This window comes from Onychomys torridus, chromosome 1 (genome assembly GCF_903995425.1).
Source record: "Onychomys torridus chromosome 1, mOncTor1.1, whole genome shotgun sequence".
NCBI lineage: Eukaryota > Metazoa > Chordata > Mammalia > Rodentia > Cricetidae > Onychomys > Onychomys torridus.
Genome location: NC_050443.1, coordinates 158299682 through 158371770, shown reverse-complemented (window position 1 = coordinate 158371770; position 72089 = coordinate 158299682). Strand labels below are relative to the sequence as shown.

At 37.9% G+C, this 72089-nt stretch overlaps 1 protein-coding gene across 3 annotated transcripts; it reads right to left on the bottom strand.

Annotated features, from left to right (window-relative positions):
- Positions 1–44220: 44220 nt before the first annotated feature.
- On the bottom strand, positions 44221–71506 carry LOC118570205 (cytochrome P450 2C26). 3 transcript variants are annotated; one of them, XM_036168557.1, is made up of 10 exons: positions 71296–71463; positions 69612–69774; positions 69287–69436; positions 66718–66878; positions 63609–63785; positions 62505–62532; positions 55454–55564; positions 49858–50045; positions 46362–46503; positions 44221–44402 (listed from the first exon to the last, which is right to left on the bottom strand). In XM_036168557.1, exons 1-10 carry the CDS (start codon positions 71461–71463, stop codon positions 44221–44223), a joined length of 1470 nt encoding a protein of 489 aa, XP_036024450.1. The 3 variants fall into 3 exon arrangements, with proteins under 3 accessions (XP_036024450.1, XP_036024443.1, XP_036024457.1); XM_036168550.1 differs by lacking the exon at positions 62505–62532 and having other exon boundaries at positions 55454–55595; positions 71296–71506; XM_036168564.1 differs by lacking the exons at positions 62505–62532; positions 63609–63785 and having other exon boundaries at positions 55454–55595; positions 71296–71477.
- Positions 71507–72089: the final 583 nt, after the last annotated feature.

Below are 72089 nucleotides of genomic sequence, written 5' to 3'. Positions count from 1 at the left end.
TAGAGCATCTCTTGGTGATATAAAATCCTGTGATTAAGGTCAATGGGAAACTACAACAGCCTAAACCTGGCAGGATGACAAGGGGTATAGACAAGTCAGGAATGAAGGGATGGGTCTTTTAGCCAGAAAAAGAGCCAAGACCGTATGAGATGTTTGCTGAGGTTAGAGTAAAAATAAAATGAGTAGTAGAGGAAGATAATTATCAACATCAGCCAAGGCCACATGACCAGCTACAGAAATGGAAATTATGAATTGACGTGTTTAAGCTGTATTTTGTTAAGAATAGGCAGAGTGCTGGAGAAGTCCCCAGAAATCAACAATGATACATCCTCTGTAGACTGCTGGCAATGGTTGAGAGAAAGCCTGATCTGACCTAGTCTGGTGATCAGATGGCCAAACACCCTAACAGTCATGCTGGAACTCTCGTCCAATAACTGATGGAAGCGGATGCAGAGATCCTCAGCCAGGCCCCAGGTGGAGCTCCAGGTGTCCAACTGTCGAGAAAGAGAGAGACTGTAAGAGTGTGAATTGTTGAGACCAAGATTGGAAAAAGCACAGGGTCAAATAGCCAAACTAATGGAAGCACATGAATTATGAACCAAAGGCTGTGGAGCACCCAGCTGCAGCAGGCCCTCTGGATAAGTGAGCCAATTGAATAGCTTGATCTATTTGGGAGGCATCCAGGCTGTGGGACCAGGTCCTGTCCTTAGTGCATGAGCTGGCTGTTTGGAACCTTGGGCTTATACGGGGACACTTTGCTCAGCTTGGAAAGAGGGAACTGGACCTGCCTGTACTGAATCCACCAGGTTTAAATGAATCCCCAGGGGAGTCTTGGCCCTGGAGGTGATGGGAATGGAGGGGAGGCGTGGGGGGGGGAGGTGGAAGTGGGGGCTGGATGGGGGAGGACAGGGGAACCCATGGCTGATGTGTAAAATTAAAACACAAATATTAAAAAAAAACTTCACTAGAAAAAAATATGCTGATACAGACATTTGTATTTTCTTTCAATTTCTTTATTATGTTATATAATATCAATTAAGGTAATATGGCAGGCTATCATATTTCAGTTTGAGATTCTACAAGAATGTTCAACAAGGAACACTGACACATATTCTAAATTTATAATGCATTTTCATTTGTACATGGGACAGTTTTATCATGTTATGCATCATCATTACATACTTATAGATATAAAGCATATGTGACTTTATGTATTATAGTCATATTATTTTTAGGTTTATTGTGACCTGGATATTGTTTTCACTTGGAAATTATTCATGACATGAATAGTTATGTTTGTGTGTAAAGCTGACAAGAAGTGGACTTGTAATGGCTAATCTTGTTTGTCAACTTGACTAAATCTGGAATTAAATAAAATCCAAAAGTGGAAGGCTCACAAGCAAGGGTTTTTGTCTTGATTTGAAGTAGGTAGATCCACTTCTAATCTAAATCTTTAGGTAAGAAATCAAATACTTTTAATCTGGGCCACAACTTCTGCTGGAAGACTGCATAAAGGCATGTAAGAAGGAAAGTTATGTTCTTTGCCTGTTTGTCCTCACCTTGATAGAAAGTACATTTCTTCACTGGCATTAGAGCCTACTTCTTCAAGATTCCAGCATATACTGAAGACCATGGAGACATCCAGCCTCCTGTTCTAATAACCATTGCATTCTTGGTCTACCTGTTCATAAGCAGCCATTGTTGGAGCAGCTGGACTGAAACTCATAAACCATCATAATAATTCTCCTTACTCTTTACACAGAGATTCACTTTAAAATTTATGTTATTCTAAAGAATTCTTAATAATATAGGTGCTATTTGCTCTTGGGCATATACCCAAGGAATGCTCAACCATACCCCAAGGGCATTTGCTCAGCTATGTTCATATCAGCATTGTTTGTAATAGCCAGAACCTGGAAACAACCTAGATGCCCTTCAACTGAAGAATGGATAAAGAAAATATGGTACATATACACAATGGAGTACTACTCAGCAGAGAAAAACAATGACATCATGAGGTTTGCAGGCAAATGGATGGATCTAGAAAAAAATCATTCTGAGTGAGGTAACCTAGGCTCAGAAAGAAAAACATGGTATGTACTCACTTATAGGGGGATACTAGATGTAAAACAAAGATGACTAGACTGCTACACATCTCCAGGGAGGCTACCTAGAAAATGGGACCCTAGGAAAGACACAGGGATCACCCAATGACAGAGAAATAGATGAGATCTACATGAACAACCTGGACGACAGTGGGAGTAATGAAGGGCAAGATTTGAGGGAAAGAAAGCTTAGGGGAGCAGGAGATCCCAGCTGGATCAAGAACAGAAAGGGAGAATGAGGAATAACAGACCATGATAAATGAGGACCACATGAGAACAGGTATAGGCAGAGTGCTTGAGAGGTCCCCAGAAATCCACAATCATATATCCTCTGTTGTCTGCTGGCAATGGTTGAGAAAAAGCCTGATCTGACCTAGTCTGGTGATCAGATGACTAAACACCCTAAGAGTCGTCTTGGAACTCTCATCCAATAACTGATGGAAGTGGATGCAGAGATCCTCAACCAGGCCCCAGGTGGAGCTAAAGGTGTCCAACTGGTGAGAAAGAGGAGGGATTGCAAGAGCATGAATTGTTGAATCCAAGATTGCTAAAAGCACAGGGACAAATAGCCAATCCAAAGAAAGTACATGAATTATGAACCAATGGCTGTGGGGCCCCCAGCTAGTTCAGGCCCTCTGGATAAGTAAGACAATTGAATAGCTTGATCTATTTGGGAGGCACCCAGGCTGTGGGACCGGGACCTGTCCTTAGTGAATGAGCTGGCAGTTTGGAACCTTGGGCTTACACAGGGACACATGCTCAGCCTCGAAGGAGGGGACAGGACCTGCCTGTACTGAATCCACCAGGTTTAAATGAATCCCCAGGGGAGTCTTTGCCCTGGAGGACATGTGAATGGAAGGGAGGGGCTGGGGGAAGGTGGAGGTGGGGGCTGGATGGGGGAGGACAGGGGAACCCATGGTTGATGTATAAAATTAAAACATATAATAATATTAAAAAATAAAATAATAATATAGGTGCTATTTGGAAAGACAAGCTGACTAGAGAGAAGAAGGATGAAGAACCTCACAGTATAGAGGAAGAGTCATGAGACTCTTGAATGAAAATACCACTGTGGATCCTTTTAGTTTGTAAAATGAACACATGCTAATTATGTCTACATAAAATAAATAATTATAAAAACAAACATACAGTGTTCAAAGACTCTGTGATATTAGTGGTGGGTTAGATAAGTTACTATAGGATATACAATAATAGGTAAGAAAAAGTAACAGTCAACTCATGTAGTATTTGTGTTTTGCTATATGACTGATGACAATCACAATGCTTCAGAAATGGCTCCTTGAATGAAAACATAAATAAAAATGTAGACAAGCTTATCTTTATTATTTTTGTTGTCAGATATATACTATCTTGATTTTCCATGGTCTATGACTCAATAATGAGGTCCCATCAGCAATGGTGTCTTACCAATGAGTTTTAAAGGATAACCCAGAACAATGGCAATAACCTGTAATATTTGTATGTCTATGTGGCTTCACTGGCCAAAACTAACAGTAGAGGTAACCTGTGCCTGGTATAAAGCTTTTTATTTAAGTAGCCTTACTGTCTACCAAGGGCATTGTTACCACAATTCAGATCAACTCATTTAAATTCTTTTTATGTATGAATATGATGTAGGAAATTTATCTATACTGGCTAAATTTCATAGGACTGTCAGATGCTATATACACTAATGGAAGAGAATTGTGATCAGCAATCATGTCCAGTTTTGAATCTCTGGTCAAACAGTATGAAAGACAAAGGACCCAGTGCTATAGTGACATGAAAGTACCAGTGATACAGTGATATGAATATAGTAGGTGTTACCAATGACTTTATGAGTGAATTTAAGACCCACCCCACAAGACAGAACTTATAACTGAAGCTATTATCAAGACCTAAAACCTATAGCTATATAGATTATATATGCTAGGGGAGAGCCAACTACTCTTACTTTAAAGGTTCATAGTACTTAACTGAACACTAATGATCATGTTAGTTTTATTTATTTTTACAATACATTAAGTGACAATTAACACCAAGGCACACAGCAATTTAAGATGCAGAGAATAAGAGCCTGCAAATTGCTCAATGCCAAATGGGTCAATTTCTTCAACATCATCACATTCTAAGACTCAGGAATCACTGCAGATCTAGGGCTAGAATGTTGTAAGAGCCACAGATCATGAATGAATACAAAGAGGAAGAACTTTGCAGACAAAATGTGTAACAATATTCATGAATTCAGGTGTGACAACAAACACAAGACATGAGGAGGATCAAGCCAGACAAAATGTCCCAAGTATGTGTTGGATGAACGTGATTGCGGTGATATCTTATTTGTGCTATAACAAATAAGGCTTGCCTGGAAATCAGAGACTAAAGCCAGCCACTATATAAGCAAAGAAGTCAGGCAGCGGTAGCACAGGCCTTTAATCCTAGCATTCAGGAGGCAGAGATTCATCCAGATCTCTGTGGGTTCAAGACCACACTAGGAACAGAGCCAGGCATGGTGGCATATGCCTGTAATCCCAGCACTATTTAACCATAGAGGCCTGGATATCTGAACAGACAGACAGGAAGTGATAGAGCTGGGTGGAAAGAGGAAGTGATGTAGCTGGGCAGAGAGGAATAAGATGGCAGGGCATAGAAAGTTGTGTATGTGTGAATATATACGAAGTAGCTCTCTCTTAGGCTAAGGATTTCCTAGGGGTAAGGACTTGTGGCTTGGCTTGTTCTATTCCTCTGATCTCTCAGTTTTCATCCCAATATCTGGCTCTGGGTTTTTTATTAATAAGACCTGTGGTGATATTTTATTTGTCCCGAAATGTGGTGATATTTTATTTGTATGTTAATAAAGTTTGCCTGGAGATCAGAGGAAATAGCAAGCCATTTTAAGTAAACACAAAAGTCAGGCAGTGTTAGCACATACCCTTAATCCCATCACTTGGCAGGCATAATCTCTGTGTGTTCAAGGCCATACTAGGGAACACAGCCAAACACGGTGACACATGCCTTTAATCCCAGTACCAACATACAGTCCTGGATGTCTGTACAGACAGGTAGTGACAAGGAAGTGAGATAGCTGGGCTAAGAACCAATGAGAGGGAAGAACAGCAAGGCAATAAATGCATGGGTAGACAGGAAGTAGCTCACTTTGGAAGCTGAAGTGTGGTGAAGTAAGGTTAGCTGTGGCTATTCCTATTTTCCTGATCTCTAAGGCTTTCACCCCTGTATTTCACTCTGTGTTTTTTATTTAATAAAACCACTTAGAAATTTGTCTACAATTGGCACCCATGTGGCAAGAATTCATTAAAAAACCGTTGGTGGCCTTATAGGCAGGAGCTACAAGCAATCTGAGCTATTTGCAGCTGGAGCTGCTTGCAGCCAACTTACATGGCTGGAGTATTTTTGACTTTCTTTAGCTCCTGGTGGGTGGTGGGCTCTCTCTGGATTTCTGTTTTGGACTTCCACCACACTAGGTAGCTGCTTTGAAATTCCCTTGAACTTCTACTGTTCTACACAGACTTGTGATTTCGAATAAGATATCTTAAAGGGAAAAAACTAGTTAAAAGATATTTTTCCCACATTAAAATGGGAAACATTTTTACAATGGAGGTAAATTGGTCTTTGTTTGATAACACATTAGGTAATCTAAAATTTGAACAATTAAATGAGAGGATAATTAATGTTGATGGGAAATATGTAACATCAATTATGAATATTATTTGTTTAATTATCCTTATTCTAGTACCAAAAAGATTGGTTAATTTAAGTGCCAAGATAAAAGCTTTCGAAAAAAACTGTTAAAATGATTCATAGAGAAATTCAGACTCAGACAGAAGAATTTCTAGGTGAAATTATTTCAGGATTGAATTATATTGTTACAGAGAGTCAGCCTGTTTTCAAACAACCAAACTTAATCTGTCTGATAACCTTAGAGGAACTACTTGCTCAAGGGCATATACAAGCTAATTGGACTCCAGTGGAAATATTATATTTAAGGAGATTTAAGGAAGCTATTTTTGGCATGCATTCTCCATTTGTAAAGCAAATGTTAAACTTGTGGTCAACTTGTAATAGGATTGATTATTCCTCAGGACTGCAAAGAATTTGTAATAGCTGTCCTGGAGTCCAGAGCACAATTACAGTGGAGAACATGGGTTAAGGAGGCTAAAATAATAGAAAACCAATATAGAACTAGAGGTGTGGAAATTTCCCAGGATCAGCTACTTGGAGAAGGCAAATATGCTGATATACAAAAACAATGTTTATGATAATAAAAACTTAACTCTATGCCACATGGCAGCCATGAATGCATGGGACAGAATTGAGGAAGCAGGACAAAAATTGAATCATTCACAGATGTTATACAGGGTCCCAGAGAACCCTTCATGGATTTCTTACAAAGGCTGTCATCAGCAGTAAATAGAATGATACCAAATTCAGAAGTTAGACAGATAATAATTGAATCTTTGGCTTTTGAGAATGTATATGCAGCATGCAAAAGAATAATTAGGCTGTTAAAGGCAAGATCAGCACTCTTGGAGGATTGGATCAGGGACAAAATTAATATTGAGTCTCATGACCATGATGAAATGTGGATAGGAGAAGTAATTTCAAAAGCTCTGAGGAAAAATAATGTCAGATGTTTTGGTTGTGGTAAACAAGGTAATTTGAAAAGGGAGTGCAAACAGGGTGTTCCTGGAAAGAATGTTTATTCAAGGAACAATAGCAACAGAATACTCCTCCTTTCTGGATTATGTGGAAGGTGTGGTAAAGGTAAACATTGGACCAATGAATGTAGATCAACAAGGGACAGACAAGGTAATCCTTTGCCTTGGTCGAGAAACTCCCAAAGGGGCCTCAGGCAGGCGATCACAGCAAATCCAGTTCAGACCTTTCCTCCAGTTGTAAAAGAAACCCCTACTCAGAGCAATTAAATAACCAAATGCCTATTGGAATAAATCAGGCTGCTCAGGATGATGGAACAGGTGAGACAGAGAGAACAGAAAATTCAGGAGAAACCATAAAGAAAAAATTTTGGCAAACTACTATAAATGAACCAAGAGCAAAATTAACAATAAGAATAAATGATGTGTTGTTTTCTGGTCTGGTAGACACAGATGCTGATATGACAATAATTGTACAAGAATTTTAGCATCCAAATTGGTCTTACCAGGAGGTAAACGTTCAGCTGTTAGGGATTGGAACATTATCTCAAGTGAAACAGAGTAAAAGATGGCTTGAATGTATAGGTCCAGAAGGACAGAGAGGAAAATTAAAGCCATATGTGGCTAACATAGTTATGAACTATGGGGCCATGATCTATTACAACAATGGAATACTCAGACTATCATTCCTCCAACCTCAGAAACAATAATAAACAAACACATGTTTCTGAGAGATATATTAGAAGGTATTATTATAAAGAGCAGTCACTAGCCATCCAGATTGTACAAGAACAGGGCACAACAACTGATGATCTTCCAATGACACCAACAGCTCTACCTTTAAAATGGTTAAGAGACAAGCCTGTATGGGTTCAGCAAAGGCCTTTAACAACAGAGAAACTGCAGGCTTTAGAAGAGCTCATAGAAGAACAGTTAAATGATCAACATATTGAAGAATCTACCAGCCCTTGGAATTCTCCTGTATTTGTTATTAAAAAGAAATCTGGTAAATGGAGAATGGAAACAGGCTTAAAAGCAATTAACAAAGTAATTCAGCCAATGGGCTCTCTACAATCTGGAATTCCTTTGCCTACTCTGTTACCTAAAGGATAGCCTCTTATAGTTATCAACTTAAAAGACTATTTTTTTTCAATAACCTTACAAGAAAAAGACAAGAAAGATTTGCCTTCATGATGCTTGCTTATAATAATTCTCAACTGGTTAAGAGATATCAATGGAGGGTTCTCCCACAGAGAGTGTTGAATAGCCCAACCCTGTGCCAATATTTTGTACAACAGCCATTGGAAGTAATATGTAAAAAAATTTCCTAAATCTATAATTTATTATTTCATGGATGATATTTTACTAGCTGATTCAATTGCAGATACATTAGAAAGTTTGAAGTAAAGAAAATTTTGCCTTGTTGGGGATTACAAATTGCTCCTGAAGAGATACAAAGAGGAGATTCTACAAATTATTTAGGATATAAACTAGGTCTACAAAAATTTAGACCCCCAAAGGTGCAAATTAGGACAGATGGATTACAGACTCTTAATGACTTTCAAAGATTATTTGGAAATATTTCCCATTGATGAACTATTGTTGGGGTAAAAATATGAATTGAATAATTTGCTCAAAACCTTAGAAGGTGACAAGGACTTAAATAGTCCAAGAGAATTATCAGCTGAAACTGAGAGAGAATTGGCCTTGGTGGAAAAGAAAGTACAGGAAGGACATGTGGATCCAAATTTATGCTCTAAGCATTCTCCTATAGGAATTTTAATGCAGAGGGAAGATATTATATTGGAATGGATATTTCTACCAAATAAGCAGAATAAAAAATTAGAAACTTATATGGAAAAGATCTCTGAGTTGATTTTTAAAGGAAAATTGAGACTTTATCAAGTAGCAGGAATAGACCCAGCAGAAATTGTAGTACCTTTAACTAAGGAAGACATTGACAAATTATGGGCAGTAACCCCCACACTACCACCACCCATTCACCACGTCCAAGTGAGAGGCTGTGGATCAAAAAAACAGAGACAAAAGACAGTGGGTCATTCACTTCAGCAGAATGCTAAATGCCATTTATTGAAGGAGGGAGGATGCCTTAAATACAGGCTTACAGCACAATGGGAGAACCCCAGAGGGCAGAATTTTGCTACTGATGTTCCTCAGTCTTGCATCTAAGCTTTTAATGCCCAATATGCAGGATACACAAACAAGGAACTTCCCTTAAGCATTCAGGAGGGTGGAAACTGGCAGGGGATTAGCATAGAAAGAACATCAAGGTCAATGCCAGCAAGCAAGGCAACAGCTACCCAAAATGGGGACCAGGGACCCACAGGTCCCCCCTTTAACTAAAAAATGAGCTTCTGATTTAGGTTGCATGGGATGTCAGCAGGTCACCTTACCCATCATGGAAACATCTGCCCAGGCCACACAGGCACTCTGTCTTAGGTTGGTGAGTGCCCCTACTCCAGACATTACCCATCTCTGAATAACCATTATCATACAGGATCAACCATGTGCGAGCTGCAGAGTTAACTGTTGCCAAAGATCTCAAATTGTTGCTGGGCTTGCAATCTGTGTGTTCAATACAGAAAAGACCAACAGAAGTCCTAACTCACCCATAGCCAATAGGCTAAATGTAGTTGAGCCATTTCCTTCCTTAACGAGCCTTATGAGCCTTACTTCAAATTGGAGTCCTCATAAGATGGTATCCAAAAAGCAAATGGAACTTGAGTTTATAAATTTATAATTTTCAAAGCCAATTGAAATGTATATAACTACTGAATTAAATTTATCATGCCCAATAGAATGAAAGAGTAATTAAATGTAGTAGCTACTTTTGCTGCCAGGGTATCCATTGTGCTAGCTGTAGTAACCAACTATGGAAGGGTAATCCCAGAAACAGTAGCAGCATTGGTCACCACTGCTATAATAGCAACAAAGGCAGCAGAGATGTCAAATTCTCTTCTGGAGCATGTGCACACCATCTGTGTCTTGCTGCTATGGTCCACTGGCATGGACACAGCTCCAGGAACATGAACCACCAAGGCCCATTTTTCTTGACCCCAGTATGACTTAAGCTGGCAGGTTTGCAAAAAAAAAAAACAACTAAGAACCATAAAGAAAAAAACAGACCGCACACAAGGAACAGAACTAATGGTCTCATAATGGCTTCATTCAGGCTCACAAATTTTAAGGTATCTTCAAAAGGGGGCTAAATGAATTTCAGGAGGCCAATAAATGTTTCACTGAGCTGCTCCTAAAAAGTAGGTACTACACCAGCTTGAAGAGGGTTGCAAAAAATGAAGAGGCTCAGCTGGAAAGCGACTGTTAACAAATGGAGGTCAGTGACCTTCAGGGTTATCCTTTATCTCCAAGGTGTCCGGGTGACATGTTCTCAAACATACTTGAAAAAGCAGTTACCATACATTACCTTCTGGAGAATCCAACCACATGGCTACAGTTTCTAGGCTTACATTAATGCTTGCCAAGGCTGGCAGTATTGGGCTCTCAATCCCCATTAGCATCAGAAGGGGAGAGTTTTTCACAAAGGCCCAATAGGTCTCTGCCATGTTGGGATTCAGAAGCAGCCACAGGGCACACACAGCGCTCAGGAACCCAAAGAGGAACCTCATTGTCCTGAGGAAAGACACATACATAACTTCAGGCCCACACCAACACTGGATTGGATCACCTCCAAGTGCCAGCAAGATCCTTCCATCACACCAGAGGATGATTTGCAAGAGAAGCCCTCCAGTGCTTATCTGCAGTGGATACTCCAGCAGAATCCACTGATAAAAAATTTAAAATATATAAAACAAGGGAAAGAATAGAATGTGGAGAGGAGAGATGAGCCCTTAGCTCCCCCTTTTTACCTTATCAAAATACATTTTTAAGGTACAATGGCAGCATTCTACTATAGCCTGTCCTTGAGGATTATAATGAATACCAGTCTTATTAACAATAGAAAAATTTTGGCAGAATTTTGAAAATCCTGTACTGCTGTAGGTGGGGCCATTATCAGTCTTTATGAATTTGGGCACTCCATATAAGCAAAAGCATGAAGACAATGATTCTTTACATCTTTAACCTTTTTCCCTGAATGGGCAGAGGCAAAAATTAGAGAGGAATATGTATCAATAGACACATGGATATATTGTAATTTTTTTAAGGAAGGCGCATGTGAGACATCCATCTGCCACACATGATTAGGAAAAAGTCCTTGGGGGATTAACTCCCAAATGAGGTAAACATTTCAGAACAGGTAAAAATTCAGCACAAAGAGGACATGATTTAACGATCTGGATGGCTATCAGTATAAATGTTTACAAGCTAATCAGAAAATACCTGTAAAGCATGCAACAGTGCTTGTACCTCTGCCATCTGGGTGGAAGTGCCCTGGACTTTCATTCTCTTCACTATGTTACCAGAAATTACCACAGCAAAAACATGTGAAATGCCATCAGTAAATACCACACAGGCCAGAGGTATAGAGTCATCTGTACTATCTTGGGAAATATAACAGGATGCAATTTAGAACATTGATACACATAATTGGAGGGGTAGTGAGTATCAAACTGACCCTGCATGGAGCATGTCAATTTGGCCCAATCATTATCATTAGCTTGCAACCATGCTGTTTGTGACTGAGTTATGGGGTCACCACAATATCTGTCTCCTTACCAAAAGTTTGAACACTATATCTTGATTCCCTTAAATATAATCTGAGTAACAGCCTGAGGATAAGGAGCAATGGTTTTCGCTGGAGAAGCTGGGGAATGTACCCATAGAATAGGACCTGTCTGCCAAAACACTCCAGTAGGTGAATGAGAAAAACAAAAAATTCATGACCTAAATAATGATAGGGAAAGGATACCTGTACTTTTCTGGGGCTATTTGTAAATTAGTCAGGCTAAGAACCTCTTGTAATCTAGAAAAGGCATCAACAAGGTGGTTTTTTTTTTTGTGTTGTTTTGTTTTGTTTTGTTTGTTTGTTTGTTTTTTTATCTTTAGCAGCCAATAAAATATCATCCATCTAAGTCAATCACAATTAAATGTCAATGTTTAGGAGTTGCCACAGGGGCAGGAAACCAGGCTGTGTTGCTCCCATGAGAAGCATGGTTTTGTTTACAGCTCTAAGATCCTGTAATAGTCTCCATTTTTCTGACTTCTAGTAGAGGCCAGTTGAGATCTCAGGATTGTTGTGAAATTATAGATATATCCAGCACCATAATTCAATAATCTTTCAATCTCAAGCCCATATAATTTTGTTTTTAATTTGGGCTGTTTATCATTGATAACTGTTTGTCAAAACATCTTTTTTTCCTGTACTTTCAAGGCCTCCAATTCTACATATAGGCACCATTTTGCATTTAAAATATGAAAGCAATAATAATTGAGCAATTCTATCACCAGCTTATATTTTCATGGTCCTTTTTACATATGCCAATTATAAAAGCATTAAATACAATCTCTATAGAATTTGAAGAGGTAACTTTAGGTAAAATTCTTCTAGTGTATTCTTATAAAATCTTAAAAAGAAGGTCCTTTTTTATAGATTCCAAGTAACACATTAGTGCAAATAGCCAATTATTAACAATGTGGACCAAACAATTTGCCTGTATTATATTCACTGGAAAAATAATTTTGTAACCTCTTTATCATAAAGAGATTATTTTTTATGGGTTTATCTTAACAACAACAACAACATTATTTAATAAGCTGACAACCCAATCCATTTCAGGTGTTATATTTCTATTGAATTATAGAAAGCAACTTAAAGAACAGAGCCAAATTTTCAGTAATGATGAACAGACAAGAGCATATCTAATATATAGTTTAAAATTATGAATCCTGTTCCTTTAGTTTATCAACCATGAGAATCAAACATTCATCCAAATATTTATTAAGACAATCAAAAGAACAGAACATCCTTTATACAATGAATGATTAATATCCCTGGAAATTCAAATAGCATTGGCTTAGCATTCCATGCCCTCACCAAAACCATTTTTCACCAGAAGTTGGGCCTGTTTAAACTTTTAGTGCCTGTCCCTTTCGAGCCTCTCCTTGCTTGCCCATGCGAGAGTCCATTCCCCTCCACAGCCTCATGGCTATGCCTCCTGCCTGCATGTACCTGCCTGCCTGCTGCTCCAGGGTATCTAGCACATCACCACATGCACCTTTTTCCACTGCACTGGCCCACACACGCTCTCCCATTTAAACTTCCTCTTACTCCCATGAAGGGAGTACTAACAATGAGTTATTCCCACCATAAGGAAAAATAGAAAAATATTTCCCATGAAGTGATCCTAAATATTGAATTATTCCCACTCTGAGGGAAAAGTAAAAAACAAACAAACAAACAACAACAACAACAACAACAAAAAAACATTTAAACCAAAATCAAGTGAACAGACCACAAAACTTGAACCTCTGGGCTTGCTTACTTATTCAGTCAGTACCAGTGAGGCTTACCTGTTGATTCTTTGTAATTCAAAGGCTGCCTGCCACTCTGTGCTGGAAGGCAGAAAGAGCTCAGAGCTCAGCTATCCTGAAACTTGTATATCAGAAAGAGCCCTTTCTTCCTCCATTACCACTGGGAAGAGGCTTTTCTCTTTCCTTCATCCTTCCTCTACAAGGCCCCCAAATCTTTAGGCCTAATTTCAAATTTTTTCCCCTTTTTTTAAACAGGAAAATCCTTTTTTCTTGATTAAAAATTTCTTACTTCTCTAACAGGAAATTTCCTTTCCTTCCCTCTTCTCTATTGGGAAGATTTCCTTTTTTATTTTCATGAAATCTTTAGCTGTCCTGTTCTTCTTAACTTTGGTGCCCAACTGCTTCAGCAGTCCAATTAACTGTTCCTTGAGTTCCTAGCAACTTTGAGATAGCTGGACTCATATCAATTCACCCTTCTCTTCTCTTTTCTTTTCTTTAAAACGCTGGCCAGCCTTACCTCAGATCCTGGTGCAACCTCCATTTGTAGTGGTAACACCGGCATTACCACCACCTGTTCACCAAGTCTGACCAAGGGACAGTGTATCAAAAAACAGAGACAAGAGACAGTGGGTCATTTGCCTCAGCAGAATGCTAAATTCCATTTATTGAAGGAGGAAGGAGGCTTAAATACAGACTTACAGCACAATGGGAGAACCCCAGAGGGTAGAAGTTTGTTACTGATGTTTTACATTCTTGCATCTAAGCTGTTAATGCCCAAGAAGCAGGATACACAAACAAGGAACTTCCCTTAAGCATTCATGAGGGTGGAAACTGGCAGGGGATTAGTATAGAGAGGACATCAAGGTCAAGGACAGCAAGCAAGGCAACAGCTACCCAAAATGGGGGCCAGGGCCCTACAGTAATTTTTTGGGAGAGATTAACAGCAAATATCCCAAAAGTGATAGAATTGAACTTATAAAGAGAGGTGATTGTATTTTGCCTCACATTATATGGGAAACACCCATATCTGAAACTCGTACATTTTATACAGATGCAAACAAGCAAGGAAAGGCACGTTACAAATCAGAAAATTTAAGTAAAGTGGTTCAATGTCCTTACAACTTGCTTCAAAAAATAATCAGAATTGTATGCTATTCTGTTGGTATTAATGGATTTTTGGAACCTCTCAACATAGTTACTGACTGTCAGTATGCTGAAAGAGTGGTATTATATATTAAGACTGCAGAATTTATCCCTGATGAGTCTGAATTATCTTTACCATTTATTCAATTACAAGCTATAATCAGGAATAGGAAGCATTGTATATAACTCACATCTGATCCCATACTGCTCTGCCAGGCCCTCTAGCACAAGGTAATGATGAGATTGATAAATTATTGATAGGAAATGTGCTGGAGGCCTCAGAATTTCATAAAAAAAAAAAAAACTCATGTCAATAATAAAGGTTTACAAAAGGATTTTTCTATCACCTGGCCACAAGCCAAGGAAATTAATTGTAAGAACACATCCTACTTGTTCTTTTTATAATCATACTCTGCTACCAGCAGGATGTAACCCAAAGGGTACTCAGAGGAATGAAATCTAGCAGATGGATGGGTTTCATTTTGCAGGAGTTGGAAAATTGAAACATGTACACTGCACAATTGATACTTATTCAGTATTTCAATAGGCAACTGCTTTGGGTTCTGCAAAAGCTGATTCTGTAATTACACATTTGCTAGAAGTTATGGCTATCATAGATATACATGCATAAATTAAAACTGACAATGCTCCAGTGTATGTCTCTGGTAAAATGAAACAGTTTTTTGCTTGTTACAATATAAATCATATTACATGTATATCACACAATCCTACAGACCAAGAAGTCGTAGAAAGATGAAATCAAACTCTAAAGGATATGCTAAATAATCAGAAAGGGGTACAAAAAACCCCAGAAACAGATTACATAATGCTCTATTAACTTGGAATTTTCTCAGGGCCTATGAGAAAGAAACAACAGCTGAAGAGATACATTGGATGGTAGAAAAAAACTACAGAATTAAATCAGCCTATATTCTTTAAAGGCGTGCTGATGTTGGCGATGAGGTTTTGCTTTTGTTTCTACAGGGAAAAATAAGCTGTGGATACCGTCAAAATTGATAAAGGTTTTATTTGAACAAGAAAGACCTCTTAATTAAAAGAGGTGATAGTTCATCAACCAGCATTACCATCCAATTTAAACTAACATGTACCCCTTACAAATGCTTTTCATTTAATCAGATATAACTTGCCCAAAGGGCACCTCCCCAAAATTAGGCTTGGGGAAGGGTTTTTGTTTTTGTCTTTCAGGAGAATAAAGGGTAAGGAATCTGAAGAACACTGGACAAATGAGACATATGAAGGAAAAGGACAAATCATCTAGAAAAAAATGTCCCAAGAAAAAGAGTAAAATTGGCCTATTGGAATATCACATATAAAATTTCCTAAGTCTTCCTAAATGTTTGTTTCTGCTCTTCTCTACAGGCACTTAACACAAATGGTCTTTTTGTAGTCCCAGTTCAATTAAAAATTAAAGCTGGCTTTGGAGTTAGAGAATGGCTCTCTCATTCTCTAAACCCAAGCATGTTGCTAAAAGGAAAATGCTAAATCTCTGTATCATGCCAGAAGAAAGAACCATCTTGTGATATCAGACAGGAGAAAACAAAAAATTTAAGGGACTATTCTATTGCTATTAATGGTTCTGTTCCCTTACCTAATGTTAATTTTATTAATATAGGCTCAAAGTTTCACTGTACTATCAAAAATATCACAATATCTATCAGAACTTAAAGACTTGACTACAAGGATTTCTATGAACCAAAGACCTGAATTTGGCAGATAAAATAATATGCATTCACAACCAAATCTATACTGGTGATACCTACCAGAGATTGCCTGCTAGGGAACCTAGACATTGAACTAGCTTTGATGGCTTTGCCTACAGCCATGTATTTTTCTTTTCTCAGTCATCCTTATCAATACAGCCAATGGAACAGAAGGTTCACTACTGGATTTGGTTGGTTGGTTGGTTTTTTCAAAACAGGGTTTTACTATGAAGCCTTGGCTGTCCTGGAACTCATTATGCAGACCAGGATGGCCTCAGATTCACAGAGATCTGCCTCCTGTGTTGATATTTTGTGTGTGCCCTATCAAAACAAACTTGCTTGAAGATTAGAAGGCAAAGCCATCCACTAGTTAGCCATAGAGGCCAGGCAGTATTGGCATACACCTTTAATCTCAGCACTTGATATCTCATGCCTTTGCTCTGGGTACTTGGGAGGCTCACACATCTTTAATCCCAGCACTAGGGAATTTGAGACAGGAAGTAATATGGCTGGGTAGAGAAAGGAATATATGACAGGAGTCACTCTTTCAGGCTGAAATGTTGGCAAGGTAAGTGGTGGTAGCTGTGGTTTGCTCTGATTCTCTGATCTTTTAGCATTTACCCTGATATATGGCTCTGGATTTTTATTATTAAGACCAATTAGGATTCGTGCTACATCTGGCTTCTAACTTTTAGGGCATGAATTCACAAAAATGCCTCTTGCCTGTGACTTTGCAGCTACCAGCTCAGGCCAGAGCTACATGTGGCTTCAGTCACTACCCTGCTGGATAGATTTTCCTTTTCTTCCCCAAGCCCTTTGAGGTAGTCTGGGATTTTTTTCTGTTGCAGCCTCTCTGCAACAGACTCCACAGTCTTTTGGGTTCCAAAAGCCACAGGAGTCAGCCACTTTCATAATTCCCTCATGCAGATGTCTGACTCTTTGGTTTCTTTTCTCTCCTGTTGGGTTGTGGCTTTTCTTGGACCCCCTACTTGGGCTGTTGCCAGACTAGGTAGCTGCTTCATTTCACCATCATCTGAATTGTAATTGTCAGCAGATTTGGTCATTCAACTGAGATTTCTCAAAGCAGGGAATTAATTAAAAAGAATAGAGAGAGACCATTTTCCCCACAGTATAACATGGAAAACACTATTACAATGGTAGGAGTTGGTATGGTTACATATGTATGGTTTGAAAAATGGTTTGAAATGAGAGGATAATTAATGTAGATAGGATTTATATAATGTCATTATAAATATTATTTTCTGATCATTTTTGTTTTGTCATTTAAAACGTTGGTTAATATGAGTGCCAAGATAAAAGTTTTAGAAAAACTTATTAAAACAGACCACAGAGATATTCAAGTCCACACAGAGGAATTTAAAAGAGAACCAATATCAACATTGCATTATAAGGTTAGAAAGGAATATCCTAAAGTTTTCAAATAGCCAACTTTAATTTATCCAGTGACCTTACAGAAATTGCCAAATGATAGTTATCCCCAAGGCTGTGTAAGAGTTGAATGGATTCTTGTACAAATGTTAGATTTGAGGAGATTCAAGGAAGTGATAGTATTATATGGCATGCATTCACCTTTTGTGAAACAGATGTTAAACTAAGATGTAATGATAGTTATCCCCAAGGCTGTGTAAGAGTTGAATGGATTCTTGTACAAATGTTAGATTTGAGGAGATTCAAGGAAGTGATAGTATTATATGGCATGCATTCACCTTTTGTGAAACAGATGTTAAACTAAGATGTAATAGAATTATCCCTCAAGACTGGAGAGATTTGGTTACAGCAGTTTTGGAGGCTGGTCCTCAATTACAATGGAGGACCTGGTGGAAAGATGAGGCTAAGACCATTGAACAATGAAATAGTGTTAGAAGTATGGAAATCTCCCAAGACCAACTTCTTGGAGAGGGGGATTATGCTAATGTACAAAGGTAATCTTTATAAGATGACCACACCTTGGCTTTATGCTATGCAGCAGCCTTGAATGCTTGGGACAGAATTGAGAAGTAGGAAAGAAAATTGAGTCATTTACTAAAGTTATGCAGGGCCCGAAAGAAACCTTCACTGATTGTTTTTTGAATGATACCAAATTTCAGAAGCTAGACAAATAATAATTGAATCTCTGGCCTTTGAAGATGCTAATTCACAATGCAAAAGAGTAATTAAGCATTTAAAGGTAAGATCAGCACCCTTGGAGGAATGGATCCATGATACAACCAATATTGAGTGCTTGCATAGCAGAGGTGATTTCCAGAGGTTTGAAGAAAAATTGAAATGTCAGATGTTTCAATTGTGGTAAAGAAGGTCACCTAAAAAATGATTGTGAACAGGGTGTTCCTAAAAACAATGTTTTTCTTTTTCCCTAAGAATAGCCCAAACAGAACTCCCCTCCATTCTGGATTATGCAAAAGGTATGGCAAAGGCAGACATTGGACTAATAAATGTAGATCAACAAGGGACTATCAAGGTAATTCTTTGCCATCTGGAAATGTCTTGAGAGGCCTTGAGTGATGGGGGAATGTCAGGGGTAACAGCAGAAGGAGAGGAATGAGAAACAATGGTTGTATATAAAAGGAAAAAAATTAAATAAAAAACTATTGATGAATAGGTATGCATCCTGAAAATTTATAGTACAACTGACTGTTTTTCATATATAGTTTAGATTTGCTATTGCCTTAAGATTTTTATATAAGATTAGTTAATAATTAATAAAGTGATTGATCCTTTCTTTGTAACCACAAAATGCAGCCTACCAGTAAAATAATTGGCTGATAAAAGTATCTTGCTTGCTTATATGCTGTTAATCTATAACAAATTGTTTGGACATGAATGTATATGTGTTTTGGGGATAATTTGTTTTTCATCCATAATATGTAAAGTGTTTAATCATGTAAGGGATATGAAAAACATGCTGTTTTTTATGTGTATTCATTGCAATCATTCACTTAAAAATAGAATGTATATACATGGTAATTTTTACACTGTTTGAAAGAATTTGCTTGGGTATCTAAGTTGTAAGGGGAAAATACAGAATACACAAGAGTGATATATCTGGATCAATGCAAGAAAATAAGTAGAGAGATGAGAGAGAGATAATAGAAAGACCTTAAAGGTGTGTGTGTGTGTGTGTGTGTGTGTGTGTGTGTGTGTGTGTTTCCCTTTATTACAAGCCAAGGAGAGTTATATTTTGCCCCAGTTCTTGGCATCAGAGAATTAAGTTTTACTTCCTCAGACAGAAAAGTGAAATTCAGTGATTAGTTCACTGACTCTGTGGGTTCCCCTCAAGTATCAAGGTTGACCACATATTGGGACACAACACAATTCACAATAAACCTAAGAAAATTGAAATAAAATATATTCTATCAAAGAACAGTTGAATAAAGATGACTAGTAAAAGTAAGAGAAAGCATACAAATTCAGAGAAAATAACATACTACCTTAGTGAATGATAATTGGGCCAAGGAAAAAATTTAGAATTAAAATTAAAAATTCCTAGAATTGGGTTAGGAGAGATACATCATACGCATACAGTTTGCTCTTGCAAAGGACCTAGACTTGGTTCACAGCACCTTCATGGTCATTCACAACCATTCTTAACTGCAGTTACAAGTGATCTGATGACCTCTCTTACCTCTGTGGGCACCTGCCGTGTATGTGGTACATGCACATACATGCCAGGAAAACACTCACATACTTAAAAAATAACTGCATCTAAAAATACTTTTTTCAAATACAGGAACTGAGTGGAGATAAAAATCGAACAAACCAAAGTCTATGGGACACAATGAAAGCAGTCATGAAAGTTTTTAGTACTAAGTACCTATATAAAGATATTTGATTGATCTCAACTAATTATTTGAATAAGCATCTGAATGCCTTAGAAAAACAAGAACAGAAGACACTCAAAATGTAGATGGGAAGAAGTAATAAATAAATGCTAGGGCTTAAATTAGTGAAAGTGTAATGAACAAACAAAAACATGCAAAGAATAAATGAAACAAAGACTTGATTTGTCAATAAGAATTGACAAACTTTAGCCCATTTATCCAAATTAATAAAATAAGAGAAGAAGAGAAGACATTACAACATGCACTTAGGAAATCCAGAGAGTTAAAAAGACAGATGAGGACATGGATCTTGCAGGAGAAGGACATGGATCTTGCAGGAGAACTTAACAACCACCACTTTATTAAAATAGCATAATTTCTAACTCTATCAAACACTTATATGCTCACACCTAAAATTAAATGTATCTCTCATACCTTGATGCAGAAACTTCTTGAAATTGACAGAAGCCATTGAGAAAAACCACATCTAATCAAAATGCAGAATAAAATTCATCAAGTGGTCCACACCGGAACAGATACATCTAAAACACTACTCCTGCACCTAAGGCTCAAGTAACATTATAGAAGAAGAGCCAGAAATTTTTAAAGAGACAGAGAAATGAGAAATCTGCTATAAAATTGCTTCTACTGCAAATCTCAGGGAAGCTACACCCATGAAATCTCAACAGCATGGCAGCCTAAACAACACCCAAACAAAGAAGACACATCAGAAAATATGCTAACATGAGAGTGGGAAATTTCCCAGGGTTCCAACCCTAGACAAGGAAGTAGAGGCAATGCTAAGAACAGGAGCAATAAATCTCCAGGGAAACATCCTCCAATTGATTATTAAATACTGCGTACTCAGCCCTGAAATAATAGAAATTTAGAAACACACACACACACACACACACACACACACACACACACACACACACACCTTTTTAAATAAAACCACAAACTTTGGAGAAAGGGGCACATGGGAAGCATTGATAGGGGAAAAGGGAAGGAGTAAATGCTGTGGTTATATATTAATTTCAAAATAAAAAATGTTAAATGAATGTGTATGAAATGTTTATAATCTGAGATGAGATAATGCAAATCTGGAGAACCAGTAATACATGAAAATGGTAGGAGTAAAAGGATGATGCTATTGCTTTTCTGTTGGGCACGTGCCCGAGTTGTAAACTCAATATCTCCATGTGTAAATCAAAGAAAACTGAATTTTATTTGAAATCTAATAAAAATAAATGTTCAGAAAAAAAGTTTGAAAGCTCATCTCAATAACCTCAAAAATGTTTTGGAATAAATACAACTAAGGACCTGAAAGATGTTTTCAATTGAAACTTGAAGAAACAGTACACATTTGCACATCCACACTTACCAAAGCCTTTAGCAAATTTATCAACAACTGAGTTCCTGTTCCTGCCTGAAAATTTCTCCCCATGATCAATCAAAGCTTCCTTCACTTCCTCAGAGGCATAAGGCATCACAATGGCATCTGTGACCTAGCATAGAGTGTACAGAGACCGTAAGTTTCTGAGAAATGGAAAAGAGGAAGAAAAATACAAACTTTACTAAACAATGTCACCTTAGGTTCTATAGAGTCTGTAGGGAAAAGGGGCTGGCTAGAGAAACCCACCCTGACCCTGTAGCCCAGAATTAGGGAAGGATGGCTCATTAGCTGGATCAAAAGAAATTGTTTCATCCTGTTCTGAAACAGGGCCGAATTGCAAATGAGTAAACATTCAAAATACAATGACATAAATATTCTTTAACCTGAAGCCTCCCTCATTACAATTTTCCTGACCAGGACTAAATGCAAAAGGCAGAAAAGATACAAAACTTTATAGCTTTTGATTCATGATCATTGTTACAATATTGTCTCTGGTCAGTAACAGAATTTCATTGAAAACAATATTATACTTACCTATGTTTGCAAAATAGTGGAAGAGCATTAAGCATTTTTACATTAGTTAAGGATTGGCAGATGTCCCTCATACTTTTCTGGAGGAAAATATCAATAATTGGAAGAGGAATGGGTCAGGAGAGAGCTTCTGTCTTCCAGAGATCTATCTCCAGAGTGAGAGGAAAGCAGACAGGACAGACTGAGTACCAGGATAGTGACTGGATCCGTGGAGACTCTTCTCACTGACACAGGCAGCACAGAGCTTTTATAATACAACTGCAGAATTAATATGTTGCACTTTGGGGCAATGTTGAATAATCAATCAGACACTGAATAAGCTCTTGTCCAAGTAGACTTTTCCCAAATGATAATACAAAACAAGGTCTTCTTTAACCTTCCCTTCTTTTTTTTCCCAGGGATTTTTAAAATTATATTTAAATTATATTTTAATTTTACATATCAGCCATGGGTTCCCATATATGATGTCATTTGCAATCAGGTATAAATTGATTTTCCTTTTAAATTTTTGCTTAATTATTTTTCTTTATCTTATATCAAAACTGCTAAAACTATATTGAATATGAGGGGAAATCATATCCTATGTATATGAAAGACACTGTTCATGCCTCGCTTTTCATTATAGACCAGGTACACAAATCACTTAAGTGTGCATCTTCTGATGAATGGATGAAGAAACACGGTCCATGCACATGACTGATTCCTTTACCCTCATTCAAATGTGGCCTTACCTCTGACATGAATGGAAGTGGAAATTCTTGAATTAAAGAAAATATGATAGACACAGAAGACAAACACAATATTTTGTCACTAATGTAGAATATTTATTGAAAAACTTGACCTCATAGAAATCTAGAGTAGATTGTTTGTTAGTACAAGTTATATATAATAGAGGGGTGGGGAAGTGTGAATGGTTAATCCATATGGTAGCAAATTCTAGTATTTTATGAAACAGAAATTTAATGCATCTAATAATAAAAACATGAGGTATATTTCCAAAAACAAGAAAAGTTTGACTGCCAAAATATAAGTTTAAGAATATAAATATACTAGGAGATCATTTCTTAAATATAACACCAGTAGCACAGACAATGAGAGAAACAATCAACCAATGGGACCTCTTGAAACTGAGAAGCTTTTGTAGAGCAAAGGACATCGATATAGCAGAATCTTAAATGTTCTTATTAATAAAATCAATCTCAGAGCCAGGTATTGGTGTGAATACTGGAAGATCAGAGAAGCAGAACAAACCACAGCTACCTCACCTCACCAGGTCCTCAGCTGGTCTTATTTCCTCAGACTTCTGAGTTCTCATCCAGAATGAATCTAAGCTGAATTCTGTTGCTCCAAAGCCTAAAAGCTTAGCCAGCTAAATGCTGAACCAGCCAAATGCTTCTAGTTTCTGGCCTTCACACCTTATATAATCTTTCTCTTTCTGTCCTCACTCCCTGGGATTAAAGGCTCACTTTCTGGGATTAAAGGTGTGAGTCACCATGCCTGGCTGTTTCCAATGTGGCCTTGAACTCACAGAGATCTGCCTGGCTCTGCCTCCCAAGTGCTAGGATTAAAGGCAAGTGCTACCACTGCCTATTCTCATGTTTAATATTATGGCCATCTTGTTCTCTGACCCGAGATAAGTTTATTTCTGGGAACACACAATATTTCAGGGAACACAATACCACCACAGTCAACAAGACAAAGTGACAGCCTACAGAATGGGAAAAGATTTTCACCAACACCACATCTGACAGAGGGCTAATATCCAGAATATATAAATAACTCAAGAAATTAGACCTCAAAATCCCCAACAATCCTATTAAGAAATGGGCTATAGAACTAAACAAGGAATTCTCAACAGAGGGAGCTCAAATGGCTGAAAGACATTTAAGGAATTGCTCAACATCCCTAATTATCTGGGAAATGCAATTCAAAATGACTCTGAGTTACCACCTTATACCTGTCAGAATGGCTAAGATCAAAAACACAGAAAACAGCTTATGCTGGAGAGGATATGGAGCAAGGGGAACTCTCCTTCACTGCTGGTGGGAATGCAAGTTTGTACAGCCACTTTGGAAATCAATATGGCGCTTCCTCAGAAAATTGGGAATCCATCTCCCCTAAGACCCAGCTATAGCACTCTTGGGCATATACCCAAGGAATGCTCAATCACACCTCAAGGGCATTTGCTCAGCTATGTTTATAACAGCATTATTTGTAATGAATAGGCAGAACCTGGAAACATCCTAGATGCCCTTCAACTAAGAATGGATAAATAAAATGTGGTACATATACACAGTACTACTCAGCAGAGAAAAACAATGACATCATGAGGTTTGCAGGCAAATGGATGGATCTAGAAAAAATCTTCCTGAGTGAAGTAACCTAGACTCATAAAGACAAACATGGTATGTACTCACTCATAGTAGGATACTAGATGTAAAACAAAGATGACTAGACTGGTACTCACAACTCCAGGGAGGCTACCTAGAAAACAGGTCCCTAAGAAAGACACAGGGATCACCAAATCACAGAGAAATGGATGAGATCTACATGAACAACCTGGACGTGAGTGGGGGTAATGAAGGGCAAGGTTTGAGGGAAAGAGAGCTTAGGGGAGCAGGAGATCCCAGCTGGATCAAGAACAGAAAGGGAGAACAAGGAATAACAGACCATGATAAATGAGGACCACATGAGAACAGGAAGAAGCAAAGTTCTAGAGAGGCCCCCAGAAATCCACGACACCTCCACTGTATACTACTGGCAATGGTCTAGAGAAAGCCTGAACTGACCTAGTCTGGTGATAGGATGGACAAACACCCTAAAGGTTGTGCTAGAACTCTCATCCAATAACTGATGGAAGTGGATGCAGAGATCCTCGGCCAGGTCCCAGATGGAGCTCCAGGAGTCCAATTGCCGAGAAAGAGAAAGGATTGTATGAGCAAGAATTGTTGAGACCAAGATTGGAAAAAGCATAGGGACAAATAGCCATGGAAACACAAGAATTATGAACCAAAAGCTGTGGAGCCCCCAACTGGATCAGGCCTTCTGGATAAGTAGGACAATTGAATAGCTTGAACTGTTTGGGAGACACCCAGGCAGTGGGACTGGGACCTGTCCTTAGTGCATGAGCTGGTTGTTTGGAAATTGGGGCTTATGTGGGGACACTTTGCTCAGCCTGGAAGGAGGGGTCTGGACTTACCTGTACTTAAACTACCAGGTTGAGCTGATTCCCCAGGGGAGTCTTTGCCCTGGAGGAGATGGGAATGGGGGGAGGGGCTTGGGGGTAAGGCAGGGGCAGGGGCAGGAGGGGGAGCACGGGGGAACCCTTGGCTTATATGTAAAATTAAAACACAAATATCTGTATTAAAAAGTAAAATTTGAAATAAAAAAGAATATAAATATGCTTAATCTGCTTTTATTTTGAATTTTTAAATTATTTGTTTTTGAGATTACAACATACATATATCATATTCCCCTTCCCTTGATTTCCTTTAAATGCTCCAACATACTCTTTTATTTCTCTCTATAAAATTCATGGCCTCCTCTTTCATTAGTGATTATATACATATATTTATGTGTATGTTCCTACATAATCCTGATACATAAATACAACTTGCACAGTCAATATGATGTTACTTGGATGTATGTTTACTAGTAATATTGTATAGGTTTTGAAGATTTACTTTATTTTCTTTATTGTTTGTGTTTGTACTTGTTTGTGTACTTCTAAGCAGGTGTCTGAAGAGGTTAGTAGGGTGTGTTGCACTCATGTTCCTTAAAGTATAAAATTTTTGTGAGCTGCCAGATGTGGGCAGTGGAAATCTTACTCCATTCCTTTCCAAGAACAGTAACCCTCTTGACTGCTTACCAGTTTCTCCTACCCCACTTTTTCAATACTTGCTTAAAATTAAATGAAATAAAAGGTAATTCTTTCTTGTGGTTATAATATTTTGTAGTCTTTGCTGTGATATACTTTAGTGGAAATATATCTAGTTGTGAAAAATATATTTGAATAATTTTCAAAGAACAACTTTTTGTACCACAATCATTTGTGTAGATTTCATAGCTTGTGTGAATTTGTGCTGTGTGCTCATGCATATATAGGCATATGTCTGCATTAGGCACTGACGAGGAGGCACAGAAAAACCAGACGAAGTGGCTCCTTTGGGACTGAGACAGGAAGGTCTAATGAGTGATATCACTTCTCACTTAGTAACATTTAATGCAGTGGGAAGGAAATGTAGCATCGAGAAGTAACAGAAAGCTGACTCAGCCTGGTAATTCATTTTTGTTTAGAGAGAAGGGAGGAGCTCAGAGTATACGATTAGCAATTGGAAAAGAAAATACATCTTCAGCTCTAAGCCAGAAACAGCAATTCAAAATATATTTAAATTGTTTATATTTTGTTTCTGATGCCAGCAGGACCTGACCTTCATCCTGTAGGTGTATTCTTCTCTGACTTGTCTTCACCCTGTTTCTCTGAAGGATGCAGTTACTCCTGGTAATTAATTGACTGTATCAAATACAAATACTTCCAGAAGCTTTAGGAGGCACTCAGCCAAAGACCATTCTCATTCCTTCCTTCCCATTACCTTCTCTTTCATATGTGTGCACAGAGGAAGAGTGCACACTGGTGTGTGTGTGTGTGTGTGTGTGTGTGTGTGTGTGTGTGTGTGAAGATGTGTATGCCTCTATATCTAGTGGCTGTCCTATTCTCTGACCCCAGATAAGTTTATTAGGGTACACAATATTTTGGGGAACACAATATCACTGTAATGGAGTGCTGTGTTCAAGAGGAAGCACAGTACCTTGTGGAGGAACTTAGGAAAACCAATGGTAAGTGCAGGTTTATCTGACTTTTACAACTTGGTAGAGTATGACTGAGTAAGTCACATGGTTCTTATATTCAAGGCTTTCCTTTATTTGCAACAGAAGTCATGAATATGTCTCACATTAACTTTACATTGCATTACAGTATCACGCATTTCCCTTAGCACAAGTATAGTTTCTCTATTACATATTATCTAATCCCACAGTAATTGTCACTGATAATGATGGCAATGTCATCATGTATACCTAAGGAGCCTAAACTATATAATATTGTTGTTCATTTTATTCAATGACATTGCTCTCCATTGCTTGACTCATGTATCCAAGGGGCCTTCAAGGATCATGTTCAAATTCCTTCATAATGCTTTCCATTCTCCAGCTCACCATGGATACTGCCCAGAATGGACATAAGCACATACACACTTACCAAGACCATTGACAACTTTATCCACAGCTGGGAGCCTTCCTCTTCCAGAAAACTCCTCCCCATGATCAATTCGTGCTTCTTTCACTGTCTCATAGCCATGCAACACTACAGTGGGGTGTGTGCCAAAATACAGAGTGAAGACAGGGCCGTAGGCTTTTGAGAACTGGAAACAAAACAGAAAATGTAAATACTAATAAAAAATGTTGCCTCATTCTCCATATAATCATTTCATTGAAGCTGATCTGTTACTGTATTTTAATACTTTTATTCAGGCAAACTCAGGTTCAAATGGTTCTAATATATATCATGAGGGTGATTATCGCTTATGAATGTTCAAAAATGTCCCAGGCAAATATCCAGACAGTTGACCCATAGATGACAATGACTCACCACATCAAGACATTTGCCAGGTCTCTCGTCCTTATTTCATAAAGAAATAAAGAATTCCACATTCTTTTTCTGGACCCTATTTTATTGCCACTGTGGACCAGCCTTCAGCCACTCAGGAACTGAAGGGGATCCATGGAGTTTTCACTAAATATTCAACTGAACTATTTATCTGAAGGAGTAAAACTTAATTTTATGGGGTCAATGGGGAGGGCAAAACTTGATTCTATGGGGCAGGTGAAAAGGGGAAAATATGCACATGTCCATACTCACACACATACACACATACACATTTCCAACATATCAGGATCTCATCTAGAATACTGAAGAATGCCCAGCCTTCAGCAGGTCAGAGAAACTGAAAAGAAGATACAGAGCAGGTAAACTACTGGACAAACAAATGACACACAGGGAATATTATGAGGGCCAAAGCTTAGTTCTTCATTTTATTATTATCTCTATTGCTTGTTCTACTCTATTGTTTTCCTGTTCTGTTCTTCTACCCTGATGTTTCCATTTTGCATCTCTTTATTTTTTTCCCTTACAGTTTACATCCCGACAACTAAATCTTTCCAGAAGTATAAAACTTACAATGTGATTACATTCCATTTTTAGATGAATAATTACAATGAATACAGGTGAAAAATAGCATGTTTTCCATATTCCTTACATGATTAAACATTTTATGTATTACAGGTATTCAAGTTGTTCCATGAACCCACATAAATTTATATCCAAGCAACGTGTTATTTATAAACACAGTGTAAGCAACCAAGGTATTTTTCTCAGCCAGTTCTTTTGCTGGTAGGCTTCATTTTGCCATTGCAAACAAAGGACAAATCATTTTATTCTTTATCTCAAAAGTTAATCTTATAAGAAATCTTAAAGAACCACAAATCTAAACTTTTATATACGGAAAACAATTAGTCAGCTGTACTTTAAATCTTTGAGGTGCATATGCACTCATCAAGTTTTGTATAATGCAAAGCTAAGGGCAGAAATGGGTACAAGAAATTAATCATCATCCTTGATCACCAACCTGTTCTAGCAAGAAATGTATCTTAGCCAGCAATAGCCAGGCTGCCATTGTCCCTGTTCCCTGACCTCAACAAGTCCCTTATTCATCTATTAAAAGTGTGTCTTTATAAACTTTAAATTGTCCCCCAAATTTTTCTACCTCAAAGCCATTGACAAAAACATCTTAACCTAACATTAAGTCATTATTTAAACTTTGTTTTAGTTGTGATGCACACTAAAACACATAAAAATATCTCCCAACATTAAGATTAAAAGAACTTGAGCTAGATTAGCTTCTTGGATTCAATTGTTTTTCTTTTTCTTTTTTTCTTTTTTGAGCTGAGGATCGAACCCAGGGCCTTACGCTTGCTAGGCAAGTGCTCTACCACTGAGCTAAATCCCCAACCCTCAATTGTTTTTCTTAATCATTAACCTAAACCACAGTCTATAAAGCTCCTCAAGAGAAAAACATTAAATCCTAGCTGCGTGACACTTCCTTGGTCCTAGTTTCTATCATCTGAAGCCCCTACTTTATTAGGGATGGTGGCAACACCATATCTAGCATTTATCTATACTAATTTTTCCACTAAACTAACCTCTATCATAATTTGTAAAAACCCTAATTATAAAAATTATATTTAAACTAACACTATAAATGTAAAAATCATTGCTTCAATTAGACAGTATAGCATAAGAGGAAATCATCTTCATAATAATCCACAGTAAAATGGGATTTTTCCATGTATAATTTTACTACATTAAAGGCAGTGGGGATCTACCATACACATCCATTAACAGCATGCCAGATACCAGAAAAAATGACAGCAGCAAACACATAAAGAAACGAGCGGCAGGAAACATTCTTTGGGGCCTTGCCTGTTCAAGACTCACCCATCAGTGCCTTGGGTTCTGGTGGGCCAATTTCCTGAGGTCAGATGCCACCTGCTGCTCTTTTGACAGCTGCCACTGGCACTGTTGAAAATGAAAAAAGACTCAAAATCAGCTCTCTGCATATTCATTGTTGAATTCTTGAGCAATTTACCACCCTCACTCTCACGTTCACTGCATTATAAAGGAGACATCCATAGTCAGACGACTGCTGTGGGAGGCCTGGTTCTTTTGTCCCCCCCCCCCCCAATAAACCTCTGATATTGCTTTTTGCCGTGGCTCATGCCTCATGACCTTTTCAAATGGTAACAATGCCACTTACTATTTTTAATGTTTTAAAATTGGTGCTTCGAAGAGACAGGCTCTCCCGGCGCTCTGTATCCAGGGCTCTGCATCCGGGACCCTGTTACTGAGGTTTATTGGACCTGCAACTGTCCCCTCTACTTTTTTTTTGTTTGCCCAGCCACCAGACCACTCTGCACAACACACCAGCTAATGAGATTGGTGAGCTTCCCATTTCTGATCTCTTGCCATTTCCCTCAACTGTAGCCTGAGATATATTCTTTGCGCTGGATGCCTGGGGCATCCCTGGGCTGCATGCCATAACACATTGCCTCTTGATGAAGTATTGCATGCTGTCTGGACTCCCAGGGGGTCTTCCAGTATGTACACCTCCCAGACCTTTCCCCTCTCATGACGACAGTTGGGGTGGGTAACTTGTTTTGATAATTTATGCCGGTCCACAGATTACTTATCCTCTGGGGTGCTTGAGATGGGAGTCTGGCATCCTGTGTGCTATTTTAATTTTTTACCTTTTCCTCTCAGCTGCAGTCATGGGTCATGGAGGCTTCCTCCTTGTGGTTCCACTCCTCCTTTGAGAAATGCCTTAAATATCCCCAGATACTAGTAAAATTGGCTACGTAATGGCTGCTTGAACTCCAATATTTCACAGGAATTATCTCACTTCTGCCAATGAACAAGCAAATGAAAAGAGTTACCTCATCCCCACGCTTTTACCTAAGCTATGAATACCCCTTTTCTGATTCTTTCTCTCCTGCCCACTTGTATTCCTGAACCTAAGGGATCTCTGACTCAAGAGAACCTTATCTTATCTGCTCTCCACTCTGTTCTCGGGTACTAGGCTGGCCGCTAAGCACAGACATGTCTGGAAGCAGGCTAGGGCACATGCAAATAAGTTTTACTATCAGGACCCACATTGAGATCATAATAATCTGAATGGCTCTTTAGCCAGAGATCAGTTTACAGCCTGCCTTCTGATGGGTCTTCCTAAAGCTGTCTTCAAGCCAGCAAACTATCAAAAAAAAAATTCAAGACATGGAATAAAATCTGTCTCTTGTCTCCCAGAGCTCCCTGACATTAGGGCTAAAACTTAAGCATCTGGAGAGTAAGACTCATGACCCCATAGGCAGAAGATTCAGCCGTGGCATTTAAGGTGTACCATGGGAGACATGAGAAAGCCCATGAAAAGAATTGCCAAATGCTGGCACATGCTATCTGAGTGGCTGCATAAGGGCTTCCAGGTCCCTGTTTTAGAAGGCTACATGGTCTAGTACATGCCCTGCCAGGCCATCAATTGAGCCTTGTTCAAAGTGCTACCTAGAGAGCTAACTGGTCAGCTGACAGCCGCTGTGCACCCAGTGGCATGGGGACATCAAACTAAGACCTCCAGCACACCTCCTAGGCTTGGCCACAGTCTCACAGAGAACCCAGGATGCAGCATGGGGTGATCTGTTTCCTTCCTGTTGGACACAAAACCACTTACTCAGTCCTGAGGGAGTTTTGAGGTCTCACCTCTCCTTCTTATTTTCCTATTGTCAGGCAGAGGGACAGCCTTACCCACCTCACCAGACTTAATTGTACTTTCAGGGTTACCTAATGAGAAAAGATTCTCCAGCTAAGGTAGGAGCTTTCATTTCATTTGCTCAATCAATACCAATCAGCAGAACTTCTCCTTCTCATGCACAGTGACACAGACAAGGCCCTTCTCTCTCAAGTTCCAGATGACATCAGAGTCCACTGCCTTGTTACCAATTCCAGAAAAATGAGGTCTCATCCCACAAGCTTTTTTCTTCCTGGTTTGCTCTTCTAATTAACTACTCAGCTAATTGTTACAGAATCACTGTAGAGCTGGAGTCCAAGGGCCATCAAATATATACCCAGGTGCTAAAGGAACAGCAATAATCAAAAGATATTTACACCCCCAGACCTAAATGTGTTTGGGCTCTGAAAAAACAGACTTTAATGAAAAACGAGACTTTAATATAGCAATCCATTACTGTTAAATGCTCTCAACAATTGATCACCTGTTTCTCCTGGATGCTAAACTTATAATGGAAACAAGTACCTTAAAATAATCTGTCTCTAATAAAGCTTATTTCAAGTAAAAATTAAAAACATGTTCCAATCTCTCTTTCTGTCTCTCTCTCTTATTAACACTAACCAATATACACAGACCACTAAACACTACAATGGCTATTAGCCCAAGACTTTAATTTTTCATGGTTGCTTCTTTGTGGTGATATTTTATTTATACTGAAATGTGATTTTTTTTTTGTATATTAATAAAGTTGCCTTGGGGTGAGAGCAAGCCATAGCAGAAGCTGGGTGGTGGTGGTGCATGCCTTTAATCCCAGCACTTGGTAGGCAGAGACAGGTGGATCTCTGTGTGTTCAAGGATACAGCCAGCATGGAGACACATGCCTTTAATCTCAATACCAACCATAGAAGACCTGGAGGTCTCTATAGACAGGCAGTGACGAGGAGGTCATGTGGTTGGGTTTACAACCAATGAAAAGGCAGAACAAAGTCTATAAAAAAAATAAAAACACAGGAAGTAGGTCTCTGGTAGAGAGGAAAGACAGACCAGCAATGAAGGGTAAGGTTTTCAGCTCTCAGCTATTCCTCTGACCTCTTGGCTTTTAACTCTGCAATTGGCTCTGTGTTTCTTATTTAATGAGATGGTTATATCTACACTTCTTAATATGTTTAAAATTTTCCCAAGCTCCCAAAAATCCACCTGGACAGGTCAGCAAGCTCTGGAACCAGCTTCAATCTACCTGGACAGCATCTTGTCAGACAATTTCCAAGGCAGCAGACCCCAGGACACCTGTCTACCTCAAAAACCTCTTTCCCTCCCTCCCCAAGAGTCAACTGATGCCCACAAAGTCAGCTGGAAGCAGTTTTTCTGGGAGAAATGATGCTCCTATTTCTGTTCACCTGCTTTTTTATAATAAGCAAAAAGTTTGGAATGTTAAAATACTGCTGCCACTCCAGCGGCATGACGGAACATGTTCAGTTCAGTAGCTAAGCTAGTGGTCTTGTGTCTTATGTCATTCTTGTGTGGAGTGGTTGCACAAATGCACACAGTGTGGTCACACAATCAGCACATGTATAGCATAGTTCTGTAAGCCTACCTGTGCATGTGCATGGGAATCCTTAAAAAGCAGGACACAGACTCCTCTCTCTTCTCTACTCTCTCCTCCCTTCCTCTCTCTCTCTCTCTCTCTCTCTCTCTCTCTCTCTCTCTCTCTCTCTCTGCATGTGCTTCTTTCCCAGGCCTGATTCTTTTGTCTTCCACCTCCTAATAAAGCTCTGGTACTGGGTTTTGTCGTGGCTAGTGCCTCATGACATTTCTGCACAGTAACCAGTGCTGCCATTACTTTTTTAAAAGCAACAACGAGATCAGCTGTAAAACTCCTCCTGTAGAAAACTAGCAAGCTCTATGATAATGAGCAGAAATTTCAGGTCACCACAAATAATCACAGTCCAGTTTTCATCTGCTGTTACCAAAAACCCAGAGAGTAGGTCTCATAGAAGCTTCACTACAGCATCCAACATCTATGGGGGAAAAGTTTCTTATCGTGCAGTGTTCTTGGCCCCAGTCAGAGGCTTTATAAAAATGAAAATAGATAAGGAAACTCTTACTTATATTTGGTCACACTGTAAATGTCTTTTATTTCCTGTGTAAATCCTTGCCCATTGATGTTTACTTCAAATCAGGCACCAGTCAGTTCTTCAGAGTCCAGCATGAATGGCTAATCCTAGTACCAATGAGTACATAAATTCTGACTCATTGATGAAATATTCCAAACTCTTGACCTTCAGCCAAAAATAATGGAAAATAATTGCAAAGCAAAGATGTAAAGAAGCATGTAGAACATTCAGAACATAATGATTTATGTTATAAAATACAATGACCTCAATGTTCCTCTATGTGAAATACATTACTCAATACAAAACTCATGACCAGAACAAGAGGCAAAAAGCAGAAGAAACACAAAGCTTTACAAGATTTTGACATTAATGATAATTTTAAATAAGATTGCATCCAATATTTCATTAAAAACTGCATGGGATCTCTTGCCTTCTGAAAGTACTAGAAGAGCATAAAGCATACTTACAATGGTAAAGGATTTATGGATGTTATTCATATTTATCTGGAGGAAATTGTCAATAATTGGCAGAGGCACAGGGCCAGGAGGGAGCGTCCCTCTCCCAGAGCTCTGTCTCTAGAGTTAGAGGAGAAGCAGACAGGAAACAGTGAGCACCAGCACCATGACTGGACCCATGGAGACCCTTCATATTGATACAGCTGTGATCAGGCAGCAGATGATGAAGGTGCAGAATCAATTCCAAATACACTTTGTTCCAATGATGAGACAAAACAAGTTCTTCCTCAAAATTATCCTTCTTTATTGGGTTGCCCATTAGAGATTTTTGGCTTAATTTCATTAGATAACAAATAAGTATTTCTGATAAAAAAAAACCAAACAGATGTTTTACCTGGCCAGATACTCTTAAAATTTTTTAATTAGTCTAGTCATCTTTGTTTTACATCTAGTATCCTACTATGAGTGAGTACATACCATGTTTGTCTTTCTGAGTCTGGGTTACCTCAATAAGGATGATTTTTTTCTAGATCCATCCATTTGCCTGCAAACCTCATGATGTCATTGTTTTTCTCTGCTGAGTAGTACTCCATTGTGTATATGTACCATATTTTCTTTATCCATTCTTCAGTTGAAGGGCATCTAGGTTGTTTCCAGGTTCTGGCTATTACAAACAATGCTGATATGAACATAGTTGAGCAAATGCCCTTGTAGCATGATTGAGCATTCCTTGGGTATATGCCTAAGACTGGTATAGCTGGGTCTTGGGGGAGATGGATTCCCAATTTTCTAAGGAAGTGTCATGTTGATTTCCAAAGTTGCTGTACAAGCTTGCATTCCCATCAGCAGTGGAGGAGAGTTCCCCTTGCTCCACATCCTCTCCAGCATAAGCTGTAAAAAATAGGACCCTAAGAAAGACCCAGAGATCACCCAATGACAGAGAAATGGATAAGATCTACATGAACAACCTGGAAGACAGTGGGAGTAATGAAGGGCAAGATTTGAGGGAAAGAGAGCTTAGGGGAGCAGGAGATCCCAGCTGGATCAAGAACAGAAAGGGAGAACAAGGAATAACAGACTATGATAAATGATGACCACATGAGAACAGGAATAGGGAGAGTGCTAGAGAGGTCCCCAGAAATCCACAATGATACATCCACTGTATATTGCTGGCAATGGTCGAGAGAAAGTCTGATCTGACCTAGTCTGATGATCAGATGGCCAAACACCCTAACTATCATGCTGGAACTCTCGTCCAACAACTGAATGAAGTGGATGCAGAGATCCTCAGCCAGGCCCCAGGTGGAGCTCCAGGAGTCCAATTGTCGAGAAAGAGGAGGGAGTGTAAGAGTGTGAATTGTTGAGACCAAGATTGGAAAAGCACAGGGACAGATAGCCAAACTAATGGAAACATATGAATTATGAACCAAAAGCTGTGGAGCCCCCAGCTGGATCAGGCCCTCTGGATAAGTGAGACAATTGAATAGTTTGAACTGTTTGGGAGGCACAAAGGCAATGGGACCAGGACTTGTCCTTAGTTCATGAGCTGGCTGTTTGGAACCTTGGGCTTACACAGGGACACTTTGCTCAGCCTGGAAGGAGGGGACTGGACCGGCCTATACTGAATCTACCAGGTTGAGCTGAATCCCCAGGGGAGTCTTTGCCCTGGAGGAGATGAAAATGGAGGGGAGGGGCTAGGGGGAAGTTGGGGATGGGGTGGGAGCAGGGAGGACAGGGGAACCTATGGCTGATATGTAAAATTAAAACACAAATATAATAAATTTTTTAAAATTAATATTTAAATAGTAATTTTGCTCCTGAAGTTATATTATAATTACAAAATTTCCCCTTTCTTTTCTTTGTCCAATCCCTCCTATATGTATGTGTGTGTGTGTGTGTGTGTGTGTGTGTGTGTGTATTCAATAATTTCTCAAATTCATCACCTTGATTCTCATTAATGTTTAGTACACTTATACTTGAATGTACATACATACATATTCCTAAATATATAAATACAGCCTGCTAATTTCCTATAATGTGGGTGGCATGTATGTTTTCAGTGTTTACCAAGAAGTATTGTGTAACCAGTTCATGTGCTCTATCCTGTATACATTATTTCTCTCTCTCTCAACATTGCTTAGTTCACAGTTGACTTGCACTTCTTTGTGTAGGTTTGAGAGCTTTCCCTCTCCTGTGCAAGTGTGTTTATTGGTATTGTCTAAATGGTAGGCCACTTTTAGGCAGTCAGGTGAAATTATGTGAGTGTAGTTGCTGACATTCCTAGGAGACACAATCACTTGAGGTTTTGTTTTGTTTAGTGTTTGGAGATGAATGAATTTTCCTCAAAATTCCCCATTCTCAGTTTATCATCCATGCTGAAATTTGTTTTATAACTATTTTATGTGCCATGTTAATTATGTTTCTTTCTGAATGAAATCTTACTGTGTAATTCAGGCTGATATTTAATTGACAAATTTTCTTCTACTACTTTGTCAATTGGGGTAGAAATACAGGCATACAACACAATCCCCATGTTCAATTGTGTTTTGATTTTTTTATCTATCTATCTATCTATCTATCTATCTATCTATCTATCTATTTCACAGCCCCATGGCATTTTTCCTTCTCTGTTGTCTTCCCAGTCCCTCTACTTCTTCCCCTGTCCTCACCACCCATCTCATTCCTCTTGTTTCTAATACTTTTTAAATTAACTATTTTTCATTTATTTTACATCCAGATGACAGATTCCTCTCCCCTTTCCCCTACTCTCTCTCCCCATCTCCCTTCTGCACCCCTCTGTGATCAATCTGTCCTTCTTCACCTCTATTCAGGAAAGAACGGCCTCCATGAATGCCAAGAAATTGTCATATCAACTTGAGTTAGAACTAAGCTCCTCTCCTTGTATTAAGCCTGGGCAAAATAAATCCAATATTTTGAATATGCTCCCAAAATCCATCCAAAGTATTAGACACAGGCCCTGCCCCCACTGCCAGGATTCCCACAAGTACACAAAGTTGCACAACCATCACACTTATGCAGAAGGCATACGTCAGTCCCATGCAGGTTCCTTAGCCATTGGTCCATAGTCTGTGAGCTCCCATGAGCAGGCCAGTTGCATCTGTGGGTTCAATTCTGGTAATTTTGACCTCATGGCTTATACAATCCTTCCTCCCTATTATCAACAGGATTACCTGGGCTTGGCCCGAAACTTGGCTATGGATCTCTGTACCAGTTTCCATCAGTTACTGGATAAAGGCTCTCCAATGACAATTGGGGTAGTTACTAATCTAATTACAGGAGATGGTCAGGTCAGTTCAGGCGACCTATCAACTATTGCTAGTAGTCTTAGCTTGGGTCATCCTTGTAGATTTGTGGGAGTTTCCCTTGTATCAGGTTTCTACCTGACCCTGAAATGTACACCCCCATCAAGATATCTCATTATTCTTGCTGACCGTCCATTCAACCTGATCCCTCATGTTCTCATCCCAGCTCACCCCCAGTCTACCCAGGAGCTCTCTTCCATTTCCCTTTCCCAGGGATATCCATGTGTCCACCTTTGGGCCCTCATTCAAATGTGAATATTAGCTGTAAGTAGAGGATAACCATACTAATTGTGTTTTTAAATGTTTATATAATATACAAAACATTTTCCATGAGATTGTAGGTTTTCTGTAGTTTTTTTTTTTTTTTTTTGTTTTGTTGTTGTTGTTGTTGAAATCTAACTTTAAACCATGCTGGTCTGATAGAACACAGGAGGTTATTCCAATTGTTTGTATCTGTTGAGATTTGCTTTGTGGCCAAGTATGTGGTCGATTTTAGAGAAAGTTCCATGGGGTGCTGAGAAGAAGGTATATTCTTTTTTGTTTGGGTGGAATGTTCTGTAGATATCAGTTAAGACCATTTGAGTCATAACATCTGTTAAGTCCATTATTTCTCTGTTAAGTTTCAATTTGGCAGATCTGTCCAGAGGTGAAAGTGGGGTGTTGAAGTCTCCCACTATTAAACTACAGAAATCCTACAATCTCATGGAAACTGAATAATGCTCAACTGAATCACCAATGGGTTAAGGAAGAAATAAGAAAGAAATTAAAGACTTCCTAAGTTCCATTTTGACATGGCTTTCTTAATATCATTGAACCCATCTCCATTCCCCCCATCTTTCCCCCATTTTCTTTCCAGTCATCATCTCCCTGAACAACAACAACAAAATCAACAGTAACAGTTTCTGCACTTTCACTGAAAGATATGATAGGGCTGAGCATTGGTGGCACACGCCTTTAATCCTGGTACTTGGGAGGCAGAGCCAGGCAGATCTCAGTGAGTTTGAGGCCAGCCTGGTCTACAGGGCAAGATCCAGGACAGGCACCAACATTACATGGAGAAACCCTGTTTCAAAAATACCAAATAAATAAATAAATAAATAAATAAACAAACAAACAAATAAATAAATAAATAAAAATATGAAAGGATCGAAATGATGAGAAAAATAGAGAAAATTCTATTCAACTTTCCCTAAAAGAAATTGAAATAACAGCATCAGGTACCTCCCTTTGATATGAATTTTATTTTGTTTCTAACTTGTATTGTTTATTAAAAGTTCTAAGTTAATATACACACACACACACACACACACACACACAAAACATTTAGACATATGTTAATAGTGGAAACCTTACAACTTCGCAATAATATTTTGAGCAATACCACTAAGATAAAAAATAACCTAATGTCAATCACACAATTCACATCAGAAAACATTAAATTGTTAGCTAGAGAAAGACATATGGATTTTACCACTGCGCAACCCAAACATGAAAGATCTACACTATTGTTCTTTGTTTTATTTTTGTTTTTGTGTTTTCTAATTGCAACAGTTTAACAAAGCTGACAGTGTCTCACAGCACATTTCAGAAAGCAGTTAGAATTCATGTGATTCAATGTGATTATCTCAAGGTTACCTTTACTCTGGTTTTACCACAGAATCTCAAAGTGTTAGGATTTCTTCTTTCCTTCATTCAGAAGTGAGCCTGGTTCAGTATAACTGAGCACATGAGAGAATGTCATGTAGAACTTGAGGAAATTTGGATTCTCAACATTGCAAGACCTTCAAAAGCATTGCCTTTATCTCTAATTGTTATTTTTAAACAGTTGGTTACAATAGAAATGGTTAGATAATGTCCAAACAATTGCATTTACTGTAAAAGAGCATGGGTGTTATGAATACTAAAATATTACTATAAAATTGCCAGAGTATGAAGAGCTGAATGAGTGGAGACACTTATCAAAGGGACTGGAATACTAGAAAAAGGAAATTTATTATTTGGGTAGAAATGATATTGTTTAAGCAAAGATTCCTTCTGTAAACATGTCATATTTGTTCTCATTCAACTAAGCAGTTACTCATAAATTTCCTCAGTATTTGAAACTATCTTCTTTTTTGTTTTGTTTTGTTTTTTGAGACAGGGTTTCTCTGTGTAGCCTTGATCTATCTTGCTCTGTAGACCAGGCTAGCCTGGAACTCACAAAGATCCATCTGCCTCTGCCTCCTGAGTGCTGGCATTAAAAGTGTGTGCCACCCCCACCCGGAAAAACTGTCTTCTTAATACTAGCTTAAATCATATTTTATTTTTCTTCCTCAGAGTGTATGCTATGTACTTTTGTGTAAACTTGACACAAACCATAGTCATCTGAAAGGAGGAAAACTCAATTGAGCAAATTCCTTCAGCAGATTGGGCTGTAAGCAGACAAGACTGTATGGATTTTCTTAATGGTGTTCAAGGGGAAGGGCTCAGTCAATTTTTGCAGAGGTACCCCAGGACCACCTGGGTTCTATAAGAAGGCAGGCAGAGAAAGTCATGAAAAGCAAGTCATTAAGCAGCACCCCTTCATGGTGTCTGCATTAGCTTCTGCCTGCCTTGTTTGAATTCATGTCTAACTTCCTTCAGTGATGAAAAGTGATAGGTTTTGGGGTCCAGCCTCCGCTCAGGTTCAGGTCCAGATATGGGGAAGTGGTGTTGGTACAAATAAATCTGACCACCAAGTACATTGCACTCAAGTGGCCCCAAATATCTCAGGCCATCTTTATTTATACTTAAAGTTTTTCTTACCAGGGTTACGTTCACAGCTTTATTATTGGTTTCCATTTTTTAACTTAAGAAAATCATCACAGTTTAAACAATACATTGTGATCATTACAAAAGCACCCATTCTTTCCCTTTATGCTTCCCCAGCACACATTTCCACCCCTTCATAATCTTATTCTAGACATGGGGGTCAGCATTTCTGCAGGGTTAACTAAATATTGAGTTACATACATAAGCTGCACTTATGTCAGCTGGCAGCTACTTGCTGTTACAAAGTTAAAAAGTAATAGACATGGGTAAAGTGCTTTAAGGACAACAATATTTAAACCCAAACAATTCTTTCATGTCTTCAAGACATGCTTTTATATAGTTCCTCTCTCTATATAAGAGGGTCCAATGTCTTGATCCCTCTGTAGAAGGCAGACCTTCATATATTTCTCTTTTCCCATATCACTATACCATGTTTATTCCACCAATATAAGCTTCTATGTATGGTAAAGATCAATCTATCCATCCTACATGTTGCATTGTACATTTTCCTCCTGGAGCATACCAGATCCTAACAATGATTCTATGCTTGATGTCCAGGGAACTCTCTATGTCTGTGTGTCTCTTTCTCCATATATATATATAATCAAAACAACCTAGATGGCCATGAACAAATAAATGAAGAAAATGTGGTACATTTACACATGGAATATTATTCAGCTGTTAAAGGAAATGAAATTTGCAGTATATATATGTATGGAACTACCAAAAATCATTCTGAGTGAGGTAACCCACAACAAAAAAGACAAATATAATATGTATTTGCTTATGCATATATGTTAGCTGTTAAGGATTCAAAAAGCAACCTACAATTTATATAAACACAGAGGTTATGTACAGAGCAGAGACTGGGGAAGCATAGAACTTCCCAGGAAGGGGAAATAGAAAAGATAGTTATGTATAAACAGTCTTTCCAATGAAGCCATGCAATCTATGGTTCCTTAACTATCCCTGTTCCAGACTTGCAATGGGGAGGGCTCTGTTGACATTTTTGCCCATAGCATGTCAGCAGCTCTTTTGCAGTCTATTCATGCATTGTCCTCATCATCTTTATATGCTTTTGCTCCATCATCCTCATCTTCAGTGTGTCTCCTGTAAATCTGTGCCAGCTCCTTAATGACTTCCTCCATGGTCAATTTGGCATCAAGGCATCATTTAAAGCCATCTGTAGCTCCCTTCCTTGAGAATCTATAGTTCTTTGATGTTATCAGGAAGATATCTGGCACACACAAGACAATTTCTTCTCCTCCATGCCTATCATAGACACAAGACACAGCTGTCTCAACTTCCAACTCAGAAATACAGTTGTGAGCACCCTCCACAGAGATGTCAGACTTGCATGGCAGACAAAATGCAGGGCAGTAGGAATATTGGACATCAACCCTGTCCCTTGAGCACTTCACTTGGTTGAGCTGGGGGAGGTAGAACACACTGAACACAGAAGTAGCTGGCTAATGGCCATAAAGCCAGCTTGGAGACTTTCTGGGAAGAAAGAGGAAAGAGGAAATATAAACTTTTCTAGGCTGTTCATATCATGGACTTTTTTCTTCCTTCATCTGTGACAGATAGTTTTGTTACATTAGGGCTTGGAATGCATTGCTACAGGCTCTTCTGGCTTTCAAGGTTTCTGTTGAGAAATCAGCCATTATTATGATGGGTTTACCTTTATATATGAAGGATTTGTGCTTTTCTCTGACAGATTTCAATAACACACACACATACACACACACACACACACACACACACACACACACACACACACTTAGTTTTTCCAACCATGATATGCTGTGAGAAATTTCATTTCTGGTTTTGTCTTTTTGGTGTTCTGTACAATTCTTGTATTATTAGGGAAGTTTTCTTCCATGATTGTGTTGATGATCTGATCTATGTCACTGACCTCTGAATATTCTCCCTCATATGTTCCTATAATTTAAAGGTCTCATGTTTTCATGCGGTCTCAAATTCCCTTCATGTTTATTTCACATATTTTTAATCTTTTCATATTCCCTGATTATTTTGTCTTGATCCTGTACTGTATCTTTGTGTCCTGTCATTGTATTTTCTGCTTTATTCATCTATTTGTCAGAGTTTCTCTTGAGTTTTCTACTTCAAATTTGAGGTTTTTAAATTCCATCTTCATTTCTTGGTTCCTCTTCAATGTTTCTATCTCCTGATTGAACTACATTTTCAAATCCTGTATTGTATTCATCATTTTCCTTTTTTGTGTGTATGGTTTTTTGAGACAGGGTTTCTCTATGTAGCTTTGTGCCTTTCCTGGAACTTGCTTTGTAGCCCAAGCTGGCCTCGAACTCACAGAGATCTGCCTGTCTCTGCCTCCCAAGTGCTAGGATTAAAGGCGTCCACCACCACTGCCCGGCTGTATTCATCATTTTCAGTGTCCTACTACTTGTGTTTTCTTAGGCATCATACAGGTGTTGAACTTTATTCTTCTCTTTAGGTTCATTAGGCTTTTTCTTTATGCCTTTTTTAAACTTGAAAATTTGTTGATATATTTTATGTAGATAAGTGTTTTGTATGCATCAGATCCCATTATAGATAGGTGTAAGCCACCATGTAACTGCTGGGAATTGACTCAGGATCTGTAGAAGAGCAGAGCAGCCAGTGTTCTTAAACACTGAGTGAGTCATCTCTGCAGTCACTGCTTGATTTTTTTTTTTTTTATGAAATTATGGGTGTTCTTTTAAATTTGGTGTCTGGGATTCATCTTAGGTAATTTTCTTTGGCAAACAGTTCTATAGGACTGATGGATTTTGTAGAGGAAATACTGCCTTTATATTTCATATTGTTTGTGCTTTGCAATGAGATCTGAGCATGTTAATTTCTTTTCTTAGTTCTATGTCTGATATAGACAGAACATGTTGGGATTGAATACAGGATGTGTAGGCCACATTTTCTACCACAACAATCTGTATATAGATCGAATGGCATGTGCAAATGTATGCTTGTGCACTAATGCATATGCAGACATATCCCTGCAGTAGACTCCAAGATAAGATCTTAGCAACACCAGAAAAAGTGGCTCCTTTGACATTAAGACAGAAGGAGATAATCCATACTGTTACTTCTCATTTGATTACTTGTAATGTGGTGGGAAGAGTAATTAGCATCTAGAAATTATAGAAATGTGACTCTCCTGGGAACATTATTATTTTGGAAAGAGGAGGGAGGCATATGGAGCATACCATCATCAACAAGAAAGCAAAATGCATGCTCAGTTCCAACCTGAGAACATAAAGTTAAAAGCATGTTTAGAATTTTACCTTTTATTGACACTGATTGCAAAGCAGGGCATGACATGATACTATATGTGTGTTCCTCTCTGGGACTTATTCTCTACATGGTGGGGTTACTCCAGGACAGTGTTTATTTGTTTCAAATACAAATACTTAACGTGACTCTAAGTGATGCTCACAAAAAGACTTTGGTACCACCTTCCCCTTCCCATTCTGTTTTACATGTATGTATGTGGGTGTATGGATGTGTGTTCATAATCATATTATTATATGAGATAATGTATGTACATGTACATACACATATGTGGACGTCACAGGTGAACCTTGAGTGTTGTTTTTTTGGGAAATGATATGCTTGGTTTTTATGAGACAGGGTATTTCACTGTGACAGAAGGCTCACTAAAAAGGCTGTGTTGGGTGTCCAGCGAGCTTTCAAGATTTTTTGTCTGTCATTCCAGTGTTGGTAGAACAAGCACACACACCTGGGCACTTTATATATATGCCAAAGATTGGATTTAGGTTTCTGTTTCAAGCACTTTAGTGAAAGAAATATCTCTCTAGTACTTTCTCTTGCATTCTTTATCCTTCACAATATGTAGACAAGCACGATGTGTTGGGAACTCTATTTTCTTTCATTTTTTTAACCTAAGTTGTAAGCAAGTCTAAGAACAGGCACAGAAATAGAATATATTTATTATTGAAAACATACAAAAGAAAAATGACCATGAATTATTTTATTATATTTGTTATTTTACAGTGAAGTTCTATTTTAATTCAAGACACGATACATGTTAGCACAAGGGATAACAGCACTGTTGCAGAGAAGAGAGAATAACAATATATTTGTACAGTGATTCAGAAACTGCAAAATGGTTGACAGGTGTTTTTTGGTCTTGACATAATGGGAATACATGAGATGGAAGAAAGGACACCTGGTCCCTGATGAGGAAGGAGGTGGATAAAGGTCTAGAGGTGATTGGAGAAAACAACACAGCTTAAGCCAGAAAGTCTGTTCTTCCTTAGACAGGAATGAAACAGAGCTGGTAAGGGGGTGGCAGAGAAGCAAATCCATTGGCCACTGGGGTTGTATCAATGTCTTCAGTGTGAACCAGTGATTTCAGATTAAAATTCTGTAAAATGGTGGTCAGAAATAGGAAGAGCTCCATGCGAGCCAGGCCTTCTCCTACACAAATCCGTTTTCCTAGAGGGGAGAAAGTCAAAGAAGATTACTATTCTCATTTGTAAATGTGAGAATCATTGTACTTGTACCTGATACAGGACACTACTAATGGATTGTAGCCCATGAGACCAGCTCCCAGGAATGCTCCAGGGTTGCAAAGACATTGCCTCAGAGTAGCAGGACTTAGGGATAATCCTTATCTATCTATCTGAGGGAATAAGACTCATGTAGGTACTGTTGGTTATTCTCTTTATTTCTCTCAAGTTCTCTTCCTTCCTCTCTTTTTCTGCATCCCCTTGTATAGGCAAGGGAATAAAAAGTTACATCTGAGGGTCATATTGCATTGCTTAGGTAAGCAATAAGGAGAAGAAACATTCTGATAACACACATGAAATAAACTTCAGCTTTCTCATTAGTGGGGCAGCTGCATGAAGGAATGTATAGGTGCTTAAGTATCTGTTAAGGAGATAGCCCATGAAGGGGGTTATAAAGTAAAACTCTTTGTGTCCTAGAAAATAGAGAAATTATGCATTATGTTCTGTATTTCTAAGTGTGATTAACATTCTAAACTAACATTTAAAAGTGTCAGTTTTTCTCAGACTTGGGGGCAGCTCTGACATGAAGCAACCAGTGCAGCTAAAAGTAGGTTACCATGGCAACATGCAGCTGTGCAGGTTATAAAATGGAGGCTGAGGGTACAGTGGCCATGAGATAAGCTGTTAGGAATTTGTGTAGGGAGTTAGGTCTTAAATTATCAGCCAGACTTTAGCAAGATGGACACCAATGTTGCTTTATGCCTGTGACCTTGGTTCAGCAAGGAGACACTTGGGAATTTGTCCTTATGTGATTCATTTGCAGGGACAACTAGTCAACTTTGAATTTGTTGTGAGGTTTTAAATCTGCTAGTTGTATGTAGTGGTATAGAACTTGGGGAGACATGACCATTCTCCTATTCGAGCCTGAGACAATGATATAAAACAGATTTCTAAGTTTCTATAGTCCTTATGGAACAATAGATCTAGTTATTAAGCACATTCTAATATATTTTCTGTTTATTAAAATTGTACAGCTTAAAATAATCATCTTTTGACAATCCACAGATGTAATTGCTCATAGGATTGAGATGTAATCATGATATTACATGTACATATTACATGTGAATGCACTGTAGTGGGGAGATTCCTCAGGTGTTTATGAACATGTGAAATTACACACAGGAGCAAACATTATGAGAGTCTGTGGCCTTGTAAGCCCTGATTGAAATGACATGCCTCTGCCAGGGTAATATTCATCTGGTTGGTTGACACTTGAATTATTAATGGTCCTCTGCTGTATTATGCCATGGCCAGCAGCAGTTATTGGATGGATGGGTAGATGGATGGCTGAATGAAAGGACATCTAATTAGGCAAATAGAAAAACATGGAATTATTTTTTCTCAACTAACCTATACTACTAAGAAATACATTGTTCAAGAATACTTTTTAGCTAAGTGGGGTTGTTTACATTTGTAACCAGACTGCCTGGGAGACTGAGGAAGAGTCTCTGTGTTCATTATAAAAAATAACAAAACCAAGGGCAGAAGCTGCACATCAAAAGGCAGCATACACATTGTGAGTGAATAGTTGAGCATGAGGGTGACTGACACAGCAAAAAAGACATGAATATAAATCATGGTGTCTTCATTTTCATAGTGAGTGAGTAAAGTGTCAATGAAGTTTGCTTTCTTTGATATTTCTGCGATGTAGCTAAAGGAAGAATACAAAAACCCTACACTCTAGCTTTCTCAAGTTTTAACAGTGGATGAACAATCAAAGCTTCAGTTTTGTAACCTGAAGGGGAAGAAATCTCTTTATCATGACAGTGCATGGACACTGAGAGTCATGCTCCTGATCATTGCAAGTTTACTGGCCATTAGGGAACCATTGTGTAAATCTTCAGACTCTCATGTCACTAGAGCCATGGAAATAAGATTCTATTACCTGTGGAGAAAGGCATGAAGTAGTCACTTTTCTTAAAGTTTCCATTCTTATCTAGAAAATGTCCAGGGTCAAATACCTCTGGATTGGGGAATTCCTTGCTGTCATGCAACACTGATGAAAGTGATGTTATTATAGTTGTTCCCTATAACAACACACAGAGAGAAATCAAGTTAGAAAGAAATCTTAGAGCTCACACACATTAAGAAAATCACCTAGTTCACCCTGTGCTCCATAGTGAAGGTTAAGTACAAAGATCAGTGGGGATATTTCAACACACAGAGTAGGTAAAGAGCAGGGAGGACGGTGAGGCCAGGCACAGATGTGGCTAATGAGCCATCCAGTGACTTTTCACATGAGTACTTGGACTAAAACTTCTCAGTCCCTTCTTCCTTTCCTTCAGATTGGACCCATGCTTCTTTGATCACTGGCTGCTCTAGCTCATACCTTCTGTGTACTCCTCATGTTAATCAGTTTCCAAGTAGAATTATTCATTGAGAGTTTTGAAGAGAATAGGAGATCATCAGTCAACTCGAATATGGAAGATTTGGAAAGACAATTACCACTCCTTTTTTCTCATTTACAGAATCTATTTATCTATATGTGTATTTATAAGATAGGAAAGCAAATATTGGGTATGTGTCAGAGTAGAGGTGTGCAGTCATGTATGTAATCTATCTATATGAATACACAGACACAAACACAGAAATACATATATGTGTCAGAAAAGCAGGATGGGGATACTTTGGGTTAAGGAAAGGAAGGATTGGAATGGGAAGGAGAGGGAAAAATAAAATTAAACAAAATAAGATTAAAGGAATATGATCTGGGGACAGATAAATCAATAAAACTTCTAGGGATACAGAGAAATTGCTGGGAACTGGTGCTGGCAAATTTTCTTTACATAGTACACAAACTAATCTCGCTTCATTTCAAAGTTTCTAGGAATGTGCTCTACAAAGCTTTTACAAGGATGACACACATATTAATATACAGCTTAACTAAATATGTTTAAATTTATAAAGCTAAAAAGAACATTACTGACATATATAAATTGTGTGAAAATTAAGTTCTAGTGTCAAAAGGCATTGAATGTTTTATATTCATAACCACTTGTTTACAATTTGCTCATGAGTGCTTCTCTGCTGCAATGACAGAGTTTCTGAAGAGGCAGTACAATCCCCTTGGCCTAGAAAGTCTGAAATCTACCAGAACAATTATGGCAAAGATCATTGGTTCCTTCTTAATGTATTACTTTGGTTGAGATCAGTGGCTCCAGTCTGAACAAAGAAATAAATTATCCTACTTGTCAGAAGGGAGAATCAGCTGTGAAGTCATGTTTATTTCTAGACCAGGTTGTTCCATAAAGGGATTATCTGCTTGACTAGACCCAAAAGATACCAGTCATATCATGATCCAGCAGCAGAGAGATGAAGGGATATAAGTTTAGCTGATACAACACTTGCCTCAAACTAGGCTCTAAATCCAAGGAAACTATGAGAAGATATGTCACTCCTATCTTGCCTTTGTTCCATTTATCATTTAGGTGGGTCTAAGGACATAAACATAAACAAGTTATCTGTATTAGCATAGACCTCAAAGTCTTACCTCAGAAGTGTCCTTTAGCCAGAGCAGACTGGCAACCTCACCATATCCTAAGTCTGTTATTACACAGCAAAACCCAGTGCCACTGGCACAGCTAGTTCCATCATCTCCACATGATGTTGCTCACTGGAAACTTACCAGTCTCTTTTTGCCCCCAACCCTGAAAAAATACAGAACTACCCAGCAGAGAGCAACTTCATCCTTTTTGGATGAATGTATTACTATAAAAATTCTGCATTTTTCATCTATAGTATCTGGAACTCAATCAGAAGATTTGGGGTTTTCAAAGTAAAACTAAGTGGTGACAGAATGAACTAAGTACAAACAGATCCACATCAGGGAACATTTTTAACTTAGCAAACAGCTCAGTTTTAATATGCAAATTCTAAGAAGTTTGGAGGAGAAAAATTATGGACAGAAATTTCTTTACATAGAAGTCATAAGCAATGTGCAGCAGAGAAAATCCAACATACATACATGTTGATAACATATTCAGTGCTGTGGTATGTCTTTTTATATGCTGAGAATGTGTGTTGCTTTTATTGATTAATAAAGAAGCTATTTTACTCTATGGCAAGAAAACTTACAACTGTGTGGAAAATAGAAGAGAGATAAAGAGAGAAAAGGGCAGAGTCAGGGAGATGTGATCCAGCCACCCAAGAAGGAAGATGTGTAAGTACTGGTAAGCCAAGAATCCACATATCAAATATAGAATAATAGGAATGTTTTAAATTAAGTTCAAAGACCTAGCTAATATAAACATTAACCATACTGTTTGTAAATAATACAACCCCCTGAGTAATTATTTTATAAGTGACTGTGGGACCTCAGGTAAGAGAGATTCATCCAGACTGCTGGCCAAGGCAGGACTGGAGAAAATTCCATCTACATATACAGTCAGTGATGAAATGGTAAACAATACACAGAACTATAAAATGGAAGCAGAGAACAATTTCAAAAATACTGTACAGACTTTTGTGAATAAAATTCATCTCAAAGAAAAAAATCTGTGTTCCTGGGTCATGCTCACAAACAATTGGTTCTACAATAAAGTATTTCTTATACCCTGAATAAATCAGACTAAAAATTATCATCTGGTCTGCACAACTATCAATGTATTCCTAAAACATCAAACTTGATATGGAGATATGAAAGTTACAATACTTCATCCTAATCAGAAATGAGACAAGTGATGGCCACTGCAACTAGATCTGTTTATCACTATTCTGCAATTCACTGAACTAAAGAGAAACTAAGAACAAAGGAATACAAAATGTGCATAGAAAAGTATTAGCCCACATAACAACTTCAAATTCCACATACATTTATAAATACTTGTTAGAAATAGTAAAATCCACATCTTTAGATAAAATAACACCAACAGAATGATTATATCAATTGTTTCCACTAAACAGGTGGGAAGAACAGCAGAGGCACTAGAGAAATAATAACAGATATTCACCACTCAGAAAACCTACAAAAAGATATTTACAGGCTACATTATTGAAAAGAAACAAGGCAGAGAAATAAACATAACAAATAAATGGTTTAATGCCATTACTGATGATTTGGAAGAATTCAGGATATCAATTCTTTCCAATTTGAAGTGTTTTTTTTTTTCACATAATGCTAAAAATCCAGAAAAGACTTTTAGAAATTTGACAAAGTGTTTGAACATTCCAAAAGAAATAGCTAAGCTTTGCCAAATAGTATATGAAAGAGCAAATGTGAAAGTATTGTTACCAGATGTATCTGTATCTGCAGAAGGTTTGCCCTCCAGATTATGAAGGAGTATAAGCCACCAGCAGCACCAGGTGACACAGAGGACTGGAACTGCACTGTGACCTAGGAGCATCAAGAACACAGAAGTACAGCAGAGAAGACACAAGCTTACCTTGGGGATAAGGTAGTTCCTGAATTTAATGTCACAGGTCACCGCATGGGGTAGGTTGGTGGGGATGAGGTCAATGAATCTCTGGACTTCATGAATCATGGCATCTGTGTAGGGCATGTGGTTCCTGTCCTTCATGCAGGGGCTGCGGTGTCTGCCAACCACACGATCAATTTCTTTCTGGACTTTAGCTGGTTGGTCAAAGTGAGAAATGGGGGAATAGGAGAAAAGTGACATGTTAGGCACAATGTCAGGCCATACACAGCATAATGTAGGTTTTGCAAAACAATTGCAAATGTGCATTTTTCATTCAGAAGTAAAAGTATTTATACATATATTTATGCAGAAATGCTATGTTGTGGATTTATATCACTGTCCTATATAGATATCATGCTATATCAACATACACTTATTATTATATATAATAAAATATAATACAACCATAGTTTCAAATAAAGTAGAAGTAATTAAAAGTATCAAATAAAACAGAATATAATTAGTCAACATGATTTAGTCTGTGGTAAAGATTAGAATCAGATACTAAACCTGTATCCAAATACAATATTCTTTTTCAGTCACATTCTAAGATATGTGTATTTAGGAATATGTGTGTTGCGTGTGTACAATTTGAAAGATTCTTCTTTTTATTCCCACATGGAGTAATGAACAAATTCAACCTCTTCAGCTACTTCTGAAATATATTCATATTTGTAAAATGACTGTTTCTTATATGCCCAAATACGCATAACATTTATGACCTTCAGATATGGGAAATTAAATTTCAGTTACATCTACATTATCTACACAAACAAATACATGCTAAATATATACACACACATGCATACTCCCTCTTCCCCCTCACTTCATTAGCAATATCATATTGGAACCTCATGAAACTTACAAGCTTCTGCATGGAAAAAGACATCATCATTAGGATGAAATGGCAAACTACACAATGAGAAAATATTTTATCCAACACATCCAATAGAGGGCTAAGATCCAAAATATATAAAGAATTGAAAGATTGAGATATCAAGAAAACAAACAACCCAATAAATAAACGGGGTACAGATCAAAGCAGAAAATCCTCTAAAGATGAAACTCAAATGGCTGAGAAAAACTTTTAGAAACTTAGAAAAATGTTGAAAAACCTTAGTCATCAGGGAAGTGCAAATCAAAACTACTCTAAGATTTCATCTTACACCCTTCACAATGGTGAAGATCAATTTAAAAAGGTGACAGCTCATGCTGGCAAAGATGTGGCACAAGGGAAACACTGATGCATTGTTGACGGTAGTGCAACCCTGTACAGCCTCTATGGATATCAGTGTGACTATACTTCAGGAAGATGGGAATCAATCGACCTCAAGGTACAGCTATACTACTCTTGGGCACACCTAACAATTGTTTCATCCCATCATGGAAACCGTTGCTCAACCATGTTCTGTTGTTGTTTGTTTTTGCTCTTTTTGAGGGTGCCTGCCACCCAGCTACCAAATAAATTCACACACTGAGGCTTATTATTACTCACGAATGCCCAGCCTTAGCTTTTCTTGCCAGCTTTTCTTAACTTTAAATTATCCCATCTATCTTTTGCCTATGGGATTTTCCTTTTTCTATTTCTGTATACCTTTCTTTGTTTCTTACTCCAGGGTCTGCTGTGTAGCTGGGCGACTGGACCCTGGAGTTCTCCTCCTTCTCTGGTTCCTTGATTTCTCATTCCTCCAGCTCCTCCCTCACTCCCTCTTATTATTTATCTTCTCTGCCTGCCAGCCTCTCCTATTTTTCTCTTCTGCCTCACTATTGGCCATTCAGTTTTTTATTAGACCATCATGTATTTCAGACAGGCACAGTAACAAAGCTTCACAGTGTTAAGCAAATGCAAAATAAACAGAAGTAACACACCTTAAAATAATATTCTGTTACAATGTTCATTGCTCCCTTATTCATAATAGCCAGAAATTGAACACAAAATGTATGTCCCTACAAAGGAATAGATTGTTTTAAATGTAGTACATTTATACAATGGAGTGTCACTTGGCCATTAAAAAAAGAATAAAAACATGAATCTCAGGTAAATGGATGGAAGTTAAAAAAAAAAAAACCTCACTGTGAGTGATTTAATCCAGACCCAGAAAGAAAAATATGGTATCTATTCACTTACATATAGATATTAGGTGCTAAATCAATAATAACCAAACTACAATCTGTAGAACCACAGAGGTTCTATGTAAAGTAAGGGACTATGGAGGACAGATAGATCTTGTTAGGAAAGGGAGATAGAAAAGATAGTTACGAACATATTGCGGGGAGACTTGATTGGGGAGGGGAGCAGGGGTGAAGGAGAGAATATAGGGAGAGACAAATAAAATTCTGGGCCATTTGAGGGATATTATAGAATCTTAATACATACATATATATATGAAACATATGTGAAGGTTATCCAAATGAAATAATCAAGAAGCCCAACTGAACATCACTTGTCACCAAATGAAACTTCCAACACCAGGGTTAAGTTGCATCTAACTGAGTTGTTAGTTAAAGGAGTTCCATGGACATCTCCAAACAACCCAGACTGTAGCCAAGACTATAGGTTGCTCTCCACAAACTGACAGCAGGACCCCATTACTGAAGCAACACTTATACAACTCTGCGAACATGGAGAAGTCAAGCTGAAGTCTACATAGAACCTTCATCCCTCTGTTCCAGCATCTTTAGTACTAGAATGTACTCTGCATACTATCAACAGAGAAACATAAACACTAACCCAGCTACAAACCCTTTGATTAACAATGGTGCCTTGCCTGCAAGACATGCTAGGGCAATGGTGTTATAATACTTGGAGTAACCAACCAAGAACTGATATTACTTAAGGTTCACTCCATGAAATGGAACCTATTCCTGAAACTTGTTTGGTGGCCAATAATGGGAGTCTAGATAATCCAGAGACCTATGGTAAAAGCAAATATTTCTGTTCTAAAAACAAAAAACACTATCAACAAAACACAAAATAAAAATATAGCAATAAAATGACTCCTAATGACATTCTGCTATCCTCGTCCTTCAGTGCCTTGCTCAGCCATCTTTAGAAAAGCTTTATCTTGTAGCAGATGGCAACAAATACAGAAACGCTCAAATAAACATTATGCAGACAGTGAGAGAGACCTTGGAGCTCTTAGCCCTAAATGGAATGTCTCCATCCAATTCCTCCCATCAGGATTCAGGAAACTCTGTGGAATAGGAGGCAGAAAGAGTGTAAGAACAAGCGTGGATGGAAGATATTAAGAAAAAAAAAGGCCCTATAAAATAAAAATAAAGGACATATGAAGTCACAGAGCCTGAGGCAGCATGCACAGGGCCTGCACAGGTCTACACTAGGTCTTGGCATATATATTATGACTTCCAGTTCAGTGTTTTTTATGGGATTCTTTGATGTACAAATGAATGGGTTTTTATTTCATGAGCCTTCTCTTGTGCTGTTTTCCTTTGTTTTATTTGTCCAATTCTGATTTGTTATTTTTGTCGTGTCATATTATATTTAGTACATTTTATTATTTTATATGTTATCCTTAGAAGCCTGCTTGTTTTCTAGTGAGAGGCAGAAACGAAGGATATCTGGATGTGAGAGAAGGTGGGGAGGAACAGGAAGGAGTAGAGGAGGGGAAACCATAAGTATCATGTATCATGTGAGAAAAATTGATTTTTAATAAAAGGGCTAAAACAGTAGATTAGATTATAACATTGTGCTAAACCAATATTCACTGTTAGATTAAATACATAAATATTATCCATTATCATGAAAATTATGATTATTTTCCATTATTTGTAGTTTTTTTCATGGATGTATTTTATTTGTTGGTAATTATGCATTTCTTGAGTTAGAATTATACTGGGAATTAAGTAAATATTTTTAAATGTTGGGGATATATACTCAATTAAAAGGAGTATTAGACTCAAAATAGTTTCTCTTTCCTCCCTCATTTTCTATCAGAAACCTACAGGAACCACATGGTAAATATGGAATTGGGAGCTTCCCAGACCTGGTACACAGCAAAATCTCTGATACATTAACCCTCCCACAAGAGGTATTCAGGCTTCTGGAGCCCATGGCTTCCTGTGACTGTACTTCAGATAATAGGATGAAAAACATTCTCAAAAATTTCATGGAGAAATGGTAAATTGGACAAAAATTATGGCAAACCTAGGTGTCTCATTTGCCTTTTGTTTTAGAAACTCATCAGAAGCCAGCTGATCTTGAGAATCCCAGTGTAGTTTTAATGGGAATAGTTAACATGTGACCCAGGGATCTCCCTGAAAGGTTCAAGACTTCTATTCAGTACAGAAACTCCATGAGCCTGTGTCTTGGATGGATGTTTGGAATCCATTCTGATTAATACATGGGAAATATTTTCTATTAATGTGGTGAAATATTGAGTGCTGATTTATTCCTTTTGTCTGGAGGATAGACCCTGCTGCTCACATCAATGGAACAAGGCACTGAAAAGGCTCTGAGAGTCAGAATTCTGGGACTAAAATGTTGTCAGTCTCTCCTGTCATTCCTGTTAATTCCCTGTCAATCATTAATGTCTAGAGTAAAGGGCTTCTTAGACTCAGTTTCTTTTAAGGATTTTATTTCCCTGGAGTGTGGTCACCTGCTGAATTGGAATAGGAAGAGATCCTCAGCAAGACCAGCATCCTGTACACAACTTTGTTCTCTACTTAAACTTCTATTCCTTTGGAACAGGAGTCTTCACTGGGTTTCAGATACAGATCCAGAGTTTGTTTGTCTTACTATATGCATGTTGATCCACCATTTATGTTTCAACATCATCTTTCCTGCTCTGAATTTTTCTCATTCCTCATACTATTGGTTCCGTAAATGGGTGAAGCTCCCTTGTATGCTAGTGTTATCTCTTCCTATCCTTAAAATATAAATTTTGATTCACATTTAAGCTTTTATCATGTAGTATATATTGGGCACAGGAGGAGAGGTTTGTTTTATATATCCTGGACCAGTGGATTTATTTTATTTTTAAGTATAGTGTAAAAGCAAGAGCTATTTTTACAGTTGAAAGAGATCATTGTCCAACATGTTTAAGGAAATGAACTATTGAAGTGATGATTACTTCATCTGTATTTTCTGTTTTAATGTAAAAATGTTTCTATAGAACCTGAATATTTTGAACACTTAGAATGAACAATATCTCAGCCAGACTCTGCACATTCTAGGCATTCTGCTTAAGCTTCCATGAGGTGAGTTTTCTTTTCTCCATCCTAACGGTAGATGCTTCAGGATAAGGAAAGGAAACTGAAAGGTTTTAGCTGATCTGAAGACATAATTTTTGAGACTACGTGTATCCACAAGACAATGTAGCCTGCCTGCTCCTGTCATAGTTTACCTTCTAGAGAACTCACACACTGACCAATGATTGTTTTTCCTAATGTCAGAGTATGTTTCTCTTAGTCATGCTGTTCTTTATAGCCAGTGAGTGGCACAGAAGGTGAAGGACTGAGAACCTCTAAGAATAACACACAGACACTAGCAGAGTCTTTCCAGAGTCTTATAGGAACTCTGTGTGTCCACCATCTGTATCCTCACCTGTGACATGTGGGTGCTTCAGCAGGAGCAGGAGAGCATATCTCAGTGTTGTGCTTGTTGTCTCTGTCCCAGCACCAAACAGATCGTTCAGAGTGGTTGCCAGATGTTCAACTGTAAATTCCGATAGTTGGTTGTGGTTTGCCTAAGAATAATTTGAGGCATTAATCTGATGAATTGTTTACCAGCACATCTGATTTCAATGGCTTTACAGTTTTATGCAAGTTCATATATTTGTTACTGAATGTATAAAATTTAAAATAAAAAAATCATAGCTCCCATTCCAGGTGTTTATTCTAACTGTATAGAAGTTTACTGAGTTGTATAGACTTGGGGTCTAATTAATTTGACATGAACATTTATTTATTTGCATGTTTATTATATAATAAGATTTATATAGAAAATTTGTTTTATATTGTTGCCAACAAAGATCCTGGAATGTAGAGTAGAGAAGAAATTAACATATAATTTCAAAGATTATGGCACAGATTTTTATAATTTTTTACTTCACCCTAATTCTTTACTAGCCTAAGTCATGCAATGATGTCATTATCTGCACATAAGTGTGTGCAGTTTTGTACAATTATGCCTTAAAAAGCATAAATGAAACATTTTATTCATTATTTATTTCTTCCAATGAAAACCATATGAGGAAGAATTATGGTATGCCTAATCTTCAGATATGCAGATTCATACATAAAAATGAAGGCCTGTGTTTTCATATGGTGAAGATCAGTGGAGGACTTTGACTCTATCTCTGGGATTCTCTATTAAACTAAGATGGGTCTGTAATGAGATGCTTTGTCCTTGAGTTAAATAAACCCATTCTTTCTTAGTGCAATAATACCTAGAATTCCTCTTAATTTTAAATAGTAATATATCTTTGCATTTGTAGGCCACATTTCTTATCTATCCATTCATCCATTTATGACTTACAGATTAATTATCTCAGTGATGTGAGAAATACAGTAAGAAAAAAAATGAACCTGCAGGTGCCTTTTCCATATACTGATGCACTTTGGATATAAGCTCAGAAGTAAAGTACTTGGGTCCCATGGTAGATATAGGGAAGGGGATTCTAGATGACCCATGACATTGTTTTACACAGTGGCTCTAATAATTGATATTTTCATTAACATTATATTAGTTTCCATCTTATTACATGATTACAAGCAGCTTTTTACTTTGAAAAAGTTCCACAATTACAATTGTAGCATTAAATCTCATTGTGATATTATTTGTTCTTCCTGATGGAAAATGGCATCCATAATTGTTTTTGTCATTTGAATTTATTCTTTGAAAGACAATATTTAAAACAATGAGAGAACTTACAAAAATGAATAACCAAAAGATATTAATGTACTCACTCATAGGAGGATACTAGATGTAAAATAAAGATGACTAGACTGCTACACAACTCTAGAGAGGCTACCTAGAAAATGGGACCCTAGGAAAGACACAGGGATCACCCAATGACAGAAATGGATGAGATCTACATGAACAACCTGGATGGCAATGGGAGTAATGAAGGGCAAGGTTTGAGGGAAAGAAAGCTTAGGGGAGCAGGAGATCCCAGCTGGATCAAGAACAGAAAGGGAGAACAAGGAATAACAGATCATGATAAATGAAGACCACATGAGAACAGAAACAGGCAGAATGCTGGAGAGGTCCCCAGAAATCCACAATAATACATCCTCTGTAGACTGCTGGCAATGGTTGAGAGAAAGCCTTATCTGACCTAGTCTGGTGATCAGATGGCCAAACGCCATAACAGTCGAGCTGGAACTCTTATCCAATAACTGATGGAAGTGGATGCAGAGATCCTCAGCCAGGCCCCAGGTGGAGCTCCAGGTGTCCAATTGTCGAGAAAGAGGAGGGACTGTAAGAGCATGAATTGTCGAGCCCAAGATTGCAAAAAGCACAGGGACAAATAGCCAAATGAATGGAAGCACATGAATTATGAACCAAAGGCTGTGGAGCCCCCAGGTGGATCAGGCCCTCTGGATAAGTGAGACAATTGAATAGCTTAAGCTGTTTGGGAGGCACCCAGGCTGTGGGACCCGGACCTGTCCTTCGTGCATGAGCTGGCTGTTTGGAACCTTGGGCTTACACAGGGACACTTTGCTCAGCCTGGAAGGAGGGGACTAGACCTGCCTGTACTGAATCCACCAGGTATAAATGAATCCCCAGAGGAGTCTTGGCCCTGGAGGAGATGGGAATAGAGGGGAGGGATGGGGGGAAGGTGGGGGTGGGGGCTGGAGGGGAGGACAGTGGAAGCCATGGCTGATGTGTAAAATTAAAACACAAATATAATAGTAATAATAATAATAATAATAATAATAATAATAATAAAGAACACAGAAAAAAGATATTAAATTGGCACAGTGTAAAATACTTTAGATTAGATTATAATCTATGACCAAATTCTATGGTTACTTAAAAAAATCATTCACCATAATATAATACATTATTAGAACAAAAGAAACAAGGGTACATAGTCACTAAAATTGACAGAGGAAACAGTTGACATTTGTGGATACAAACTTTCATGGCATAAATACTTAGAAAGTGTGGCTAGAAGACAAGGTATGTGCCACAAAGAACATCTAGGAAAATTACAAATATAGAGTATACCATGTTACAAAAGACCAAAATATGTTTTAAATTTAGTATGGAAATAAAATCTAAAAGCATGTACTTTTGACTCATTTGACATAATAATAGAAATCTTAGTCTGAAAAGTTAATCAAATAAATGAAATAAGGGAACCTAAATTATAAATGATAAAGCACAATGATATTTATGAAGAAGTGTGATATAGAAAATCACATGTAAAGTTGCAAAAAATCAATTAAAGCTAATAAATGATTGTAGTACAATTTCAGGACAAAAATTAAGTCCAGTTGGGACTCTTATGCTGCAGAAAGTAATAATCTGAAATGAAAACAGGAATAAAAGGTAATAATATTCCTAGAATAATCTAATGACTCACTTTCATATGCTTAGAAATTCTAATGGGAAAATAAATCTTCAAGTTCAAGTGGAACTGTGAGGAAAGTCTGAGCCCCCAAACTTCAAAAATGAAATTAACCAAAAGAGATGAGTGAGGACATTCCATGCTCATCAAAGGAAAACTCTACCAAGAAGACATTACAATTCTAAAAATTTATGCACCAAACCCATGGGCACCCAGTCTCATAAAACAACCATTATTAAATATAAAATCACAGACTGACTCAAACATAGAGACAGCAGGTGACTTGAATACTCCACTTCCATCAACTGATAAGCCATCAAGACAAAAACTAGAGAAACTATGATGCTAAATAACATCATCAGTCAAATGGACCTAAAAGATATCACAGAACCTTCCATTCAAGTTCTAAAGATTGTAATTTCTTCACAGAAATCCATAGAACTTTCTCCAGAATTGAACACATAATATAGCACAAAGCAAATCTTAAAGAATTTAAGAAAATTGAAAATGTATCCTGTATAATATCGGACCATAAAAAGATAAAGGTAGACATTGCTAACAATAGAAATAACACAAAGGACAAAACTCATGGAAATTTAATAGCTTACTAGTGAAGAGAAACTGGGTTAACAAATAAATAAAGAAGGAAATCAAAACATTCCTAACCTTGAATGAAAATGAAGACACAATTTATGAAAACCTATGGGACACAATGGAAAAATAACTTCGAAGATTATTTATAGCACTAAAATATACATAAAAATTGGAGACTCACATGATAATAATAATTTAATTGTACATATGAAAGCCTAGGAAAAAGAAGAAAGAACACCCAAAAATGTTCAACAGAAAAAGCTAACAAAGTCAGGACTGAAAGTAATTAAATAGAAACAAACAAACAAAAAAGCAAGCAGTAGGAACTTCGTTAACAAACTTTATTAACAAGATTGGCCAATTTTAGCCAAAATAACCAAAGAAGAGAAAAGAGCCAAATTAACAAGGTCACAGATAGAAAGGGTGAGCATGAGTTAGTAAGGTAAAGAAGTGAGTGTGAGACAAGGCGAGTCACACTAAAGGCCCTTTGTAAAGCTTGTGAGAAAGTACTATTGCAACAACTTAAAACATACAAATGCATGTACATCATCTGTATGCCCTAGGCCCAGTAAAAGCTCACATTGAGTGATTGGCCAATAGATTCACGTAGATCATAACTATCACAGGCTATTGTCAATTTTCCAGGTTATTCTCCAGAACTCTATGAGAATTCACTATTTTGATGACATATTTTTGAGTCACAGAATGTGAAGAATTGAAGTTGCTACTCATCTAGAAGCTTCATTCCTATTGGTTAGTCTTTGTTGTGCTGAGATGTGGTATTCATACTACTGAGGGAGAAAAGTTATTCTCAGTTTCACCCAGCTGTGAACCTGCAAATTACCACAATGCCTGGCCTGATAAGTCATGCCCAGTAGTGCAATAGTTACGCCAATGCCATGAGAGCAACCAACCACTTTCTGATGGAATCTATGGACCACTCTGTTAGATAGAAACCATATCTACAACTGCTAAAGTACTAAAAATCTGAGGTCAAATCGTTTAGTCTAATGGACTAATGGTATAGTGTTATAATGATTCCTAATGACCTACTACTGTATCCATAGACCAGAACTGTCTTACTTTTCATCAGAGAAATTAATCCTTACAGGAGATGACACTTCATACAAAGACACTAAACTGTTTGATGTGCAGAGAATAAAGCACTGTGACGTGCTCACCCTAAATTGTAACACACTCCTCCCCAGAGGGTTTAAGTGTATTTGTGGATGAGGGAGCAGAAATGTTGTAAGAGCCATCAGTGATCAATAAGATCAAGGAGGCAGTGTTTTCTGGAGACAAAAAGAGAGATGAACATAAGAACTCACAGTGACTGTGACAGCCTACACAAAAACTATGTATGCCTCAACAGATAAAAACCCAGCACAGAATGAGGAGAGGAAATATGAAGTACCAAGTCTAGCTAATTAGCTCCTGGGTAGGGGAGAGTCAATTTCCTACAATGATGAGACCCTGATGGGTTGATCACATATCAGGCCTAAGGCTAGGTGAGAAACAGACTAGACTCAATGGGGAGGAGAGAAAAAAAAAGAAACCACAAAGTATGGTAGGAAGAGATGAGAGGATGGAGAGGAGGATAATAAAAGTTGAGGGTTATGTTCAAATTCTAGCACATGGAATTCTCAAATAATTAATATGCAAAAATAAAATAAAACAAACATATCAACCATAAAACAGTTGTTTAAAAAATCTTATTGCAGAGCTATAGTAGTGAAAGTAGTGAAGCATTGACACAATCAACATCAAAACCAGTAGAGCTTGATAGCCAGGAGTTAACCTACACATCTGTGGCCAAGACTTTTACAACTGAATTCCAAGACTGCTCCATCTAAAGGAAGAGTCTTCAGCATGATGACAGAACAGCAGCATAACTACATGAAAAGAAGGATTCTGGAAGAGTAAACTAGGGATAAGCCTTGTTCCTTATGATTTGGACTTACAGATTTCAGAACAATGCACCAAAAAAAAAAAAAAAACAAAAAAACAGATAAACCAGACTTCATCCATGACAAAATGCTAATGCATTCTGGACATAATTAAGAATGTGAAAATGACAACCTACCGAATGGAAATATGTTTCCATACCATTTATATGGAGATGTTTGTATCTAGATACATACACAGTTACATAACTCCATACAGCAAGGGATCCAATAGGCAAAATATTAAAAAAAATTCTTGGGAGACACAGAAAGGCAAAATAGCGCCTAAAAAGATGTCCATTTCCACTGTTGTCAAGAAAATACTCATCAAATCTGCCCTAGGAAACCACTTCATACTCACTGGGTTGATGTGAATACTAAAGTTTCAAAATTATCTCTTTTGGCAGCTATTTGGAAAATAAGGCATCATATAGACATGAAATAGTGTATTAATGTGAAAGTTTTTAGTAGTTGCTCAAAAAGGAAAAACAGAAAGAAAAATATTATCATTTGTCCTGGGGATATAGACAGAGGAAATAAAAATAAACTATGAGGAACCATGTCTACATATTTTTATATGTATAGTTTAGAGATGCCACACATAGAAATAACACAAATATCCATCTATGAGTAATAAGTGTATTTTACTATTAATGCAAGAAAATGAAATTTTCTGCAAAGAAAGGAAGTATTTATTTCAAGATCTATACAAGTGCAAGGCAGACATTGAAAGACATACACTACCCAGATGATCCATTCATCATAGATAAATCTGTATATACAGAAACCACACTAACAACTACTATAATGGTGTGGAGGTAAAGTAGTGACCAGTAGTGGGTGTAGTGTGTTTTTCATAGTAATAGAATACTTTCCAACTAGAAGGAGCTGGTAGTTGCAGTTTGTGATCACATGATGTATCACCATAATATATGTGAAACATGGCTATAGTCCAGAGTCATTACTTTATATTCATTGGACTTTGTGAACTATATCTTACAAGTATACAGATTTAAAAGGCACAAACTGGACAAAAATCTGTCAAAAGAAAGCAGCAACATCAGGGGACTCAGATTCCAAGATATTAAGTATTGTTACTCAGTTGCAGTAATAAAGAATTCAGGGTAGTAAACTACTAGCAAAGGACAAAGTAAGATCAGTGGAGCAGAATACATGCCCACAACCAAACCCAAACATCAGTAGTCAATTGACTTTTACTGATTCCCCAGGAAATACAATGGAAAATTGTCTTTTGAATAAATTAGATAATGCCAATGCAGATCATGCTGACAGGATCCCCATTAGATACCAATCTGTAAACACTTTTGGTGAAAACTAACTTGACCTTGCACTCAAAGTCTTACTCTTCCATGCATGTACTCTTTCCCACCACATACCTCTCCATACACCCCTCAGTAATTCTAAAATTAACTCCTATATCTATCATTTTAAAATAAACACTATGGCCAGATCAATTTTAATCCACTTGTTACACAGGACATCTAGCCACCCTATGTGCATTTATGGTACCAATTTTCACACTGCCATGATAGTGGGTTATTTTCTTCCTGATTAGAATATTTCTCCATCTTATCTGCACTTTGTATTTTTTTCCCTCAGCAACACTTATTTTTTTACTTTCTTTTTTTATTATATTTTTATAATTTTACATATCAGCCATGGGTTCCCCTGTCCTCCCCCTCCTGCCCTCACCCCCACTTTCTCCCCAGCCCCTCCCCTCCATTCCCATCTCCTCCAGGGCAAAGACTCCCCTGGGAATTCAGCTCAACCTGGTAGATTCGGTCAAGGCAGGGCCAGTCCCCTCCTTCCAGGTTGAGCAAAGGGTCCCTGCATATGCCCCAGGTTCCAAACAGCCAGCTCATGCACTAAGGACAGGTCCGGGTACCACTGCCTGGGTGCCTCCCAGACAGTTCAAGCTATTCAATTGTTTCACTTATCTAGAGGGCCTGATCCAGTTGGGGGCTCCACAGCTTTTGGTTCATAATTCATGTGTTTCCATTAGTTTGGCTATTTGTCCCTGTGCTTTTCCAATCTTGATCTCAACAATTCACACTCTTACATTCCCTCCTCTTTCTCGAAAATTGGACTCCTGGAGCTCCACCTGGAGCCTGGCTGAGGATCTCTGCATCCAGTTCCATCAGGGGACATCTCTAGCACTTTACTTCTTCCTGTTCTCATGTGGTCTTCATTTATCATGGTCTGTTATTCATTGTTTTACTTTTCTGTTCTTGATCTAGCTGGGATCTCCTGCTCCCTTAAGCTCTCTTTCCCTCTAACCTTGGCCTTCTGTACCCCGACTCTCATCTAGGTTGTTCATGTAGATCTCATCCATTTCTCTGTCATTGGGCAATCCCTGTGTCTTTCTTAGGGTCCTGTTTTCTAGGTAGCCTCCCTGGAGTTGTGATTAGCAGTCTAGTTATCTTGAAAGAACAGAGGAAATGTGCTCCAGTTAGCAAATCCCCCCCCCCTTTTATCAGTATCCATATATTGCATCCCAGTACATAATAAATACTAAAACTATCTTTCAAATGCTACTGACTCAAAAAATATATGACAAATATTTCCACGTTCAAGAAACCACAAAATGCTGAAGCAATAAAATGCATTCATGTTCACATTTTACCTGGTTTTGTTTAATCAGGTAATAATCAATAAAGTCCCGAGGGCTTGCAACATTCAATGATTCCTGATGTTCTTTTATTTTCTCCACAAGGTAACCTCTGATATAATCAACATTTTTCATTAACTTGCGATGACTTCCTGGACAATAGTCAATTAGTGAAGGGAAATTATTGCAGACCTACAAAATTGAGCAAAGAAATTTTTTGTTAAGATGTATTGTTTTGCTTTTAATCATGTATGTGGTGTGTGTATGCATGCATACATGTGTGTGCCATGTATGTGTGGGTACCTTGGATGTGAAAGATATCAGATTCCCTGAAGCTAGTGGTTTTGAGCCACCTAAAAGGGATGCTGAAAATTAGACTCAGGTTCTTTGCAAGATCAATGCACACTGTTAACCACTGATCCATCTCTCCAGGCTTTGCCAAAAAAAAACAAAAACAAAACAACAACAAAAAAACCCACTTTAAATAGACAGATATGAGGAAATACACATGCCTATAATATATATCAAGACCAATTTGGGTTTATAGATTCAGATATGAATGAAAAATGGTGTCCAGCATAAGGAAAAGGTGTTTTATTTCATACATGTATAAATTCTCTGTGGTAGTAGAGAGATTGATGGGAGAAAGTCCTGCCCAAATGATCAAAGATCATAATCAGGTTACCACATTAATGAACCCTTTTTAGTATAGAGCATATTTATGAAAATTGGATGATGATTTATACCATTTATTCCCTACAAGCCTGAAATATGGTATGTTGTAAATCATTGTCATTTACAGTTTTTAGATGATAGCAGAAGTGAAGAGAGTTGGGCATCTTGATTTACAGCAAAAAAATAGCACGTGCATATTTCACTCCTATAAACCAGCCTATGATATGAAATGAAATTTCAGAAATGGGTGGGGCTCCAAGAGGCTTTAAGACAGAGGTATACTACAGCCCTTAGGGGTTTCCCTAAGATCACGGGCATTCTTTTTTTTAACATGCTTTTTATTTATTCTTTGGCTCCCTACACCATGTGTCTTGATCTCATCCACCATCCCATACCCTTACTCACACCCTCAGCCCTTACATCATCCCCCCAAGTTAAATAAATTAAAATTCAAGAGAAAAAATATCTCATGATAGAAGCTGTAGTATGCCACAGTGAGTCAAACAGAACATACACTTTTATCCATATATCTTTACTTGCAAGTGTTCACCTCAAAGAGTCATTGGCCTTTGTAGCATGAATCTTAAAGTTACTTATTAATAAAATCAAACCTGAGGCCAGTTATTGGGGTGAATTCTGGAAGATCAGAGAAGCAGAACAAGCCACAGCTACCTCACCTTGCCAGTTCCTCAGCTGATCCTGTTTCCGCACACTGGAAGCCTTTCAATCCTCATCCAGAATGATTTGCAGCTGAACTGCTTCTTGAAAGCTTGAATGCTTAACCAGCCTAGTTCCTGGTCCTCACGCCTTATATACCTTTCTGCTTTCTTCCCTCACTTCTTGGGATTAAAGGCTCTTGTTACCATACCTGGCAGTTTCCAATGTGGCCTTGAACTCACAGAGATCCAGATGGATCTCTGCCTCTGGAATACGAGGATTAAAGGCATGACTGCCACCATTTTCTAGCCTCTGTATCTAGTGGCTTCTCTGTTCTCTGACCCCAGTAAAGTTTATTAGGGTGCACAATATTCTGGGGAACACAATACCACCACAGGCCTTGCTCGAGGACTCTAGTTCCTGTTACATTATCAATAATGGACTCTCACAGGAAGTCTTCTAGGATATTCTGTTGCTGCCCTGTGCTGTGAAGACCTTGCAGCCTTGAGTCTGCAGGACCTGCCCCTCCAGCAAATCACAGATGGAGTGGATATTGAGGTGCACCAACTCATAAAACTGGTTTTAGGCCTGGGTAGTTGCAGTAGTGTTCGTCAGCCCTCCAGCTCTCCTCCGTCCTCAGGACCACGGTGATCTCTCTGGCATAGACCTGGCTAGTTTGCCCCTTATAGCAATGAGCTTCTTTATGCACCCCAGAAATCCATAATGATGCATCCTCTGTAGACTGCTGGCAATGGTCGAGAGAAAGCCTGATCTGACCTAGTCTGGTGATCAGATGACTAAACACCCTAACAGTCGTCTTGGAACTCTCTTCCAATAACTGATGGAAGTGGATGCAGAGATCCTCAGCCAGGCCCCAGGTGGAGCTCCAGGTGTCCAAACATTGAGAAAGAGGAGGGACTTTAAGAGCGTGAATGGTTGAATCCAAGATTGCAAAAATCACAGGGACATATAGCCAATTGTAAGAAAGCACATGAATTATGAACCAACGGCTGTGGAGCCCCTAGCTAGATCAGGCCCTCTGGATAAGTGAGACAATTGAATAGCTTGATCTGTTTGGGAGGCATCCAGTCTGTGGGACCAGGATCTGTCCTTAGTGCATGAGCTGGCTGTTTGGAACCTTGGGCTTACTCAGGGACACTTTGCTCAGTCTGGAAGGAGGGGATGGGACCTGCCTGTACTGAATCAACCAGGTTTAAATGAATCCCCAGGGGTGTTTTGGTCCTGGAGGACATGGGAATGGAGGGGAGGGGCTGGGGGGAAAGTTGGGGGGGGGGGCGGGAGGGGGGAAGACAGGGGAACCCATGGCTGATGTATAAAATTAAAGCACATAATAATAAAAAAAAGATAAAAAAGATTATTTCTCCTTTAAAATAATATTTTTTCTAAAATAAAATATCCCTGCCTTTATGATGAGGATGTATTCAATAATTGAAAAGAGGCTAAGAATTATGCATAGAAGAACATTCTGTGAACAACTGGCCACACTTCTAGATGTGAATGCAATAATACTTTATACAGACAGTTCTGTGAACACCAATAAGAACATCAATAGATATGTAACTAGCAGGTTGGAGCCAATCTGGCATTTGCCTTTGAGTTTTGCTATTTGTACAGCAAAAGGTCTTAGAACCACCTTTCAGATATTCTTTCCTTAGAATGTTTTTCAGAACCCTGTTGTTGGATCACCTTACTTCTTCATCCTTATTGAATTTGAACTATGAGAATGAAAGACTGTAAGTATGTTCTCAGAAGGAAAAGATCTTGACTTTACCTGCAACCAGGGGGAGCTGAGAATCCTGACATTCTCATTTACTTTTTCCATGAAGGTAAGAAAATCCTGATCCTTATAATCAAAACGATTCTGGAAAATAATGGAGCAGATGACATTGCATGGAGCACAGCTCAGGATGAAGGTGGGATCACAGGGTGATCCTGGATAATTAGAAAAAATAGAAAAATACCATTAAATTATACAAAGAAGACATTTTTTTTGTTAACAGGTAGAGTCCTTAGAAGTTTAAAATCATGTCTCATCTATAATTTTAATAATGGCTAAGCATTTGTTATATACATAAGTAACAAATGACTTTAATCTTAGGCTTGAGGTGGCCTCAACCTCACTACATAAATAAGAATAGACAAATCTGAACTTAGGAAGGCAGCTGCACACGTCTATTTAAAACAATTGTGACAACATTTACAAAACCCATGTAGGTTTAAGCCAGACCAAATCATGGTATGGAGAGGGGAGTGAGTACAAAGTCCCAATAATAGTCAAGAAGCTACTGGCTCTACTTAACTCTCGAGATAAGGTAAGTCAGTTTTCTTTAAGAGAATAGCCCCTAGTAAGTCAAACATAATCCAGAAGAAAGACACACATACAAGATATTTCTCAACCACCATCAAAGAAGCTTCTGTTTACAGTAGATGATGATGAACACAGAGGCTACAAAGGGCAAAGGTGCATAGAATAAGAGATTGCAAAGTGCTCATCTCTAAATATTAATTACATACTGCACCCTTTCTGCGAAAGACTCAAAGATCATTGAAAAAAAGGGGGCAGAAAGAGGATAAGAGCCAGAGAAGGTAGATAACTACAAGGAAATGATGTCATCTGGGCACATCTGGGCAGATATACATATAAACTCACAGGAAATGTGACATTATACACAAGACCTATGCAATCCAAAGACAGAAAAAAATCCTAGCATGGAGATGGGCTTGATGTTCTACCCGTAATGGAGATGTTTTTGGCAGATATTAGCTTCTGGAAGAGGAAGTGTCAATTTTCTGTAAGAGTGTAGCCCCTGATAAATCTACCACAATTTATTAAAAGGTGACACAAAGAAGAATATTTGATGAGCACAAATAGGTCTTTGGAGAAAAAAATTATTAAAAAAATGGTTAGGAAGAAAAGGTGGATAGATGTGGGAAGAGTTGGAGGAGGGAGGATGAATATGATCAAAAATGATATAATTTTGTAGGGTTAGTGAGATGATGGGCCGTAGGAAAAAATCTACTACCAAATTTTCTTGACCAGCATAATTCTTTACTACATTCTAAACTATATCCTTATAGATATAGGTAAGTGTAGCCACTATCCCTTACTTAAAAGATCTCTTTTTACAGCAAATGGAGACCATTCCAGAAAGCCACTATTGGATATAATGAAGACACCAACAGATTGTGGGAATACCAGCTTCAATATACACAAAAACATCACAACTTCTGCATCTATGGCTCAGTAATCAATACAGAAGAAGAAGCAGAAAGATTACAAGAACTAGAATATCAAGAAGTCACCTATAAAACAGTCTCTCCCAGAAATGACTACAAAACAAGATTGGAAAAATGACAAAATCAGTAGATGTGCTAATGTGGAAAGGGAAAATTTTCACAGAGTCCTACCACTAGACAAGCAATTCCATACAACTAATGATTCCTGGGATAAGGATAATTATTCTTTCCAAAGCTTTAGCTGTATTAATTGCAGCCCAAGTGCAGAGTGGTCAGCACTGAAATTATATACATGATATCCAATAGTAAAGAGTACTCAAGAGGTGATATACTTATGTGTTCATTTACATACATATACACAATAATAATTAAAGAAAAAGAAGCTATCATTTGAGAGTGGGAAAGCCATAACAAGGAGCCAAGGGAGGGTATCTGGGAAGGAATAGAAGGAAAAAGGGGGAAGAATCATACAATACTATTTCAATTAAAACATATTTTCAAACAAGAAAAAAACTGAAACTACTAATAAGAATTTTCTTAAAGATCATATATGTCAAGCACAAATCAGAAATGATGGGTATTAAATAAAGAGATGACACAAAGTAGGGTAGATTGTAGAGTAGGGATGTATATCAGAGGCGTTTGTGGATGATCACAATCAAGACACATTGTATAAGATTCAGAATGCACTAAATAATTTTTAGACAAATAGCAATACAATTTGGATAGCATGCTATTGCAGACACAATAATTGATGAATATGCTATTACACTTGGCTAAGAAATGAAAGCCATAAATCACACCATTGTTACCCAGGACTTAAAACATTGATCTACAAGAATCCTGTATTACTCAGTTGATTTGCCTAAATCTCTGTAGTCCAAGAAAATGAAACACATTAATTTTTTTTCTGTAGTGAAATGGTCCACAAGGAGAAATTACACTTGTGCTAATGGAAATGCATAGTCTTGTAGCTCAGCAGAAAATTAACAAGAAATTCATTATTTCTGATTTAAAAACAAAGAAAAATTTTAATGGGATGTGATCAACATTACATACACACATACCTAGACTAAGATATAAGTGCATAAACCTACACTTACCATTGGTTTTCCTCAGTCCCTCCACAAGACACTGTGCTTCCTCTTGAACACGGTCCTCAATGGTCCTTTTACCCATGCCCAAATTCCGAAGAGTCATGAGTGAGAAGCGCCTTATCTCCTTCCATCTGCTTCCATTGCTAAAAATAATGCCTAAAAAATGATAAAACACTAGAAATAGATTCTAGAAACAGATGAGAGATCTGATGGGTAGAAACCACAAAGAGGTCCAACCTGTATCTAAGGAAGAAGTTCAGCCCCTCCTTTTAGTCTTCACTTTCTCTGTAAACAATGTGCAGCACTCACATGAATGTGTACACTTACTTACCAAGGTCTTTATTAACTCTTTCAGCTATTGGGAAGCTTCCTCTTCCAGCAAACTCCTCCCCATGATCAATCAGAGCTTCCTTCACTGCTTCATACCCATGCAACACCACAGTGGGCTTCCTGCCCAAGTACAGGGTGAACACAGGGCCATAGACTTTTGAAAGCTGGAAATAGAAAAGAAAATGTAAATATTAACAAAAAAAGTCACTTTAATCTCCATGGAGTCAACCTCATTCACTGTATTATAATAATTTTTATTCAGGAAGAACTCAGTTTCAAATGGTTCTTAAGCCTATTGATATCACATTTTGGTGATCATCATTTATTGATCACCTACTGTGAACCATGTAATGGCTCAGAACTCAGGTAGTTGTTATACAAAGATAATAGCAAACTTTCACATCAGCACATTCAGCAAAACTAGCCACCAGAACTCCATGTAGGCCACCCATCTGCCTAATGACTGCCACCCTCTCTCAGTGCCTGTCTACCCTACCCACAATCATCTCTCCCATCCTACCCATTATGTCCTAGTGCCCCAGTTTGGGCAGAAACATCCTGTATGAACAGAGGCCAGTCTACTCTGACTTACAGAAGTCCAGCCTACTTGTGTGTAGACCCTCTACTCAAACATAGGGCACTCCAACAAAAAGAGCAGAGAAGAAACAGAAACCAAGAAACAAAACACCCATATTACTAAACCCATACTACTATATTTACAGATTTTATGCTATACATTGAACTTCTGATGCCATATTTACAGGTTTAGAAAAACAACAGAGGACTTCATATGGGACCACAAAGAACCAAGAATAGTCAAGGCACTCCTAAGCAGTATAAACACTGTTGGAGGTGTATCAATACTTGACCTCAAATTATATTATAGAGCTATAGTAATGTAAATAGTCTGGCACTCACAAAATTTTTACAAGTAGACCAGTGGAATAGATGAAATAATGCAGAAATACAACAGCAAAGCTAAGCCCATTTACTTTTGAAATATAAATTTGTAAGTCAGAATCAAATGATTCGGTTGAGCAGTCCAGATTTGGCAACTACTACTACAAACACAGCAAGTGGGCACCACAGAAGCTGAACCATAGTCACGCAATATTTCTTGGAAAAACAGGCCCTTCTTCAGCAACATTCTTAGCCCAAGACTTAGGCTTTGCAAAAATTAACTGTATATAAATATCGCAAGATATAAAGAAAGTTTGGCTTCTTCTCTTGCATTTCTTGTGTTATTCCATGTCAATTTATATTTATTTAAGTTTTGCATCATGTAGTTCTTTAGAGTCCACCATAAAATAGATAACCTCAGTAAAAATGTTTGTCTAAATTTCCACCTATCTTATTTAATAAAATATTACTTACTATTGACCTTCAACCAAATAAACAGAAAAGGTGAACTTTTTTTAAGATAGGAAATATTCACAAATTTTGTAGGATTTTTTCTTATTTTATAAAATACAATGAAATAAATATCTTTTCACCTGAATTCTTGCTCATTACTGAATTCCTGACAAGAGACAACTGTAAAAGTCATAAGGAACACAATACTTTGGAAGAATTTTGACTTTATGATTATTTATAGCAATTACTTCCTCTTGTATTAGATTTTCATTTAAAGCAGCTTTCAATTTATCTTCTTTATCAAGGTAATGAGGAGTACAAAGAATACTTACATTGGTAAAGGATTGGCTGATATCCTTCACATCTATCTGGAGGAAATTGCCAATAATCGGGAGAGGAGTGGGGCCAGGAGGGAGCTTCCCTCTCTCAGAGCTCTGTCTCCAGAGTGAGAGGAGAAGCAGACAGGAGAGACTGAGCACCAAGAAAACAAATGAATCCATGGACACCCTCCTCACTGACAAAACTATGATCAACCAGGATGGAGCTTTTATAACACAACCTGCTGAATCAACATGTTCCTTTTTGGTACATCATTGACTGATCAATTAGATAACTTTTTTTTAAAATCAGATAACTCTCTCTCTCTCTCTCTCTCTCTCTCTCTCTCTCTCTCTCTCTCTCTTTCTCTTCTCTCTTTCTCTCTCTCTAATAGACTTTGTCCTTTTGATAGAGAAAAATAAGATGTTCTTTACCCTTGTCCTTGTTTATAGGATACCTATTTGAATTTCTGGTTTAACAAAACTGATTAGTGTCAAACTACTGCTAATAAAAAATATAAACAAATGTATTTATAATGTGCAGCTATTCTTGAGAAGTAATAGATTACTTTTGGGATAGAAAAATACTCCTCAACCTTTGCATGCTCAGGTTAGTGACCAAGTCAGAATTTATGACTTATGGATAGTTTGTACATACTTTAAAATATGTTTATTTTTTGACAAAGTCTTACTATGTAACTTAGATTAACCTCAAACTGACAATTTTTCTAAATTTCCACAATATCTAGAAATATATTTGTGCATCACCATGGTCATGCATATTTAAAATATTTATTTGCTATATTAAA

Excerpts from the sequence above, each read along its gene's own strand:
- LOC118570205 (XM_036168550.1), bottom strand. The coding sequence starts at position 71,463 with ATGGATTCATTTGTTTTCTTGGTGCTCAGTCTCTCCTGTCTGCTTCTC. Across the intron at positions 69,775-71,295 it reads TCAGCCAATCCTTTACCAAT|CTTTCAAAAGTCTATGGCCC; the intron begins GTAAGTATTCTT and ends TTCTATTTCCAG. Across the intron at positions 50,046-55,453 it reads GAAGCACCCACATGTCACAG|CTAAAGTCCAGAAAGAAATT; the intron begins GTGAGGATACAG and ends TTGACCAACCAG.